The sequence below is a fragment of the Capra hircus genome, unplaced genomic scaffold (assembly GCF_001704415.2).
Source record: "Capra hircus breed San Clemente unplaced genomic scaffold, ASM170441v1, whole genome shotgun sequence".
In the NCBI taxonomy this organism is placed as follows: Eukaryota; Metazoa; Chordata; class Mammalia; order Artiodactyla; family Bovidae; genus Capra; species Capra hircus.
The window spans coordinates 309207-381295 of NW_017190137.1; the positions used below are offsets into that span (position 1 = coordinate 309207).

The following is a 72089-nucleotide window of genomic DNA, read 5'->3' on the forward strand; positions in this document are numbered from 1 at the left end:
CAGAAAGCCCAATGAAATATCCAGGCATTGTAATAAAGCCTCATTTTCCTCTTAATTATTTCAGCATAGAAAGTGAAACAATAGATGTGAACATGTAAATTTATTATTGAAATAAGATAACTGTAAGAATTTTTTGGAATCAGCAACATAAATTTTAATCTTCATTATCCTGCATGATCAGGCTCCTAATTCATAGATCAGTTGTAATTAGTATGACTTTAATATAATGAAGATGGCTGATGAGTTGACCTTGAAAGAAAAATAGCAGATGCATCAATGATTGTTGCACTGGGAAACATGCCTGCCAGTTGCAGTTTAGGAAAATTATCCCCATGGGCTGACATATTGCTGTATCTAACTATAAAGGTAAGGCTGATCATCACTCAAACTAATTTATCTGTAATGTTGATACAATGTGGAACTGAGGAGTAGAAATATTTATAGTTACAAAATTCTCACTGTGACCATTTGTTTGATTGCAGCTGCTCTGTGAGTGCTGATGTAAAAAGCTCAACATATTTTAAACATGTTTGATCTATCACAATTTGCTCTTTCAGTCTAACTGACATTCATAATGAAGAAAAAAATCGCTTTGAGTTGGGGCACAGGTATAAGCAACTATCTGGCTGGTAGAAGGCTCTCATATGAAAGAGACACTTGAATTTGTGGAGGCTGAAAATACACACTCATCTAATTTCAGGAAAAGTCCAAGAGATATGATCATCCACATTACTCCCTCCTTTAACATGCTTCATCGTGTAATCTCGAACAAATTAAAGTACTGGAGAGAAATTTTTAGTGCCACCACTTCCTTTCATTATTATTAAAAGTTTGGGAAAGCATCAACTACCATTTGGATTAAGATAAAACTTCAACCAAAACCAAAGAAAATTAGTAGTAACTTTTGAAACCAAGGTAAAATAGAGAAACAAATCTAAGCTAGAAATATTGATTATTTTAAGCATTCAAAGATAATAGCCTCAAATAATACACCTCTGTAAATAGTTCAAATACTTACCTATTCAAATTTATTTTGATCCTCATGTAACAATATATTGTATATCTATGCCAAATGGCCTTTTAAGTGGCTTTGGGATTTCTTGCTGCTTCGAAGTTACTAGAGGAACTTAAATTTTAAATTTGTTACACTTAAAATGTCTTAATACCAAGCTGTTCTCAACTTGAAAATAATAGAAAAAATAATTCAGCAACATGGTTTCTCAATTTTAAGGTCAGTTTTAACTACCTATTTTAACATAGATAATGGGTCACTATAATAAATCACATATATTTCCTACAATAATGAAACTTTATGGAATGCATTTCTCAAAACATAGGCTTCTTTTTCTCCTGCCAGACAGTCGACTAATGAAGCAGATCTTTGAAAAAGCTGTCGCATTTTGCTAAACCCTTAAAGATGAAGCTAGTGAACTAAACTTTTTATACTACTAGTTTTACAAAATACTGAATGGGCCCTTTTATCCAAAGACTTTTTTCTTGAAGAGTTCTTCATTAATCACTGGAGAGGAGAAGAGTCACTTTCATTCCACCAAATAGATTTAAGCTGATCACTTCCAACTATATTCCTAAGTTTCTGAGGAAAAATGAGTGAAATAACACCATTCAATTCATCTTATTTAGAGAAAGAAAGCATGTAACATAGTCTTTTGATAACATATTCTGTAGGCACAACCTGGAAATCATCATCTTTAAACACAGATTGAAAGCTGAAGTCCCCAGTTAACGAGCAATCACACAGAGCAGATGTTATGGAAATTTCTGAACTGGTCAGTTCATCTTTAGGAGACACATCTTCAATTTCTGAAGAAATAGGAGAAATATAAATCTCAAATAAATCTTTCTTCAGCAACTTTTCTCATTTGTTGGATTTTATGCTGCGACTTCAAATACTACTTGGCTGGTCTACACAGATCAACTGTGTAGACCACCACAGTGGTTCTCAAACTGAGAAGCTGTGACATCACAAAATGGCTGGTCTCCTAGCAATTAAAGGATAACGTTCAGCCATTTTGTATTTCTCTATGAAGTAAGGTGTATCAGGTTAAAATACAGCCTTCCAATATAAATAATATCCAAAGACATGACACCTGGAAAATCTCATTCCTAAAGAATATTTCACACACACAAATCCTATCTGTAAATCTACTAGGTTCCTGAAATATAAGTCATTAACTTTTATTCTATATACACACTCTTACTTGTCAGTACTGTTACCAACCCAAACTTGGGTCTGCAAGCTTGTGTGCAGTTCAATTCAGTTCAGTTCAGAGGCTCAGTCATGTTCAATTCTTTGCAATCCCATGAATCACAGCACATCAGGCCTCCCTGTCCAACACTAACCCCTGGAATTCACTCAGACTCACATCCGTCGAGTCAGTGATGCCATCCAGCATCTCATCCTCTGTCGTCCCCTTCTCCTCCTGCCACCAATCCCTCCCAGAATCAGAGTGCTTTCTAATGAGTCAACTCTTCGCATGAGTTGGCCAAAGTACTGCAGTTTCAGCTTCAGCATCATTCTCTCCAAAGAAATCCCAGGCCTAATCTTCTTCAGAATGGACTGGTTAGATCTCCTTGCAGTCCAAGGGACTCTCAAGAGTGACTCTTCTCCAACACCACAGTTCAAAAGCATCAATTCTTCAGTGCTCAGCCTTCTTCACAGTCCAACTCTCACATCCATACATGACCACAGGAAAAATCAGAGCCTTGACTAGAGGGAACTTCGTCGGCAAAGTAATGTCTCTACTTTTGAATATGCTATCTAGGTTGTGTGCAGTAAAGTCAATCAATTGAATGTGTATTGCCCTGAAGGCAGGTGTAGTGCTTATTGCAGGGGGCTAGCAAGTAATCCAAGCTTAGCCAGTGCTTCGAAGACCCACATTCCACAAATGCTTTCAGGGAATGGCTTTTAAAGGCAGAGTGAGGGTGAGCCATGGGGTGTTTGTGATCAGTTTTTGGACATTCTTCTAATATTTGTTACTGGGGAAATTGAGACCCAACATAATCATCTGTCTGGTTCCAATGATGCTGGTATCTGTGTACTTCAGGTATTCAGCATGGCCAGGACTTCAGCGCCTATGAGACTTCTCATTGGATATGACTCAGAATATTATTCACAGCCCTTGTGGAGTAACTAAATGTACTTGACTTTTTGTAAGAACTAAATCATTATTATATTGTATTGCTTGCCTATTTCCCTTTGTTTCTGTCTTTTTCCCCTTCTCTGATTAGAGCTACTCTTGGAACTCTGTGAAGTCTGAAATCCCCTACTTCTTTCCCATATTTTTCATACTTTTCATTCTAAAGTAGGTACAGCTTCAAATGAGAAAATAAATATAGTGTTGGAATGAGAGATTGGCTATAAAATGTAGCATAAAATCTCATTTGCAGGTTCAATTTAGTTTCACATACCCCCACCTCTTAGAGGGAAGGATTCAACAACAGCTGTGGCTATTTCCTGTTGAAATTTACAATAGAGTTGGAAATAAACCTGAAATCTAATCTTTGTATCAACATTTTGTATTGGAAAAACATTAGAGATCTCTTTTTCTTCATAAAACCTTGAAAAGCATTTGAAAAGTAGTAAACATTTATAAAAAGCAAAGCAGAAAATGATCCAAAAAGTCCTCATATTTTAGATGCAACCAAGGAAATAAACGTTCAAGTATTTCCTCTTTACATGTACTTAAAAACCAGGTTGGCTTTTGAAACATTCTATACCTGCATCTTAATTATTTTTTCATTGCTGTTACACAAAACAGGAATTATAAGCCAGTGTACATCTCAAAATACTCATCTCACATGCTAGTAAAGTAATATTCAAAACTCTCCAAGCTATTCTTCAGCAATATATGGATTGTTAAATTCCATATGTTTAAGCCGGTTTTAGAAAAGGTAGGGGAAAAAGAGATCAAGTTGCCAACATTTGCTGCATCATCCAAAAAGCAAGTGAGTTCCAGAAAAAAAATCATTTATTTCTGCTTTGTTGACTATGACAAAGCCTTTGACTGTGTGGATCAAAATAAACTGTGGAAAATTCTGAAAGAAATGGGAATACCAGACCACCTGACCCTTCTCTTGAGAAACCTATATGCATGTAAGAAAACGACAGTTAGAACTAGACATGGAACAATAGACTGGTTCCAAATAAGAAAAGGAATACATCAACTCTGTGTATTGTCACCCTGGTTATTTAACTGGCATGCAGAGTATATCATGAGAAATGCTGGGATGGAGGAAAGACAACCTGGAATCAAGATTGCCAGGAGAACTATCAGTAACTTCAGATATGCAAATGACACCTCACTTTAGGCAAAAAAATGAAGAACTGAAGAGCCTCTTGATGAAAGTGAAGGAGAGTAAAAAAAGTTAGTTTAAAGCTCAACATTCAGGAAACTAAGATAAAGACATTATATATATATATATATATATATATATATATATATATATATACATACATATATATATATCACACACACATTTAATTTTTCATTTAGTTCAACAGGGCCTTAATTTCTCCATGTGGAATGTAGTTCTCTGACCAGGGATCAAACATGGAACCTCTGATTTGAGATCACGGTGTTGAAATGTTGTTGTTAAATCATGCCAAGATGCAGGGATTCTATGCCCCTGGAGGAGAATAATTTAATCCAAAGCCAGAGCTGAGGCTTGACCTCTCAGAGTTTCTATGTAATAAAGTTTTATTAAAGTATAAAGGAGATACAGAAACCTTCTGACATAGGCATCAGAAGGGGGCAGAAAGAGTATCCCCATGCTAGTCTTTAGCTGGATGTTATATAATCAACAGCAGTCTGTTAGTAAAAGAAAGGAATGTCTTAAAATTCAGAATGGCACCAGGCCCCTCACCCATCAGATGCATTTTGGTATAATCTTGGCACCAAATGGTTTATCCTGGGCCATAAAATGATTAACTTGAATCTTGAAGAAGGGCAGATCATACAAATAGTTTTGTTTACATAGATTAGAGAAACAATATCTGAGTATAATATACTGGTTTGTCAAGTAGGTTCTGAGCCATTAGGTGGAACCAACTTGAAGACAGAGTATGGAGTAAACACATGCATAGCTTAAGATAAATATTTCTGTAAGAAAAAGGCGTTGGTTATCTCTAGATTTGAGAATAGTTGACTTCCGGTGAAACCAGCTGTCATTATGGCAACACAATCTTTCAAGAGAAATTGCCTTTAAATTTGTACAGAGAAGGAAAAAAATATTGCTAGTTTGTTTCCTCCTGTCGCTTAAGAGAGATAAAAATGTCTGACACTTGTAGGCTATTTCCTCCATTTAGAGACCCCTGGTTTTCAAGCCTGTCACCCTCTCAGTGTCTTAGTCACTGGATCACTAAAGAAGGCCCTTGTTGTTGATTTTTATTATGATTGCCATGCAGAATGGTGTGAAATGATACTTCACTATAGTTTTGATTTGTGTGCCTTTACTATGTTGAGGTAATTTTTGGTACACTCAGTTTCTGGAGAGTTTTTTTTTTTTTTTTTTTTAATCACATATGCTTGTTGAATTTTATCGAAGTGTTTTTTGGCATTTATTGAAGTGATCATACGGTTTTAATCCTTAAATTTGTTATGTTGTATCTGATGTTTTGATATAAAGCTACAGGAGAATATTTGGACATCTGGGGAAAACCTCACTCAATAATGCTGTTCGATACTTGGTAATGTTTTCCTGGATTCTTCTTCAGAGTATTTTGCTGAGGATGCTTGAATCTATGTTTATCCAAGTGATATTGGTCTATATTTTTCCTGTTCTCTAGTATCTTTGACTTTGATATCAGGGTGATGCTGTACTTGTAGGATGAGTTTGCAGGTTTTCCTACCACTGTAGTATTTTGGAAGATTTTCAGAAGTATATGAGTTAACACTTATCTTAATGGTTCATGTAACATCTGTGAGGTCATCTGGACCTGGAATGTTGTTAACTGGAAAATTTTTGTAACAGTTTCAGTGTTAGTGCTTGTAATGATGTGTTTATATTTTCTGTTTCCTATCGGTTGAGTTCCTAAGAATTAGTCTGTGGTGTCCAGATTCTAAATTTTATTGGTTTAAATTTTTTTGTTGTAGGCTTGAATGATCCTTTGATATTTTTGTGCTATCAGTTATATTGTCTCCTTTCTCATGTATAACTTTATTGATTTGAGTGTTCTCCCTACTTTGTTGATGAATCTGGCTCATGTTTTATGTATTTTCTTTATGCTCTCCAAGAGCCCCCTTTTAGTATTATTGATCTTTGCTGTTGTTTTCATATTTTGTTTTTTCTTTTATTTCCTTTTCTATTCCCTAGGATTTTTTTTTTATTTTTTTTATTTTTTCCAAAACTAATTTTGGGTTCTCTGTTTATTCTTCTTTATCTAATTCCTTTAGTATTAAGGTTAGGTTGATTAACTGAGACATTTCTTTTTATAATCTTTACTGTTTAGTGTATTATCCTGTTTCTTAGGTTTTATTCAATAACAGTTTTATTGTCATTTGATTGCAAGAATATATATGTATATATATTTGCCTATTTATCTCTCTGATTTCTTCATTGATTTCTTGGCCACAAAGAGGTATATACATGAGCCTCAGTTTATTCATGTTTCAGTTTTTTCTTTATTATTTTTGTTTTTGTTTTGCTCTCCCACGCATGAATGACATGCAAATCATAACCTCGCGGTAAAAAAAAAAAAAAAATGCTTCATACAATTTTGATTATCTTAAATTTACCAAGGCCTGATTTGTCATCCAGTTGATGATTTATCCAGAAATATTCCATTTTCCCTTGAGAAGAAACTGCATTCTGCTGTTCTTTTTTTTTTTTTTTTTTAATGAAATCTACTAAAGTATCAACTAAAATTTTCGGGTATATTATGTTATTTAAGGGACTTCCCTGGTGGTTCAGATGGTAAAGTGTCTGTCTACAATGTGGGAGACCTGGGTTCGATCCCTGGGACACGAAGATTCTCTGGAGAGGGAAACAGCAACCCACTCCAGTACTCTTGCCTAGAAAATCCCACGGATGGAGGAGCTTGGTGCAGGCTACTGTTCTTGGGGTTGCAAAGAGTCGGGCACTACTGAGCCACTTCACATCTTCTTTATGTTATTTAAAGTTCATGTTTTTTTTTTTTAATATTTCATTTTTAAATCGGAAGGTCAGTTTAGTTCAGTTCAGTTCAGTAGCTCCTTCATGTCTGACTCTTTATGACCCCAAGCATCACAGCACGCTAGGCCTCCCTGTTTATCAACAACTCCCAGAGTTCACTTAGACTAGCGTCCATTGAGTCAATGGTGCCATCCAGCCATCTCATCCTCTGTCGTCTACTTCTCCTCTTGCCCCCAATGCCTCCCAGCATCAGAGTATTTTCTAGTGAAGCAACTCTCCACATGATGTAGCCAAAGTACTTCAGTTTCAGCTTCAGCATCATTCCCTCCAAAGAAATCCGAGGGCTAATCTCCTTCAGAATGGACTGGTTGGATCTCCTTGTAGTCCAAGGGACTCTCAAGAGCATTCTCCAACACCACAGTTCAAAAGCATCAATTCTTCAGCACCCAGCTTTCTTCACAGTCCAATTCTCACATCCATACATAACCACTGAAAAAACCATAGCCTTGACTAGACGGATCTTAGTCTAGTCGGCAAAGAAATGTCCCTGCTTTTGAATATGCTATCTAGATTGGTCATAACTTTTCTTCCAAGGAGTAAGCGTCTTTTAATTTCATGGCTTCAGTCACTATCTGCAGTGAATTTGAAGACCCCCAAAATAAAATCTGACACTATTTCACTGTTTATCTGTCTATTTCCCGTGAAGTGATGGGACTAGATGCCATGATCTTAGTTTTCTGAATGTTGAGCTTTAAGCTAACTTTTTCACTTTCCACTTTCACTTTCATCAAGAGGCTTTTTAATTCCTCTTCGCTTTCTGCCATAAGGGTGGTGTCATCTGCATATCAAATTTTTTCAGTGACACTTTCAATTTCCTATTTAATTATATCATATATATTTTTACCTTGATTTTGTTGTTGTTGTTGTTGTTGCCTGAAACATACTTTACTGTCTTCACACTTGTTTAGTTTACTATATTGCTGTTTTTTTTTTTTTTAATTGTCAGGATGAAGGTTGTAGTATTTAATTTCAGTCTGTGTCATGAGTGGATAACCTTGGTCCAGTGTTTTGTGTGTCTTTGGAGGGGGAGCCACTGGCAACTTCATTCTTGTGGCCACAGCTAATGCTTTTCTCTCTCATGGTGGGACCGTGTCAGTGAGGTCTTTTGCAGGTATGTGTGTGTTTAGTCTTACTTTAAGACTTTCTTCTGTGAATGATGTGGCTTTTGTTTCTGTCTTGCTTTTTTTGTGGTGTGGCGTAGCAGCTCTAGATAGCATAGATTTTGGTGGAATCAATCTTAGTTTCAGATGGAGGTATTCATAGGAACTCTCATTAATTAATATTCACTGGAGCCAAGAATTCTCTAGTGGTCTATGATCCTTGATACCATGCTGAGACCCTAGATGTTGAGCCCCAACTTCTGGTCAGAGAATCAAGATCACATAGCAAAATATTAGACAGAGGAAAAAAAAAAGGAAGACAGAAAAAAGGTAGGAAATCAAAACCAAACCGCAAGTAAAATAACACAAGCAATAATTACAATAGGGAAGAATACAGAATAAACAGGAGGTCCAAGCAAATAACATGTCAAACATAAAACAACAGCAGAGCAGAGTGACACTTGAAGACTAAAGGAAAAAAAAAAATCTGCCAAAAATGACAAGAGCTTTCCCACAGAACAAGAGAAAATCACGGTTAATATAGAATCACATATGTATTAAAACAAAATTGACAAGAAACAACCTCAACAAAAGGCACAGAAAACAGGAAAACAAAGTACACAATATATACCTACAAAAAATAAACATATGTTTAATAAATAAACATATGAATAAATGATTTAAACAATCTTAAAACACCAAATAAGCGAAGATAATAAGATAGCCTACAAATGAGTAAAAGAGTGAAAACCAAACAGAATAGCAAAACAGGCTAAGTATAGTTAATGTTACATAGGGTCCCTTCTGTCAGTGTTCTGGTCCTGAACATGAGCCACAATACAGCTCCGCCACTCAGAAAAGCTTGGGAAAATGTGGGCAGAGCTAAACTCTGAATCTTCAGTAGAGACAAGTCAGATTTTTATCTGGGATAACTCCTATTTGTTGTTAGAGCTTCCAGAGCCTGAATATTTTCATTCATTGGAAAGCTATCCTTTTTGTATCCCATAGAGAAAGTGTCTGCACAGTTGATTTTGTGTATTTAAGCTGCAGGTTGCTCAGATGATGGGAAAGTTTTCAATCCTTTTCCTTATTGCCCTGATCCTGAGTCTCAGATGTAGTTTTATAACAACCTCTCCATGTGGTTACCAGAGAAGGCTGCCCTAAGACCCTTGTGGAGGCCTTGGGCCTGCCTTGGTGAGCACAGGAGGAAGTGGTACAGCTGCTTGGATTATTGGAACACTGGTGGTGTCAGTTTTTCTGAGGAGCCAGCAACCATGGGCAGAAAAGTTAGGGCCCAATTGGTTCATCATCTAGCCTGTGGTGGCAGAAGCGTGAGTGGTAATTCTGGCTAGTCTTTGTTTATTGCCTGATAGTACGTCTTAACATGTGGCAAAAGGGGGAAATTCAATGCTGTCCGACATCTTCTGTGTGAGCCCTAAAGTCCAGGTTATTTATCAGTTTGGGATTTTTCGAAGGGCATTCATTTCTATACACTTTGCCGTCCCAGATCCATCACTTCATCTCCACACAGTCAAAAGCAGTTTCTTCCGAGGCTTTCTAATCATATGTTTCATCTTCCAGGCCCTATGCACACACCACTTGATCTGCATTGCAGCTTGGGACATGCAAGACCACACCACACATTCTCTGTTTGATTCTCACTCTAGACAGACTCAATTTTATCAGCATTTTCACCACACTTACTTTCAGTCAAAAGTAATTCAAGTTTAGTGAGGTGACTTACCTGAATCCTCAGTCTATTCCTTGCTTCTCCATCTCCCATCCCAGGACACAGGCTTGGTTCTATTCCTCTCATCCTCATTTTCCCATCTTCCCTCCATTCTTCCCAAGTTATGTCTGCTTTCCATATAGTCCTCTCTCTTGAGCAAGGTCTTCTGCCAATATTCATTTGATGCTCTGGAGGAACTATTGCCTTTTTAGAAGGATTATTTGTGATGTCTCCATGGAAAGAATTGCACTCAATGTCCTCTTTTATTTTCTGCCAAATCAGAGCTTCTGATTTTCTTTCTAGGTAAAGTCAGTAATTTCTTTTGGTATACCAGTGAAGCAACAAACTTTAGTTGACATGAATTAATCTGTTTTTTGGGAGGTTACACACATGCACACATAATTGGTACATCAGTGATTTTGAACTTGCAAATAAGCACATTTATTTTTCCCGAAATATCTGCTAATGAGATATTCTCATCAGCTTGAGGAAACATAGTTCTTTTCCAGGTAAGAGATGGGACAGGAATCGTGCTCGAAATCAATTCCTGAAAATATCTAGCTATTTTTCAAACTACTTATTTCCCAGAGCACAGATTCCTTATTTCTACAGGGGAAACTTAACTGTTCTAAGTGAAAGTCAAAGGTCAGAGACTGGCAAGGACATAATTTAATTCTTGTAGAAGAAGATGGCAAGTGCCCAGGAATGTAAGAGTACATAGATGATAGCTTGAAAAAGAGAGAGAAAACAACAACAACAACAACAACAACAACAACAACAAAATAGAACAGGCAGTTATAAATAGTAATAGTCATTTAATCCTATTGGTAGACCTTAATTAGAGTTTGGATCATAGAAAAAGCAAGGGGTTTCATAAGCTTATCTACATCAACTGTATTGTCTCTGATATTGCCTTTGACTGCGTTTGGAAATGAGGTCATTTTGTCGTGTCTGCCTATTTGTGACCCCATAGCCTTCAGCCTACCATTTCCTTCTCTGTAGGATTTTCCAAACTTGGGGATCCAAACTGGGTATGCCCTATTGTAGGCAGATGCTTCACCTTCTGAGCCACCAGGGAAGGCTTAGACTGTGTGGGTAACAATAAATTGTGGGAAATTCTTAAAGAGATAAGAATACCAGACCACCCTACTTGTTTCCTGGGAAGCGTGCATGCAGGTCAAGACACAACAGTTGGAACTGGACAAGGAACATTGAACTGGTACAAAATAGGGAAGACAATGCATCAAGACTATACACTGTCACTCAACTTATTTGACATCTCTGCAGAGTACATCATGGAAAGTCACTTGCATAAAGAATCTGAAGCTGGAAACAAAATTAATGTGTGAAGTATGAATAATCTTAGTTATAAGATGACCACACACAAATGGCTGAAAAACACTAGAAACCAAAGAGCTTTCTGATGAAGGTGAAAGGGGAGAGGGGAAAAGCTGGATTAAAACTCAAAATTAAAACAAACAAACAAACAAATACAAAGTAAGATCGTGAAATTCGGTCCCATCATTTTGAGATATTTTGATGGGATACACTTGAATTAATGACAGGTTTCACTTTTTTGACCTTCTATATCACTGCAATGCCAAAGAATGTTCAAACCAGCTCACAATTGCACTCATCTCACACGCTAGTAAAGTAATTCTCAAAATTCTCCAAGCAACGCTTCACTAATACATGAACTGTGAACTCCCAGATGTTCAAGCTGGTTTAAGAAAAGGCAGAGGAACTCGAGATCAAATAGTCAACATCCACTGGATCATCGAAAAAGCAAGATAGTTCCAGAAAAAACATCTATTTCTCCTTTATTGACTATGCCAACGCCTTTGACTGTGGGGACCACAATAAACTGTGGAAAATTCTGAATGAGATGGGAATACCAGACCACTTGACCTGCCTCTTGAGAAGCCTATATACAGGTCAGGAAGCAACAGTTAGAACTGGACATAGAACAACACCGTGGTTCCAAACAGGAAAAGGAATACATTAAGGCTGCATATTATCACCCTGCTTATTTATTTATATACAGAGTACATCATGAGAAACGCTGGGCTGGAAGAAGTGTAAGCTGGAATCAAGATTGCTGGGAGATATATCAATAACCTCAGATATGAAGTTGACACCACCCTTATGGCAGAAAGTGAAGAGGAACTAAAAAGCTTCTTGAAGAAAGTGAAAGAGGACAGTGAAAAGGTTGGCTTAAAGTTCAACATTCATAAAACGAAGATCATGGCATCTGGTCCCATCACTTCATGGGAAATAGATGGGGAAACAGTGAAAACAGTGTCAGATTTTATTTTTTTTTTTTGGGGGGGGGGCTCCAAAATCACTGCAGATGGTGACTATAGCCATGAAATTAAAAGATACTTACTTCTTGTAAAAAAGTTATGACCAACCTAGATAGCATATCCAAAAGCAGAGACATTACTTTCCCAACAAAGTTCTGTCTAGTCAAGGCTATGGTTTTTCCAGTGGTCATATACGGATGTGAGAGTTGGACTGTGAAGAAGGCTGAGCACTGAAGAATTGATACTTTTGAACTGTGGTGTTGGAGAAGACTCTTGAGAGTCCCTTGGACTGTAAGGAGATCCAGCCAGTCCATTCGGAAGGAGATCAATACTGGGATTTCTTTGGAGGGGATGATGCTGAAGCTGGAACTCCAGTGTTTTGGCCACCTCATGCCAGAGTTGACTCAGTGTTTAAAGACTGATGCTAGGAGGCACTGGGGGCAGGAGGAGAAGGGGATGACAGAGGATGGAATGACTGGATGGCATCATTAACTCAATGCACCTGAGTCTGAGTGAACTCCGGGAGTTGGTGATGGACAGGGAGGCCTGGTGTGCTGCTATTCATGGGGTCACAAATAGTCGGAATCAACTGACTGACTGAACTGAACTTACTGATATCACTGCCAGATGTGAATGCAGCCATGAAACTAAAAAGCACTTGCCCCTTGGATGAAAAGCTATCACCAATCTAGACACCATATTACACGGCTGAGAGATTACTGAAAATGACCTGAAGAGTCAAAATTGATCTTCAGGAATATTATAAGGAGGAGTGAGCGGGACCACAGAACTGACTGCCGACATATGGATGCTTTGCAACATTAGGGTCAGAGGAGACATGTGAGAGTTCCGTGGTGAGCATGCAGTTCAAACTAGTAAAGCTTGAAGGAAATCATTTCTGACTTCTCAGAAGGACAGATGCTGAACATGAAGAGCCAATATATCAGCCACCTGATGTCAAGAGCAAAATGACTGGGAAGAAACTGATGCTGAGAAGAATTGAGTGCAGGAGAAGAAGAGAATGACAGAGGGCAAGATGGTTACAAAGCGTCACTGACTCAAGGGTCATGGGTTTGCTCAAACTCTGGGAGATTTGAATGGCAGGCAAATACCGGGTTCTTGCTGTGCATGGAGTCCCAAAAATCAAACAAGTCTGAGTGACTGAACAACATCAGATAGTACTGGCAGTGCTTGAGAGATGGTTCAGATAGCATGTTAAGTCTGGCATTGTACTTGGGATGATAAGTGAGATTCAGGACAATTAGAAATAACACAGATCTTGTCAGTTTCCTTCTTACACTCCTTGATATTGTACTTCTCACAAAGTCTTTTGAGAACTTCCCAGAGAAGAACTCCTGGAGTGTCATGTGCTATCCTGAGATGGAAACCTTATTCCACCTGCCACTTGGATCTAAAATCTTGGACATAGGCAGAAGCAAGCATTGTCTGTAAATATCTGCTAGAGCTGCCCTTCTTCTGATATGTAAACAGACATAGTATGTGACCATAAGGATGAGGTAGGAGTTAAACAAACTTATTGCTTCTCATTCAAACTCTGTAATCCTGGAAGAAGCATCTTTGATTTGTGTATCCTAGTCGGAATGCTTACAAGAGGTTACATTACTGAGCATGGATGTAGGTAGGAGACAAGATTAATTTTGACTTTCCCACTTGGCTTCTCTGTTGATAGGCCATTCCTCTTCTCTCTTAATGTCACAGTTTTTGTCTTCAGATGAAGGTTGAGGATTGTGGAAGTGTGTGAGTACATGTGAAAGCCCTATAAAATTGAAATCATGGGGGTACAGAGCTTTTCTCTTTGAATCAGATCTCAAGACTTTTCGCTTTATAGATTTGCGATATTAGTGCATCTCAAATATTCATAAAATTCTTATATGATGATTGCCACACAGAATTGAAGCCAAAAGTCTTGTAGTCATCATCTTAGAAGTGTGTTCAGACTTGGACATTTAAGGCATTATATAAGAAGTGTGTGGGCCATGTTATAACTTTCTTCTTGTTTTAACTGTATGTAGGATACTCTTGGGAAGGGGGAAGGCAGCTTCCACCATGTGGGAACAGAATTACAGATTCCATGCTTAGTTTCTTTGATTCCTAACAGTGTTCTTCATTATTGATGAGTGTAAAGCCTCCTGTAGGAAGGTAGTACCCTATTATAGTAAGGCATGGTTGAAACTCCAACCATCCACTTAGCCTTCTCTGGTACTGCCATATTAGCAGGTGGGTGCTTTGTTATTGGCAGACATAATCGACATCTAAGGTCCCACTCAACTTTTGCTGGGCTGATTGGGAGAGTACCATAGTTTGAAACTATGTTTGGGTGGAGTAGCTAGGTTATTATCAAAATGCTTTCAACCTCTGAAACCAATCCATTTGTCTTGCACTTTGAAAATGAAAGCAGAATTTTGAATGGGCATTTTAATTGGCGTCTCTTTACATTTTTAAATTAGCCATTTCTTCAGCCAAAATCTCTAAGATAAAAGTCCAAAAGAGAACCTAGACATACACTCGCAAACACATTCTTAATCTAATGCACACACAAACATGAGCACAGTCACAGTCTTATATGCTCAAAATAAAATTATGAAAGGAAAAGAAAACCCAAGGACTCATTGAAGGTCACCTATGAACTGCACAGAGTTCTCTGTATTTTGTTTCTAGGCTTAATGTTGGAAGTTATTTTGTAGCTGAATGATTTAACTCTGGTGACATCTTATATCAGAAAGTTTTAAAATACATAACATTGTTCTGCATCCCATGGGATCTTAGAATGTTTTGCAGGTAAGACTATACTGTGATTTCCTAAAATGAAAATAATGAGGGTAACAGTATGGAAGCCATATTGACCTCTTTAGGCCCTGCAGTTACACATTTGCTTGTTATGTTTAAGCATCCTATTTCATCCTCTGAACTTCTCCCATCAATTTTTCTACTTTTTGGCCCAATCTTCTGTATTTACCTCACTTAAATTTGTATTTTCACTTTTACAATTTTATGCACCAATTATACATAAATGCAAAAAGAAAAGGAAGTTGAATTCATGTACAATGGTTCCATAATATATTGAGCTATTTTCTCTATAATCTTTTGACAATTAAAGGTACTGATATGTTAAAGCCATCTGGGAATTAAAAGGATCATGCAACCAGGCCTCCTTTGGAGGGACAAGTAAAGCACAAGTTAATGATATGCTTTCAGGAAGGAACAAACACAGTATCTTTTCAACATGATATATTGAATGTTCTTATCTATGCCCTTTCCATGTTATCACAGAGGACTAAGTGGATTAATCCTGTTGTTTTTGAGAAAGGCCTGCCACTCAAAGCAGAACATGAAAAATAAATAAATTAATAAAAGGGACTGAGAAGAACTAATCAGTACATGGCAATGAAATGGAAGATGGAATCGCCTTTAAGGTGATATTGCTCAAAGCATGAAAATTTGACTACATAGTGAGACATCTGAAATCTAAAACAAGGTCATTGGACTTTAGGCTTGAAATGATAACTAAGGACACAAATTTCAATAACCCTTACAGTCGCTCCAAAATTCTCACCTCTCTGAAGCATGAGATTCTCACTTATATTTAGTGAAACTTTTCAGTGAAAGAAAGAGTTTGTTTTACGGACCCCTCCCTTATGTACACAGATATTTGAAAGATTTCACTGTCCATTAGCTAGAAGAATGAGAACGGTGAACTTAATTTGGTGTTGTCCTACATAGGTTACCGTACTAAAACAGGAACATGACTTGATGCTGTCAATGCCATCTGAAGGGATGATCACAAATTTGAGATTGCTAGGATTTATAGGTAGTGTTCATGACAGTTTGGGTAGTCCAACAAGTAGGCACTCTGCTCAGAGTATTTCAATGTGAAATATATTTAGAGTCATCCATTGATTTTGATCCCTGCTTACTCCATGACTTTTCTAAATTATTAAAATAAATGATTCTTTTTTGTTGGGGGGGCGGGGGAGAATACATGTCTCTATAACTACTACTGAATTTTAGGGAACCGGGGCCTGAAACAACATGCTTAGAATGGATTCTTGTAGGTTGCAAACTTTATGAGAGCAGCAATCATTTTATAATTGAACTGCCCACATTTAACATTCATGTAAATATAATAACTAGTTATCAAATTGGAAATATTTCTCAGTAAATAGGAAAGGTGAACTACGATAATAGTGCAGGTTATAAGAGTAATGTGTAGAGCATTTGATTGGTTATTGAATTTCTTCATTAATAATTCAGTAAGTATTTAAAATGTGTCATTTGTAAGCTATAAGTTTCAGCTGATGTGAAAGTTACATAAAGAAAAGAGGGTAGACCCAAAAGACACTGAAGACCTGATATTCGTGCTCACCTTGGTAGAAGAGCAAACAGAAGTACCTTCCAATTGCAAAAAGAGTTGAGGCAAAGTTGTGAGAAGGGGCTTTGCAAGACTGAAAATAATTTGTATGATTGTAGCTCAAGAACCACAGTATAAGGGAAAGATAATGGAATTACTAGGGAAAACAGATATCACGTGTTCAAAGAACTTGTTAACAGTGCTGATGTGCTGCAGTTACCAGCAGGAATTTATTCTGTCTCTGTGGGGACAGATAGGCAACATGTAAACATTCATTAGGAAATACAGGGTGGAATCTTGGTATCAAGAAATAAAGCAGTGCCTTAAGGAACAGCAGAGCAAAAATGACCCTATAGAATACGACTTGTAAAGTACGTATCTTGTGCTGACCATGAATCAGTCACGGATTATGTCATGTTATCTATGGTATCACAGTGATGTTATAACAGTGGTCATGATTTTGGATGTACTACAATATCTATATTTTCAGGTAAAAATGAATTTCTATAATGAAGATAATCTGCTGTCTACGCTTTTAAGACTCTGCTGCTGCTGCTAAGACTCTTCAGTCGTGTCCGACTCTGCGACCCCATAGATGGGAGCCCAGCAGGCTCCCCCATCCCTGGGATTCTCCAGGCAAGAACACTGGAGTGGGTTGCCATTTTCTTCTCCAATTCAGGAAAGGGAAAAGGGAAAGTGAAGTCACTCAGTCATATCAGACTCTTTGTGACCCTACGGACCACAGCCTACCTAGCTTCTCCATCCATGGGATTTCCCAGGCAAGAATACTGGAGTGGGGTGCCATTGCCTTCTACCAGTAGCTAATAGAATATAATGCAATTGTGAATGCACTAAGGTGTATAGTATGTATTTCCATTTTATTATTTTCTTTGCATCTCTTCCTTCACCCATACCATCCTAATTTAGAGACCCTTTAATTTCAGCAGGGATGATTTCAGAAATCACTTTACATCCATTATCTCTTTTTCCTTTATTCTCAGTTACTTGCTTATACACATTAGATCAGGTGCCATTTATCTAGGATGCATAACAAATGTTTTCTTGAACTGAAGATTTTATAAATTGGTGCAGTAAAATAGCCAGCCATTGAAATAAAGCCTCATTTTAATCTTCATTGTTTGAAAATAGAAAATGAAACTATGAAGATGAACATGTAACTTAACTGTTGAAATGCAAGAATTGTAGGTATCTGTCGACATCTCTCAATGTAAATTTCAATCTTCATTAGGCTCTATAATCTGACACTTATTCGATAGATCAGTTTTAATTAGCATGGTTTTCATATAATACTGATTGTTAATGAGTTGACTTGAAAGAGAGGAGGCTATCGTTGGCACTGAGGACCCTGAGTTGCTTCTCTCTTTCAGGTTAGGAAAAGGATTGCCATGGGCTAATATATTGCTACACCTATCTGGAAATTTAGATGGTTCCACCATCAGTCCAGAATAATTGCTCTGTAATGGAGATACGATGTGGTTCTGAGAAGTAGATGTAGTTTTAGTAGCAAATTCCTCACTGAGGCCTTTACTTGAGTGTAGCTGCTATGTGAGTGCCAGTTAAAAAAGCTCAACTTTTTTTAAAAGAGCAGGTTGATCTACCACAATCCGGTCTGTTTCTCTAATTGATATTGATGATGAGGAAGGTAAGTCACATGGAGATAGGGCACTTGTATTTGTGACTATCTGGCTGGTATGAGGCTGTTGTATGAAAGGCACACTTAAACTTGTGAAGGCTTAAAATGTGATATCTCCATTAGTTTCTGAAAGAAAATCAGTTATGATCATCTTTGTTGACACTTGCTTTAACATACTTCTTGTTATCTCGAACTAATGTAAATATTGGACACACATGATTAAGCCTAGCTCTTCTTCGTATTCTTACTAAAAGTTGGGGATGACCTCCTTTGAAGTTTGGATTATAGTAGGTCTGTAACTAAAATCAAAGGATACAATTATTTAGTTTCTTTAAACACCAAGGCAAAACTGACAAACAAATCTATGCTGTAAAATTTATTCCTTTAGTGATACCAATTAAATAGCATCAAATAAAACACCTCCATTAGTAGTTTTAACAGGTAACATGTTAGAAAGAATATTCTCCTCAACTAAAAATATGTTGTATATATACAGTAAATACCACTTTATGTAGCGTCAGGAGTTGTATCCGGTTTCAAGGTGCTAAGAAAGTTTTTTAAGCATCCAGTATTTTAACCTCCAGCTGTTCTCAACTTCAAAGAATAAAACTTTTTCAATAATTTGCTATCTGAATTTTAAATTCTGTTTTAGCTACATATGTGAACAATGCTTCCTAGGTCACAGGATTTAATCTTACATATTGCCAATCATACTCTTGGTTTCAAGTATTCTGAAAGACTCCTTTCTTTCCAAGACTGCTTTCTTAAAGAGTTCTTCATTGATCACTATAGATGTGCCACTCTCGTCCCACCAAATATATTAAAACTGATCACTTTCAACTAATTTCTAAAGTTTTTGGGGAAACGTGAGTGAAAGAAAATCATTCAGCTTATGTTTCAGAGACATAATATGTGTAGCATGACCTTTTATCACAACTTCCTCAGACAAAGCCTGAAAAGAATATTTTTCAATCATAGATCTCAAAACAGTGTCCCCAGTAATCGTATAATCATACAAAGAATATATAATGGAGGTTTTTGAACCAGTTGATTCTTTTTTAGAAGGCCCATCTTTAATTTCTGTAAAACGATGTGCCATCTCAGAGAAATCTTTCTTCAGATACTTTTCTCATTTGTGATTTTACACACTGCAATATTAAATGTCACCTGGCTGTCCTACAGACAGAAACTCTCTAGACAATCACAGTGATTCTCAAAGTCAAAAAGCTGTTACATCACAGAATCACTAATCTCCTCGCAATTGAATGGTACCTGTGACATCACAAAGACACTGATCTCCTATCAATTGAAGGGTAATGTTGAACCAGTGTTTAGTTCAGCATCCACTTAAAATACAGACTGCTTACAGAAATAGTAACCAACACAGTGAAGCTTACAAAACCTCATTCCTAATGAATTTTTACACAGAAAAATCACATCAATAAATCTACTTCAGTTTCTGAAATACAAGAAACCAAAATACAATATCACACTTCACAATATCACACTTCTATACACACATTCTTAATATTCAGTAATTTTTCCCAACCAAACGAGTCTACTCGCTTCTGTGCAATAAAATCAATCAACTGACTTTAGGTTTCAGTGAAAGCAATTGTTTATTGTAGGGCCAAGCAATGTGTTCTAGCAGTTGGTGCTTCAAAAACCTAATCCCAAATTCTTTCAGGGAATATATTTTAATGATAGAATAAGGGTGGGCCATGGGGTGTGTGATCGGTTTTGGAATATTCTGCTAATGGACTGTTACTGAGGATACTGGGAGTCAACACCATCAACCATCTAGTTCCAAATACTCTGTGGTATATGTACTTAAATTTCAGCCTGGTTGGGTCTTTAGCATCTCTAAAACTGAACACAGGATATTTCTCGGAATGTTATCTATGGCCCTTGAGGAGGAACTAAGGAACCTTGACTTTGCTTAATGGCTAAATCATTATTATGCTCTATCGCTTGATTAATTTGTTTGTTTCTGGCTTTTCTAGCTCATCTGATTAAAATTACTCTTGGGACAAGAGGAGGTCTACAATGACCTACCTCTCTCTCTCAGTTTTTGTACTTATCAAGCTTAAGAAGGTACTGATTAGAACAAAAAATGAAAGAAAGTTTTGGATTTAGAGCTTGATCATAAATGTGAACGAAAATCTCAGTTGCAGGTTCGATTTCTTTTTCAGATTTCCAAGATCTTGGAGTGTTTGAGTCAGCAACAACTATGGCTATTTCTTGTTGAGATGGAGAATGGAGTTAGAAATGATTCTGAGATCTAAGCTTGATATCAACATTTTATGTTATGCAAACATATCCATCTATTTTATATAGATATTTGTGAATATACATATTCATATATAATTCATAAACACCTATGTGTGTGTGTATATATACATGTCTATTTTTGTCATTAAACCTGGACAAATATTGGAAAATTTGTAGATATTTATTAAAAGGAGAGAGGGGAATGATATAAAAGAGTCCTCATATTTTACATGCAGCCAATGAAACATATTTTGAAGTATTTCCACTTATATATATATTCAATAACCGAGTAGACTTTTGAATCATTCTACATTTGTGTTTTAATTTTTCCCATTGCTATTATATCTAACAGGAAGGAAAAGCTATTGAGCATTTTTTATACACACATGCATACACGCCCATGTGTATATAGGTATATATGTCAAAATATAATTTTAGGCAACTTTATTTAGGTGGCCAAACTCTTTGCTTGCTCCCAAGATTCTAAAAGAACTGTTTGGGAAGCCCAACATTACTTAGTAACTTTTTCACTGAATAATTCAGATACTGTTACTGCAAGGCTCTCCTTTTTATCTAGCTCATTTTCCACTATAATTTCAGTAATAAGAGATGGGGTTAATACATATGAGGACACATTTAACCCATGAAACCGTAACCCTCCTTTACTTAGATATATTGTTTGAAGAAAGGTGTTGCTCTTCTCATGTAGGACACAATTTTAAACATTCAAGTCTTTAGTAACTTAAGAACACGTCGGAACCACATACACAATGGTCACCTAGCTGAATTTAGGATAACATCTACCCATTTAATGGTAAAACAGATGCCCTAGGTCATATTCAGGCTCTTCTGGCTAGCTGAACATTGAAATTATATGATGTGTACGTCAAAATCACTTTTCCATAATTCAGTATGTAAAATATTCTTTCATCACTTTCAACTTCTGGTACTAAATATTTCAACAGAAATTATTAATGATCAAAACTTCTCTCACTTCATGCCACAGGGGTTCAGCTCCTTGTTTCCCTCCACATAATATCACTTGTTTCTTGTCCTCCATTGTCTTTCTTGTAGTTGCCACATTAGAGAAAATATAACTAGATAACATGAATAGGTTCAATATATTATGTTAATGGAGAAATATATTATAAGCTGTATATTTTGTCACATTTTACCCAGTTGTCACATAAGCATGGCACAAATGTGCCAGCAAGAAACTAAAACTAGAAGTGTTAAATATAATGAGTAACTATCACCTTAGAAAACTCTTAGAAAATGATGCATTTTCCAAAACATTGAGGGAAAACAAAGGTACAAAAACAAAAATATAATAATTCTCACTGTTAATAGGAAAACATAGGGTAACAGTACATTTGAATTCTCAGTATTACACAAAGTAACGGCATCTTGTTCCACACTTTCATGGGAAATAGAAGTGGAAAAGCCAGAAACACAGACAAATTTCCTCTTTTGTGGCTCTAAATTCACTGCAGGTAATGATGGCAGTTATAAAATTAGAAGACAATTGCTTCCTGGAAGAAAAGCTCTCACAAATTTAGACAGCATGTTATCAAGTGAAGATATGATTTGATCAATGGAGGTACTAGAGTCAAATCAATGGTCTTTCCAGTAGACATGTACAGATGTGAGAACCCCAAACTGCTCTGCTGGGGATGACTTTTTGAGTATCCATTGGATTGCAAGGAGATGCCAGTCAAACATAAAGGAAATTAACTTTGAAGAGGCATTAGAATCACTGTTGCTAAAGCTGAGTCCCCAAAGTTTTGACCCCCTGAGCAAAGAACTGACTCACTAGAAAAGACCCTGATTCTTTGGAAACAATGAAATCAGAAGGAGACATGGGTGATAGAGAAGGAGAAGGCTGTATAACTTCACAGTTTCAATGGACATGATCTTAGAGAGACCTTGGGTAGTGGTGAGGGACAGACAGGCCTTGTGTGCTGCAGTCCAAGAGGTCACAAAGAGTCAAACATGGTTTTGTGACTGAACAGCAACAAGATTTCAGTTAATAAAATAGATCTCCAGGGTTATGGTGGTGTCTCATTTTGTTAGAGGAATAGGAGGCACAGTCCACTTTCTCCAACACAAATCCATCAAAGGATAGACTGGATATGGAACACGTTCCAGAAATCAATTTGTGAATGATATTTATGGGTCATAGAATCTGAGAAAGGAAAACCAGCCTCTTAAAAAGGAGGTAGGACAAAAGCTTTTAGGGATCGAGACTCACCTTAGAAAAGGAGTCGTAAAGAAGGAGAAATTTACACAAAATAGGAAACTCTTTCTCATAGGTGTCAGTGGGGGAAGAAACAGAACCAGGGGAAAAAGAGCAAAAACACAGATTATGCAAATAAATGCAATTTCTAGCCAAGAAGTGGCTCAGATGCTCCCATCGACTGTCATACATGGGTACTGGGAGGGAAATCTGTGATGTATTCAAACACGCTATGGTTAGAACCAGGCTTTAGTGCTCTGAGGACAATCTGACAGAGCTAAGGTGACATAGAAGCATAAACCATGGTAACAGTAGGGAAAGAAATTTTACAAAGGACCTATCCTGTGAGAAGGCTGTAAGGTCACATAGTGAACCATGGCACAATCACAAAACAGAAGACTGTACGCTAGAAAATACCAAAGGAAACCAAGCCAGCTTCCATTTAAAACTCTTTCCTCCACGGAGAGAGAGAAGAATGTATACGACTGCCAGAGGCAGAAAGAAATAGGTTACTGGTGTCTTGGCCCCAGAGACACCTACTACCAAGCTCTAAGCTGGTTGACAGTTGCTAATGATGAATTCCTGGGTTCAAAGACAGTTCACATAGGCCAGGATCGTGACACCCTGAGGATATGTATGGCACACCTGAGATATGCGCTCTGACAGAAGCAGCAAACTGAATGGCTGAGACCAGAGAGCTGCATAAGAGACACGGCCCAACTGGGACTGTGTCTTACCCTTCAACCTGTCACTCGAGATTTTAGACTTGTGAAAAGCAAAAAAAAAAAACAAAACAAAACAAAAAAAAATAGCCAATCGTGGTCAGTGCCCTTGCCAAACACCTAATTGCATGACTGGCTGGGAAGTGCATGAAACACAGGGCCCACGTGAGACAGTTCCCTCATATATCAATCAGGAGTCTGAGTCAGGTGGACCCAGAAAGTACATGTCACATTTTTCAGTGGCAAGCCCCGTGTGATAAATCCACCTCAAGAACCCCAACATATCCCAGTGTTATTTGTTTTCAGTGTCCCACCTCACCATGGAAACACTGAACAAGTGAGGTTGAATAGGAGGCTACCACACCCTTGTTTCATGTTGAAAACCAGATATGGAGAGGTTTCAAATAAAAGAAGGAAATATAAACAAAGAAGCATAAACCAACACAGAAGGGAGAGGTTCAACAGAATAAGTCTGAAATTAATGTTGAGACTGTTCAATTGAGGGACAACATTAGCCTTTGACAACAAAGGACTTCAACAAGGGATTTGTTGACACTTCAACAAGGGACTATCTGACACTGTACTGACACCAAAAAGCACACAATATCTTGGAAATTCTAAGATCTATTTCAGTACAATTTCCTCAACTTTTATCAATGTTACTGCTTTATTATACCGTAAACTTTTATTTCTATCAACTATTATTCAGTTCAGTTCAGTTCAGTTGCTCAGTCGTGTCCTACTCTTTGCAACCCCAATAATCACAGTGTGCAAAAATTAAATCTACTTTTTAAACACTATATGAGAATGAATTTGGCCTGTGTGTGTGTGTGTGTGTGTGTGTGTGTGTGTGTGTGTGTCTGTTTTAACTCTTTAAATGAGTCTAAATTTTATTCTTGGTTCTTAACTTTTGCTTTCCAAAAATTGTTGTTAATATTGTAACTTTAGGAGCAAATCTTTAGGATCTGATTTTACTTAATGGTTTTATTTACCTAATTGATTGTTCTCTCCCCTTTTAACACTTCCCTATCTCTTCCTAGACACCTCTTCCTCCCTCCTCCCTTTTCTTTCTTATCTGGAACTCTGTGAATCCATTTGATTCTTTCTGGATGAGGAGAGTTGGTTCACCATTAACCTGGGGTTTTATCTTCTGTATAGCACAGAGGTGGCTTTTTAGTGATACTGTAACTTGGGGGTATAAACCTAGAGGTCAGGGCATAGAACCAGAATTTTACATTAACATTTGACTCCTTACTTAAAGGAACATAAAAGGACAAGCTCAAGAGTTTCCATGTCTACATGGAAAGCAATCTCCACACTCTTGCCAGCAAGGTCAGCACAAGAGAATCCACAGCTATTCTCCAGTAAAACAGAAACACAATAGTGAATATTATAAAAGGGGGTGCATGAAGCCATACCAAACCTAGAAACACCCCAAAGCATAATCCATGGACAATTCATTGCAATTCAGAGAGAAGAGATACAAATCTGTCTGTCACTGCACAGACCCCAATTCCACCAAGCATTAAACCTTGACAGGTCACTGGTCCCAGCCCACCCACAAAGGGTGGTTTTCACAACACAGTGGAGCCATAATCCTCCAGCTTTTTGAAAGGAGACCCAAACCGCAGAAACAGACAAAATGAAATGGAAGAGAATTATGCAGCTGATGAAAGTAAATGATAAAAACCCACCAAAGAAACAAAAGAAGTGGAGAAAGGAAGTTTTCAGAAAAAAGAATTCAGAATAATGAGAATATAGATGACCAAAATCTTGGAAGCTAAGTAGAGCTGCCAGTAAATACACTGGAGGCCTGAAATGAGAAGAAATAAAAAGGTTTACCATTGATCTAGAAGAAATAAGAAGAGTCAAGCAGTAATAATCAATGCAATAACTGGGATTAACAACACCCTGGAAGGAACCAACAGTAAAATGACTGAGACAGAGAAATAACTAAGTCCAAGGAGCAGTGCTAGCATGGGTGCATGTGAGCTAAGAGGAGCTACTTCATGTTCAAAGTCAGGAGGGGTGGTAAGAGAAACACAAGTAAGACTGTAGATATTGCGAGAGGGCATCAGAGGGAATACACACTGAAACCATAATCTCAGAAATCTATCTAATATAATCACACAGACCCCAGCTTTGTCTAACTCATGTGAAACTAAGCCATGCCTTGTGGGGCTACCCTGGACGGGCGGGTTATGGTGAAGTGGTGTGAGAGAATGCAGCCCACTGAAGAAGGGAATCGCAAATCATATTAATACTCTTTCCTTTTGAACCCCATGTACAGTATGAAATGCAAAATGATAGGATATTGAAAGAGGAATTCCCCGGGTTGGTAGGTGCCCAATATGCTACTGGAGATCAGTGGAGGAATAACTTCAGAAAGAAAGAAAGAAAAAAGCCAAGCAAGAAAATACCTAGTTGTGGATGTAGCTGGTGATAGAAGCAAGGTCCAATGCTGTAAAGAGCAGCATTGCAAAGGAACCTGGAATGTCAGGTCCATGAATCAAGGCAAATTGGAAGTGGTAAAACAGGAGATGGCAAGAGTGAACGTCGACATTTTACGAATCAGTGGATTAAAATGGACTGGAATGGGTGAATTTAACTCAGATAACCATTATATCTATTACAGTATAAGAGATAGAGTAGTCAGCATGGTGAAAAAAGGAGTCCAAAATGCAGTACTTGGATGCAATCTCAAAAATGACAGAATGATCTCTGCTCGTTTCCAGGTCAAACCACTCAACATCACGGTAATCCAAGCCTATGCCCTAATCAGTAATGCTGAAGAAGCTGAAGTAGAATGGTTCAATGAAGACCTAAAGATCTTTTAAGAAAAACACCCAAAAAGGTTTTCCTTTTCATTATAGGGGAATGTAATGCAAAAGTAGGAAGTCAAGAAACACTTTGAGTAACAGGCAAATTTGGTCTTAGAGTAGAGAATGAAGCAGGGCAAAGGCTTGTAGAAGTTTGCCAAAAGAATACACTGGTCATAGCAAACACCCTCTCCCACAACACAAGGGAAGACCCTACACATGGACATCACCAGATGGTCAACACCAAAAACAGACTGATTCTGTTCTTTCGAGCCAACGATGAAGAAGATCAATACAGTCAGAAAAAAAAAAAAAAAGCAGCTGACAATGGCTTAGATTATGAACTTCTTATTGCAAAATTTAGAATTAAATTGAAGAAAGTAGAGAAAACCACTAGAACATTCACATATGGCCTTAATCCAATCCCTTAAGATTAAACAGTGGAAGTGAGAAATAGACTTAAGGGCCTAGATCTGATAGATAGAGTGCCTGATGAACTATGGACGGAGGTTCATGACATTGTAGAGGACACAGGGACTAAGACCATCCCTATGGGGGCGGGGGGGATTAAAAAAAAAAAAGAAAAGCGAAATGACTGTCTGAGGAGGCCTTACAAATAGCTGTGAAAAGAAGAGAAATGGAAAGCAAAGGAGAAACTGAAAAAATATGTGTTTTATATGGAGAGTTCCAAAGAATAGCAAGCAGATTTAAGAAATCATTCATCAGTGATCAATGCAAAGAAACAGAGGATAACAATAGAATGGGAAAGACTAGAGACCTCTTCAAGAACATTAGGGAAAACAAGGGAACATTTCATGCAATGATAGGTTCGATAAAGGACATAAATATTATGGGCCAAACAGAAACAGGAGATATTAAGAAGAAGTGGAGAAAATACACTGGAGAACTGTACAAAAAAGAGCTTCATAACCCAGATAATCACGGTGGTGTGATCACTCACCTACAGCCAGACATCCTGCAATGTGAAGTCCAGTGGGCCTTAGAAGGTATCACTACGAACAAAGCTAGTGGAGGTGAAGAAATTCCAATTGAGCTACTTAAAAGCCTGAAAGGTGATTCTTTGAAAGTACTACATTCAATATGTCAGCAAATTTGGCCACAGGCCAACTCAGCAGTGGCCTCAGGACGGGAAAAGTTTGCTTTTCATTCTAATCACAAAGAAAGGCAATGCCAAAGAATGCTCAAACTACTGCATAATTGGACTCATCTCACACTAGTAAAGTAATGCTCAAAATTCTCCAAGCCAGGCTTCAACAATATGTGAACTGTGGACTTCCAGATGTTCAACCTGATTTTAGAAAAGGCAAAGGAACCAGAGATCAAATTGACAACATCGCTGGATCATTGAAAAACCAACAGAGTTCTAGAAAATAAATTTATTTCTGCTTTATTTACTATGCAAAATCTTTGACTGTGTAGGTCACACAAAACTGTGGAAGATTCTGAAAGTGGTGGGAATACCAGACCACCTGACTTGCATCTTGAGAAACCTATATGCAGCTCAGGAAGAAACAGTTAGAACTGGACATGAAACAACAGACTTGTGCCAACTAGGAAAAGTAGGACGTCAAGGCTGTATATTGTTACCCTGCTTATTAAACTTTTATGCAGAATACATCATGAGAAACACTGGGCTTGAAGAAGCACAAGCTGGAATCAAGATTGCTGGGATAAATGTCAAAAACGTCAGATATACAGATGACACCACCATTATAACAGAAAGTGAAAGGAATTGTAAACTATTAATGAAAATGTTGGCTTAAAGCTCAACATTCTGAAAAAGAAGATTATGCCATCTGGTCCCATCATTTCATGGCTAATAGATGGGGGAAAAGTGGAAATAGTGTCAGGCTTAATTTCAGGGTTTCCAAAATCACTGCAGATGGTGATTTCAGCCATGGAATTAAAAGACTTTTAACCTTTGGAAAGAAAATTATGACCAACCTAGATACCATATTAAAAAGCAAAAACATTACTATGCCAACAAATGTCCATCTATCCAAGGCTATGTTTTTTCCATTGGTCATGTATGGATGTGAGAATTGGACTGTGAAGAAAGCTGAGCACCGAAGAATAAATGCTTTTGAAATGTGGTTTTAGGGAATACTCTTCAGAGTCCCTTGGACTGCAAGGAGGTCCAATCAGTCCATCCTAAAGGAGATCTGTTCTGAGTGTTCATTTGAAGGACTGATTTTAAACCTGAAACTCCAATACTTTTTCCACCTCATGCGAAGAGTGTACCTTTTGGAAAAGACTTTGATCCTGCCAGAGATTGGGGACAGGAGGATAAGCGCATGACAGAGGATGAGATGGCTGGATGGCATAATCACCTCGACAAACATGAGTCTGAATGATCTCTGGGAGTTGGTGATGGACAGATAGGCTTGGTGTGCTGCGATTCAGAGGGTCGCAAAAAGTCAGACACAAATGAGTGATTCAACTGAACTGAAGTGAACTGAGAAAGGAGGAAATAAATGAAACAGTGTGGTGCACACAAAAAAAAAAGGGAAAGAAAGAAAGAAAGAAAAGAAAGGGAAATAGGAAAAGGTTTAATTGGAGTTATAATAAATGTCCCATGATGAGAGACATAGCTGTCTAGATGAAGAACATTAAAACAAAAAGGAATGGGGGTATATGAAAATTTCTAGAGGAAGTAAAAGTTGAAACCACTCTTAAGTGAGTCAAGACTCAATAATTGGGATCAGATGTGGAACAACTGACTGCTTCAAAACTGGGAAAGGAGAGTGACAAAGCTCTATATTGTCACTTGTTTATCTGAATCATATGCAGAGTATACTATCAAAATACCCTGTGAGTGCATCACAAGCTGATTCAAGGTTGTTGGGAGAAACATCAAAAAGCTCAGATATATAGACGGTAACATGGAAACAAATAGAAAGTGAAGAGGAAATAAAGAGCCATTTCATGAGAGTGAATGAGAGGAGTGAAAACCGTGCTGAAAACTCAACATTCATAAAAACAGAGGACATCCGGTCCCATCACTACTTCACAAATAGAAGGGGTAAACGTGTGGAAACAGGGACAAGCTTAATTTTCTTTGGCTCCAAAGTACTGAGAATGGTGAATGCAGTTATCAAAGTAAATGTCACCTGCTTTAGGTGTAAAAACTATAAAAAAAAAAACAAAAAAAAAAAAAAAAAACTAGACAGTACATTATAAAGAAGACATACCACCTTACTAAATTCTCAGTAAATAAGAAAGGTCAATTATGGTAAGAGTAGAGGCTATGGGATGTTGCTGACTAATGTATGTAGCTTTTGATTGCTAATTTAATTAGCATCTCTTTATTGCTAATTCAGTAAGTACTTCAAATATATCATTTGCCAGGCACTATGTCTTAGCTGATGTGCAAGATACATAAGCAAACTTGGGTAGGCATGAAATGCATAGAATAATTGGATATCTGTGGTTAACTTCGTAGGAAGGAAGACAGGTTCTTTCAAATCCCAAGCAAGGGTTTAGGAAAATTTGTGAAGTGTGGCTTATTATGACTGAAAATATTTTGCCTGATTGTAGCTCTAGAAGTTCAGTGAAACAGAGTGATAATGTGATGCTACAAAGGAAAACATATGCCATGTCTTTCAAGAAGTGATTACCATGCTGAGATTCTGCATTCACCACAAGTATTTAACTCTGTCTTTGCAGAAATAGGAAAGCAACATCAAAATATCCGTTAGGAAATATAAGCTGATGTCTTGGTAGGAGGAAATAAAGGCATGACATAAGGATACCAGAGCAAGAATAACCGTGTATAATACCATTTGTAAAATGCCTATCTTTTGCTGACAGTGGTACAATCTTTGAATATGTGACAATTTATTCCCAACTATTTTGTTTTTGATTCTTATTAAATTTGGGGATAAACTCATTCAAAATAGGATTTTGATAGAAGTACAACTAGAACCAAAGGAAAACAAACAAACAAACAAAAATATTTAGTAACTTCTTAAACCAAGATAAACCAGAAAAAAAGATTATTTTAATCATAAAAATTTAATAGCATCAATAATCCCCATCCACTAGTAGTTTTTAAAATTTACATAGTAGTAGAAAATGTACTCCTCAAGTAAAATTTTTTATAAATCTACAGTAAATGTCATTTAAATGGCTTCAAAATTTCTGTCTTTTTCCAGGATTTTTCTGTTTGTTTGTTTTTGAAAATGCAATTTAAGGCATCTTTATTAAGCTGGCTAAACAAATGACATTCCCAAGAGAGGACATCACCAGACGGTCAACACTGAAATCAGATTGATTATATTATTTACAACCAAATGTGAAGAAGCTCTATATAGTCTGCAAAAACAATACCCGGAGCTGACTGTTGCTCAGATCATGAACTCCTTATTGAAAAATTCAGAATGAAATTGAAGAAAGTGAAGAAAACCATGATACCATTCAGGATTGACGTAAATCAAATTACTTACGACTATACAGTGGAAGTGAAAAATCAATTTAAGGGACTCAATCTGACAGAGAGTGTGCCTGATTAAATATGGATGGAGTTTTATGAAATTGTACAGAGACAGAAATCAAGACCATCCCCAAGAAAAGGAAATGCAAAAAAGCAAAATGACTGTCTGAGGGGGACTTACAAATAGCTGTGAAAAGCAGGGAAATAGAAAGAAAGTATAAAAGCAAAGATGTACCCCCTTTGAATGTAGAGTTTCAAAGAATAGCAAGGAGAGATAAGGAAGACTTCCTCAGTGATCAATGCAAAGAAATAGGGAAATAATAGAATGGGAAAGAGTAGAGACCGCTTCAGGAAAATGAGAGATACCAAGGGGCACATTTCAGGCAAAGATGGTCTCAACAAAGGACAAAAATTATAGGGACCAAACAGAAGCAGAAGATATTAAGACGAGATGGCAAGAATATACAGAAGAACTGTAGAAAAAAAGATCTTCACGACCAAGATAATCACGATTTTGTGATCACCCACATAGATCCAGACATCTTGGAATGTGAAGTCAAGTCGGCCTTAGAAAGCTTCACTATGAACAAAGAAAGAGGAGGTGATGAAATCCCAGTTGAGCTATTTCAAATGCTAAAAGATGATGCTGTCTAAGTGCTGCACTCAATATGCCAGCCAATTTGGAAAACTCAGCAGGTGGCCTCTGGATTGGAAAAGGTCAGTTTTCATTTCAATCCCAAAGAAAGGCAATGCCAAAGAATGCTCAAAATACAGCAAAATTGCACTCATCTCACACACTAGCAAAGCAATGCTAAAAAGTGTTTTTAAAAACTAAAGATATGACTTGGCCAATAGAAGCCCATAGAGTCATAGGCATGGTCTTTCTGTTAGTAGATAGAACAGGGAAAAGGAGTCCAGAAGGGTGGTGGCTAAAAGACATGAAAAAATAGCCTGGAAAATAGAACAAAGAAAGATCCAAGAACCGGAGTGAGGACCTCAGGTAAAATAAACAACATTCCTGGATGGCCCAATGTACATAGGACAGGCCTAGAGAGAGAAAACATAAAAAGAGGAGCCAAAGCGCTCTCTCTCTCTCTCTCTCTCTCTCTCTCTCTCTCTCTCTCTCTCTCTCTCTCTTTCTTTCTCCTCTCTCTCCTGCGTGCTGGAGTGCTTTTCTCTTCTTGTCTTTGGATCAATGTGTCCTCAAGCCTCAAAGATGGATTTTCCTGCTATCTTCTAAATAAAATAGAGCTGTAGTACTGAGCTGTAACACTGAGGTGTCTAAGAGCTATAACATGGTCCTTTCAAGACCTGAGAGCTATAACACAGTCTATCCAAGACCCGAGAGCTGTGACACACTGAGGATGCTTTAATGTCCATTACTCCAAATCTTTGTTATGATGGGACAAAAACAGAGGAGCATACACTTGCATAACATCTATGGTGCTGTGACTCGGATTTAACCTTGCTGAAACAACCTCGCAAGGAAAAGGCCAAGTACAGCAGGAGCCCAACTCAGTGAAGCTCCTGTGGTAGAAGTGGAAGGAATATGAAGTAAACCCAGTACAAGGGAAAGCCTATTGTGCTGGAAACCAGGACAGAGAAATGCAAACTAGGCAGAAAGCTCACACAGAAAGCTCATTCTGAGATTCCAGAACACCTCTGGTTAAAGTAGGAGGTCCTCACTCCTCTGGATGGAGGGACATGCCTAATGAACTCTTAATTCCTTTACAATCTCACATTTCTTGTTTCCTTGAACCTCTCATGAAGAGGCGGGCTGCAGTGGGCACAACTGAGGGACTCTGGCAAGGCTACTCCTCAGAATGTCCCAAAGGTGCAATCTGCTGAGTCCCAGTAGCTGTTAAACAAGTTGGTGGGGGTTCTTCTGTCCTTACTCTTTTTTGCCAAAGATCAGACCAATGAAAACTGTGAGCACAAGTCAGATATTTAGCAAATTTTATGGCAGGGTATGAAGGGGATCCCTTGGCACTTTTTTCCCACTGCCTTTTTTTTTTTCTTCTTCTTCCTGTCCTTTAGCTCTCTTTCCCAGGACTGGAGCCTGACCAAAATCCAGGATGCCCAGTTTTGGGACCTAACGAAGCTCAGGCTCTGATGTCTCATTGCAAAACTTCAGTGAGAGAAAAAAGAGATAGATAAGAGATAGACTTGTTAAGATTCACAGAGAAGTGCCACACTCTACAGGGTATAGGCCAAGAAATGTGGCCTGGCTATGTTTTGAGAGCGGGGTGAATTCATATGCTAATGAGTGGGAGGATCATCCCAGCCGTTGGGGAACCATCCAATCCTCCATCTTTTGGCTGTGACTTAGAGATGTCCTGCCACCTCTGGGTGTGTCTGTTGGCTTACAGATGGGGGATTAAGGTTTACTTGAATTTGATTTGTCATCTTGGACCCAATTTATTTTAATTGGTTTACATTATGCACCTCTGTTATGTCATTCTTTCAAAGGTTGTGCTCTGCCTCCTTCTCTCCTGTTTCATGCACTTTTACTGAGACCCATCCAGACTCACAAGTTTGCCTCTACAATCTTCCTGAGAGACAACCAGAAATTAGCTGGCCTTGGGAGGGAAATACTATATAATATTCAACCAACTAATTCTACCCAGTACTGGTCACACTGGAGATCTTGGGGATACCCAACTCCAGCCCAGGGGCTCCAGGAGGCCATCATTCCTTGATCTGCCTAGGAATCTTGTCCTCGAATTGTTGTCAGGCCTCAAGCTACTCAGGGATCCTCCAATCTTAGGGATCCGCCAATCTTAGGGTTCCTAGGAGGTAGTCAATCCTAGACCTGACCAGGGACCCAATTTTTGGGAGGCCATCATTCCTCGATCTGCTTGGGCATTTGATCACTAGGAGTCTGTCACAGCTCAGCCTACCTGGGGATCTTCACCCTGACCCTGGGATGCCTGGCTCTCAGGTTACAACAGTTCTGGATAGGATAAGCTTCAGAAAGACTCACTCCTAAAAAGTCCACCCATGAAAATCTAAGGAGGTCTTTTTCTTTTCTCCGTATCATAACTGTCTTTCAGATGGAAAATAACCAATCCACTTCCCAGCAGATTCCCTTGAGATGCATCTCTGATAACTGGAAGCTGTTCGACCATTTAACTTTAAGGAAAGTTGCTTGAAATTCATTTGTGTCACTGCATGGCCACAGTATCCACTAGGGGCCAAGGAACAATGGCTTGAGGATGGGACTTTAAATTACAATACCATCCTGCAATTAGAATTATTTTGCAAAAGACAAGGGAAATGGACAGAGATCCCCTAGGTCCAAATTTTCTCCCGTCTAAGAGATATGAAGGAACTCTGTCTTAAGTATGGGATTGTTGTATGCCCTAAAAGTGAGTCCACTAGGTAAACGGTGTTAGGCACAGGGAACCAAGTAAAGGAACACCCCCCTCCCTGTGAAGGCTCACCTCCGACAGCTGCCTAGTTGCCTGGTTCTTCTTCCTTGTATGCAAATATGCCCCCATATCCGGGAGCACCCCCTCCACAAAAGACTGCTCGAGTATGTCCCTTAGTTAAAATTGGAAGAGAATTCAGACCAACTAGTGTTCATAAGCCCTTCTATCTGTTAGAACTAAGACAGATCAAACAAGATCTAGGAGGCTATACAGATGAACCAGACAAATATATAGATGTATTCCAACATATTACCTTGGCCTTTGACTTGACATGGGAATAATCATGGTCATATTTAGTCAAACTTTATCTGACCCTGAACATACTAGGGTCTTAAAGGACGCCTGGAGGTATGGAACAGGGCTTCATATGTCCAGTGATAGATACCCAATAAGGGAGTCTGCATTCTCCTCCTGCGATCCTAATGGGAATTATAATGACCCTGAGGACAACTGGAAAAAGGATCATTTTCTAATCTGTGTGAAGGCAGGACTGAAAGCAGCCCCAAAGCAGTAATTACATGTGCCTGGGTCTCAGCAATAACTCAGGAGCCCAATGATAACCCCATTGCCTTTCTGGAAAGTCTAAAAGAGGCAATCCAAAAGTTTACCATCCTGGATTTAGACTTTTACGATGGACAGGTGATTTTAACGGACAAATTCCTGCCCTAATGTGCCTCAGATATCAGAATTAAATTACAACAACTACAGCAACAGGACCCTGCTTCCTCTTTAGATGAGATGGTCCAGATAGCTGCCAGTATCTTTTATAACAGAGAACAGGAGAAGGAGGTCAAGGCCCAGGAGAAATAGAAAACGAAAGAGACAAGGCATGTCCAAGTGCTGGCTGCCTTCCAGAGAAGACCTATGGTAAACCCTGAGTTCTTGAAGGACAAGGCATGTGACAAAAGCCTGATCTGTAGATAGTCAGGGCATTGGGCCAAAGAGTATCTAAACAATGACAAGTCTCCTAGAATGGTTTGCCTCATATGCCATCAACTGGGACACTGTGTGGCACTCTGCCCTGAGGACCTAAGAGCTTAATTGGTCAAGCCCCAAGCCACCCCTCACGATGGTCCAAGAGGACTGAAGAGGCCCACTCCAGTCAGCCCACCTGTCACAGATGACCATCATGGGGCTTGAGTCAAGAATGCAACTGGAGGTGGCAGGTAGATCTGAGAAATTATTTTGACACAGGGGCTACCTACTCTGTCTTGATCTCCTTCTTTGGAGCCTTCTCTTCCCAAACCTGTACGATTTTGGGTGCTACAGGATAAAACAACTATTAAAAGATTCACCCAAGCACTTCTTTGTTGCTGAGATGGACAAATATTTTCCCACCAGTTTTTGGTGGTCCCTAAGTGTCCTACTCCCTTATTGGAAAGAGACATACTCACTAAATTGGGCACCACTCTTGTGATGGGAAGTTTTTCAGCCCCTAGAGCCCTACAGCTCCTGGTTACTACTGAATAATTCATGACACCTTCCAACAGAGTGGGACCAAACACTATGGGAAGACAAAATTAATACCCAGGTTTTGGACAAGCCCACCAAGCTGAACCGGTCGTCATCATTTTCCTCTGAGATCCCACTCAGTTTCCTCACCAGAAACCTCAAAAGAGAGGCTCGGGAGGGACTACAGCCTTTAATAAATAAATTCCTTGATGGTGAGCTATTGGTCCCCACCAGTTTGCATGTAAGACCCCGATACTCTCAGTAAAGTAAAAAGATAGAACCTGGAAAATTGTTTAAGATCTCCAGATCATAAATGAAGCTGTAATTCCCCTCCATCCCACAGTACCCAATCCCTATGTAATCTGGGGAGAAATCCCACCAAGTGGTTTACAGCCTTGGACCTCAAAGATACATTTTTAAAATATAATTGGCTAAAAAATCCCAATATCTTTTTGCCTTTAAATAGGAGGTCCCAGGAGAAAACCACCAACAGGTGGCTTGGACGGTGTTACCTCAAGGGTTCAGAGATAGCCCCCACTTATTTAGATAGGCCCTTAGCTGGGATCTTCTAAATCTTGACCTGGGACCTAATGGAAAATATTACAATATGTAGATGACCTACTCATCTGCTCTCCAGATGAGAAAACTGCCAAAAAACAAGCAATTCAGGTTCTAAATTTCTTGGCAGAAAGGAGATATTAAATCTCCCAGGCTAAGTCACAGATTGTCGAGACAAAGGTCACTTACTTGGGATTTCAGATTACACATGGGTCCAGGAAGCTGTCCTTTGATCAGGTACAAGGAATCCTCCAGTTGTCATCCCTCATGACTCGAAAATAACTGTGAATTTCCTGGGGCTAACTGGGTATTGTAGAATATGGATACCCAACCGTAGTCTGATTGCCCAGTCCTTATATGAAAGTTTAAAGGGACAGGACGATTCAATCCCATTAATGTAGGCAACTCCTCAAAAGAGGGCAGAGGCTACACCAAAACCAGCCTTAACTTAGGCACCTGCCTTGAGGTTGCCAAACCCAGAAAAAGCATTTCAATTTTATGTCCATGAAAGAGAGGTTGGGATCCCAACTCAAAGGTTGGGATCTGAGCCCAAGCCTATAGCTTCTTTATACAAGAGTCTCGATCTAACCACCCGAGGCTGGCTCCCCTGCCTTCAAAATCTTGCAGCTATAGCAATCATGATAAAAGATACTTTAAAACTCTCCTTTGGGGGCAAACTATTTTTACCAGCCACCAAGGAAAACAACTCCTAATTGGGAGAGGCCATTTAGAGATGTCTGATCAAAGAATACTCAGATATCAAGCAATGCTGATGGAAAATCCAGCCTTCACTATATCCCCTTGTGAGGTTCTTAACCCAGCCACCCTCCTACCTACTTCTGAGGGCTCTCTCCCATTTCACTCTTGTCTAGAAACCTTGGACCACTGGACAAAACCCCAGTGGTCTGGAGTTGGAAATGTTGGAAGATCCTCTGACCAATCCTGAAGAAATCTGGTACACTGATGGAAACAGCTTTGTCTTGGATGGAAAAAGAAGAGCCAGGTATTCAGTAGTCTCCAGTTTTGTACCATAGAGCCTAAGCCTCTGCCATAAGAGCCAGGTATTCAGTAGTCTCCAGTTTTGTACCATAGAGCCTAAGCCTGTGCCATGAGGCACTTCAGCCCAACTAGGTGAGCTCATAGCCCTGACTTAAGGTTTAGAGCTGGCAAAAGGAAAAAGAATAGCCATTTACACTGACTCCAAGTATGCCTTTCTAGTGCTACATGAACATGCACCTATTTGGAAAGAAAGGGGCCACTTGACCACCCGTACATGAACATGCAGCTATTTAAAAAGAAAGGGGCCACTTAACCACCCGAGGGTCCCCAATCAAATATGGTGATAAAATTCTTAGACTCCTGGAGGCAGTCCATCTGCCCACTGTGGTTTCAGTCTCCCACTGTAAAGGACACCAAAAAGGGAACAGAGAATTGGCACGAGGGAACCAAGCAGCTGATAAGGCAGCTAAGAGAGTAGCATTACAGAACCATGACCTAATAGGGGTTGCCACCTTAGTTCCACAGACTAATTTTCCAGAAACTCCTTCATATACTGAAGGTGAGACTCTTCAGCTAAGAGTGATGACTTTCAAGATCATATGGGGTGGTTCCAAAAGAAGGGACTCCTTTTTCTGCCTGGGAACCTCCAATGGAAGTTGGGTAACTCCTTACATGCCAACACACATTTAGGAGAAAAGGCCCTCCAAAGATTACTAGAAAGGTCATTCAGAGGAATAGGTTTCATTATGTCCAACTTGCCAATTAAACAATCCCCAAGGAACTCGAAGATCCCAGCTGTCCCAGCCCATCAAATGACGTGGGGCCCATCCAGGCAGATGAACTTCACCTAGGTGCCAGTTTCTGAAGGGTATTAGTCATGATAGATACGTTCATAGGATGGATTGAAGGCTTTCCCACCAGGACTAAGAAAGCTGAGGAGGTGATTTGAAAAAGCAAATGAACAAACAAAACTGCTCCATGAAATAATCCCAAGATTCGGTCTGGCCAAATCATTACAAAGTGACAATTGGACATCATTTACTTCTAAAGTCTCTCAAGGGGTCTCGAAAGCATTGGACATTGCTTCTTATTGCCTTTTTGCCTGGAGGCCTCAATCTTCAGGAAAAAATAGAGTCAATCAATTCTTAAAATCAGCAATAAAAAAGATAACCCAGGAGATCTCCCTGGGATGGAAGGAGGCTTTACCAATAGCTCTCCTCCACACCAGTATTGCCCCTAAGGAACAGGTTGGTCTTAGTCCTTATGAGTTGCTATAAAACGTTTTGTTTATGTCATTGACCTCTTCCTAGATCCAAAAGTTCAGACCCTCCAGTCTTATACGATGACCATTGGCCAATTCCAACAGGATACATGCTTTGGAGTGTGAACCAGGACGCAAATGAGTCTAAGGAGCCATCCCTATATGCTCCAGGGACTCAAGTCCTAACTAAAGTCTTGAAAGATGGGTCCCCAAAGGGTCATCTACAGCCCACATGGAAGGGCCCATACCCTGTAATACTTTCTAACCTCACAGTAATCAAGGTACCAGGACATGACTCCTTGATTCACTAATCACGAGTCAAGCCATAGAAGGAAACAGGAGAGGACACTCAATACACCTGTGAGTCCCTGGGAGATCTCAGATACCTATTCAGGACTACAAATGAGTGATATTCTGAAAAACAACACCAAAATATGGTTTCTGGGGATAAGATTTCTCAGGATATCTTTAAGTAGCAAACATAGCTTGGCAGGGATAGTATTCCAAAACAGACAAGAGATAGATCTTCTGATCCATAAACAAGCAGAGACTTGAGCCACCCTGACGATGTGAATTTAACAATGGCTAACGTGCATTATCAAAAAAATAAGAGAGTTCCAGAAAAACATCTATTTCTGCTTTATTGACTATGCCAAAGCCCTTGACTGTGTGCATCATAATAAACTGTGTGAAATTCTTAAAGAGGTGGGTATATCAAACCACCTGACCTCCTTCTTGAGAAACCTATATGCAGCTCAGGAAGCAACAGTTAGAACTGGACATGGAACAACAGACTGGCTCCAAACAGGAAAAGGATGACGTCAAGGCTGTATATTGTCACCCTGCTTATTTAAATTCTATGCAGAGTATATCATGAGAAACACTGGGCTGGAAGAAACACAACTTAGAATTAATATTGCCAGGAGAAATATCAATAACCTCAAGTATGCAGATGACACCACTCTTATGGCAGAAAGCTAAGAGAAACTAAAAAGCATCTTGATGAAAGTGAAAGAGGAGAGTTAAAAAGTTGGCTTAAACTAAACATTAAGAAAATGAATATCATGGCATCTGATCTCATCACTTCATGGGAAATAGATGGGGAAACGTGTCAGACTTTATTTTGGGGGACTCCAAAATCACTGCAGATGGTGACTGCAGCCATGAAATTAAAAGATGTTTACTCCTTGGAAGGAAATTTATGACCAATCAAGATAGCATTAAAAAGCAGAGACATTACTTTACCAAAAAAGGTCCATCTAGTCAAGGCTATGGTTTTCCCAGTGATCATGTATGGATGTGAGTTTTAGACTGTGAAAAAGGCTGAGCACTGAAGAATTGATGCTTCTCAACTGTGGTGTTGGAGAAGACTCTTGAGGATCAAACAGCAGACTTAGGATTTTTTGAGTCAGTAGATGTAGATTATCAGGCCCATCTAAAAAGTATAAAGTAAGGGCTGAGAAAGCAAAGGCAGAAATGAAGTTTCTTAGTTCTGGTTAGGGTGCCACGTCTTAACTCAAGTGTGATATACCCACGAATCAACTTCTGGCACTTTGATAGTTGTGGGAGAGGAAAGAATAACCTGATAAGTGCCTTTCCAGATGGGCTCGAGGGATAAGCACCCAGATCCCAATGTTTTTCATGGGGACCTCCATTCCTGGCTCATATAGAGGTGTGCTTGACTCAGAGGCTGGGTTTTGAGTCATCTCCCAGAGTTCTGTTAATGTCTATAGAAAAGCTGAGAGCTGAGTTACATAGCTAGTTAATCCCAAGGCTTCAGGGTATATTGCAATGTCTGTGCATTAGAAAGATCTTCCATAAATACATTCAAAGGGAGACAGTAACTTCTTTCTGGGGACAGTTCGAGCCCTCATTAAAGCTATGGGTAGGACTTAAATCCAATTGTCCTGTGACTCTTGAGTTAATTTATGCAGATGTCTTTTCATAATGTAATTAGCATTTCAACCTTTCTTGAGGATTGGGGTCTCCAGGAACAGTTTAAATGATATTCTATTCCTAGAGCTTTAGATACTCCCTGAGTTAAAGCAGCATTAAAGGTGGAGCCATTGTCCCTCTGAAAGCTCCTTGGCAGCCCAAACTTGGGATAATTTCATGGATTAAAATCTTTATAACCTCCTTACTATACACCATGACAGGGAAAAGCCTGAATCCATCCAGTAAAAGTATCTATCCAAACTTGTAAGCAAGAATATCCATTAGCTTTTGGAATATGAGTAAATTCAATTTACCAGACCTCTCCAGGATACTTTCCACTTCATTGTTGTCCAGATATTTCCAGCTTTTCCATCTTTGGGTTACTTTTCTGACAAACTTCACACCTTTTGATAATATTCTTTAAAGGTTTCATTACATTTTTTCCTTCAAACAAATGAGAAGCCATTTGATAAGTACTCTCTGCACCTAAATGAAAACTCTGATGTAAACCCTTAAGAATTTTCCACTGAGCATTTCCAGGAATTATTAAACATCCATCCTTGGACTGTAACCATTCTTTATCAGTAAACTTTGCTTCTATTTTCTCATATATTTCTAATTTTTCTTCAGTATACTGTGGTTTTTCCTGTTCCACAGGATCTGTCCAGATCTAAGGTGTCTGTAGTGAAGGGGTTTTCTAAAGTGTTGTTTTTCTGGCTTGACAGGCAGCCAACTGATTGCCTTTGGTGACTTTATTCCCATCCCTGCTGTAACGTTTTCAGTGCATAACAGCTAATTCTTTTGGACAATATATAGCAGTTAAAAGTCTCTCGATCTCTCTGCAATACCTTATAGCTTCTGTTGCTGTTTTAAACTGTCTTTCTTTCCATATTGCAGCATGAGCATGCAAAGTCAAATAAGGATACTTAGAATCCGTGTAGATATTTCCTTGCTGTACCTTGTTTAACTCTAGAGTTATAGTCCGAGCCACAAGCTCCACTAACTGAGCACTGGTTCCCTGGAGGAGAGATTTTGCTTCCAAAACCTGTTCAGCAGTCACCATGGTGTAACCTGATTTACGCTTTCCATCCCGAACAAAAGAACTGCCATCTGTAAATATTTTATATCAGGGTTGTCTAGTGGGGTATCCATTAGATCCTCCTAAGCTGCATAGTTTAAAGATAGGAATTGGGAGCAATCGTGATCAGGTGTTTCATTTTCCTTCTCAGGAAGGAGAGTGTCGGGATTTAAATTTCCACAAACTTTAAAGTTATTTACAGGTCCCTCTAACAACGATGACTGATATTTAAGAATCCTACTGTCTGTCATCCAAATATTAACCTTAGAATTTAAGATTCCACTCACATCATGAGAAGTCAGTCCATTAAGGTTTCATGCATTAATTATTTTAAAGCTTCGGGTGCTAAGAAAGCCACTTCCCCAAATAATCATAGGCAGTAGGGCAGCCCATGTGAAATTACACCAAATCCTCTGTTTAGATAAGCTATAGGTTGCTAGTGACGTCCTCAGGGTTGTGTCAAAACTCCCAAGACCGCTCCTTTTCTCTCAGTGGCAAACGAATTAAATTCTGACCCTATGGGCAAGCTCAGAGCTGGACCTTGCAGGACAGCAGGCTGAAGAAACTTAAAAGCCTTATGAGTTTCTGGAGACCAAACAAGTTTGTTGCTTTGGGCCTGCTGAATTTCAGCTATTAGTTTATATAAAGGACGAGCAAGTTCCCCATAACCTGGAATCCAAATGCCACAGTAATCTATGATTCCCCCAAATCCTCTCAATTGTCTTAAAGTCATAGGTAGGACGTGATTTAGTATAGGTACAACTCTCTCACGGCCTATGGCCCTAGTCCCTTCTAATATAATTAGGCCCAGATATCTAACCAATTGTTGGCAAAGCTGAGCTTTTTCTCTTGATGCCTTGTAACCACAGCCTGCCAAAAATTTTAAAAAATGTTCTGAGGCTCATGAACAAGCTTCCTATGTCTCAGCAGGGAGGACACTATCATCTTCATATTGTAACACCACCACTTAAGAGGTATTAAAGTTTTGTAGATCCCGTGACAAATTTTGTTCAAATAAGTGAGGACTGTCAGGAAATCCCTGGGGCAAAACTATCCAGGTTAACTGAGAAGCTGGCTGCATAGAGTCTTCAAAGGCAAATAGTAATTCATTTTTCTCTGCCAAAAGGCACAAAATAGAACACATCTTTCAAATCAATTACTGGGAAATATTTGGCAGGTTCAAGAATTTCAGACAATAGAGTGTAAGATTAGGCACCACAGGGTGTAAAGGAACTACAGCCTCATTTATTATTCATAAGTTTGGACTAGTCTCCATTTACCATTTGATTTCTTTATACTGAAAATAGGAGTGTTACATGAACTGTTAAAGGGAATTACTAGTTCCTGCACCTTTAAATTTTCGATGATAGAATTTAACCCTTCCTTAACCTCAGGATTCATGGGATACTGCTTCTTATGTGGAAATAAGTGCAGGCCTTAGTGGAAACAAGTGCAAGTCTTTGAGTTTGACAACTATAGGAATATCATTTTGTGCTCGACCCACAGATTTTTCCTCAGCCCATACTCTAGGATTTACATTTGTTCCAATAAAGGGAGCAAAGGGGAGAGCTCCATATTCATGAAAACAGGGGCATGGACCTTGCTCAGTATTTCCCTCCCCAAGAGGGATGAAGGAGATTCTGGCAAGATTGGAAACTTGTGTAGAAATAGCACAGAATTCCAGTTACAAGATAAAGACTAACTGAAATAATATATTTTGGATCATACACAGTCCCATTATGGAAGTGGATCAGGAAGAAAGTGGGCCAGGGGCTTCAGTGAGCACAGAGTAAGTTTCCCCAGTATCTAAAATGAAATCAATGAATTGCCTGCCTCCCCGCCCCCCCCCCCACACACACAATTATTAGTACCTGGCATCCTCAGGTGTAATTAGGACAGGAGCTTGTGTGGGGGCCCCTGGGCACCTTCAGTCCTGATTGCCTTGAGAGTCTGACCCTGAAGACCTATGCCTCTGGGGGCAATCTCTCTTCCAGTGTGATCCTTTTCAGACTGGACATGTGCCCGGGGTGGGGCTTAGATGCCTGAGGGCAATCCTGATTGAGGTGCCCCGTATTTCCACAGTAATACCAAGCCCATCCCTTTTCACCTGGGTCTCTCTGGGAATTTTTCTCATTCTGTTTAGGAATGTTTTTCATAGCCATTGTGAAGGCTTCTGCCTTTTCCTTTGTGTTTTCCGCCTTTCTTTCTTTTTGTCATAGTCCCTACAATAATAGACTATCTGACCCAGTTGGAATAGAGTATCTAAAGACTGATTTGGTCAATACACCTGATTTAAAAGCTTAAGGCAGATATGTGGAGCCTACTGAGTGAGAAATCTATCCTTTAAGATCACTTTTCCCTTGTTCCTTATAGAAACGGTCTAGTTGTAAAACAGTATTATACTTAAGAGATCCTCTAACTGGCCACCATTCACCATCCTCCAGTGGATACTGAGGCAATGAAACATCACATAGGAAGACTAGGTGTGTCTTCTTTAGGCCCTGGGGATCTAACCTATCCCAGTTTTTCAGTATACAGTTCAAAGAAATGAGGCTGGAATTGTTAGCTCTCATCTGTAAGAGAGAAAAAAAGTGACCAGTGCCATCTTTCTATAGGAGGCGTCCCTCCCTCCTCTAGACGGGGGTGTAGACAGATTTTAAAGCAAAGCTTTTCTTTCCTGGTCAGACTTAACATGTCCCTTACCAACGCAGGTGCTTTACTCGTCCCTCCCAGTTCTAGTACCGAGACAGGGTGGAGATGTACCAGGGATAGACCTGATGGCATCCCTACCTGACATTCAGCACTTCACCTTTGAAAACTTGCTTGCCTCTGATGCCACCTGGTGTGCAATCTGAGTAAACTTACAGAATGCCTCCCAAGAGAAGACCACTGGGGGAAACATTTGGCATCTGAGTGCCTATGCATGACCCTGAGGATATTCCTGACCACAATAAACCTATATGAACATAAAACTGAGATGTTCTTTTCAAGCTTCACCACACCAGTATAAGAACCTCCTCTGGTCTCCTAAGAGTCAGCATTACCAAAGGGTGGGGGGTGGAGGGTGGGGGGTGGGTGGGGGAAATGCAGTCCCAATCCAAGTAACCTTTAACCTCAGAGATGCTCTTGGAGCTAGATCTCCATCTAGCATCCAAAAATTTGATTCCTAGTGAGGCTAGGTCCTTTCCTGACTACCAATCAAAGTTTGGGACCTAATCCACAGTACACAGTAACAGTATAGATCACAAGTCCCTTGAAAGTCTTGGATCCGATAGATTACATTAGTACTTCTAACACCAAAGGAGTTATGAAATGGTCAAAGAGATTGAAAAGTTTGACTGAGAAAGGAGACTTCACTCCACATACTATGCCCATTTCCTTAGGGTTCCTGAAGGAGATATTGGGTGCCGCTTGGCCCTGGCAGGTCAGTATAAATCCTCGATAGGGTCTGCAATAAGCCATGTGAGATCACTCTGGAACCACAGAGAAGGGCTCCTCACTTGCTTCATGAAGGGCGTTTCATTCATTCACACAAGCACACTGAAGAATTAATGTACAGTAGAAAATATGTTCTCTAGGAGAACAAAGAACTAGAGCTCCATGCATCCTTGTGCTGAAGGATCCTGGATGAGCCCCCAAGAAGAAACATTCTTGCTGAATGAAAAGACACCAGGATTTTTGGCTTCTGGAGGAGAATTCACTCTGGGGCCAGATAGAAGGCTTGATTGCTCAGAGCTTTGTGTAATAAAGTTTTATTAAAGTATAAAGGAGATAGAGAAAGCTTTTGACGTAGGCATCAGAAGGGGACAGAAAGAGTACCCCTCTGCTAGTCTTCAGCTGAATGTTATATAGTAATTAGCAGTCTTTTAATGAAAGAAAGGAATGTATTAAAACTCAGAATGGCACCAGGGACCTAACTCATAAAATGCATTTTATGCATCTTATGATTGGACGATTCATCCCAGGCTACAAAATAATTAACTTGAATCTTGCATAAGGACAGATTACCATACAAATAGTTTCCTTTACATAGATTAGGGAAACGATATCTGAGTATAAAATACTGGTTTGTCAAGTAGGTTCTGAGCCATTAGGCAGAACCGACTTAAGGACAGAGTTTGCGGTAAATGCATAGTACATTAGCATAGCTTAAGACAAACATTTCCATAAAATATATTGATTATCTGTAGGTTTGAGAATAGTTCACTTGAGGTGAAACTCGGTGTCATAGTGGCAACCCAGCATGTTAAGAGAAAACTCCCTTTAAATTTGTATAGAGAATGAAAAAAAATGTTGCTAGTTTATTTCCTCCTGCTGCTTAAAATAGATAAAAATATCTTACACTGGCAGGCTATTTCCTTCATTTGGAGACCCCTGGCCTTCCTGCCTGTTACCCTCTCAAGGGCTGACACCCGAGATGATCAGGCCCATCTTATGCTCAGAGAACCACGATACCATAATAAGAGATTGAGAAGATTAAAAAAGTAACATTGGTAAATGGGAAGAAAAAATCAAAGGTACAACAGGCAATAAACACTTCAGAGGAGACAACAGATACATAAACATAACTAATCAAGAAAATCTCCAGACAAAAAACAACACCAGAGAAGAGTGTCAACTGAAGAATAAAGAAAGCAGATCTGATAAGAAGATCAAATATAGCCCTCACAGAATAACAGATAATCACAGTTAATATCGAAATGCATAACTGTTTGAAAAAAAAAAAGGAGAGATGCAACAGCAACAAAAGGCACAGAAAATAGGAAGCCAAAGTAAATGTAGAAATAACTATACAAAAAAAATTAAAATATGGTGAAATAATCTTAAAAGACCAAATCAATGTGTACTAACAAAGAAGTCTACAGCTGAGAAAAACAGTACACAAACAACACAAGAATTCAATGCATCAAAAGAATACATATTTCCTAGAATCTCATCTTTCAGTGTCGTAGTCCCCAACATGAGCCAGAGGAAAACTACATCTCTTTGGGAAGCTCTCCAAAGATTGAGAGAACTGGAGTTTGGATCTCTCTAAGGACAGCTCAGGCAGAAAACTGCTAAAATTCCTGTGCTTTCTTACAGCTGCCTGAGCCTGGGCATTTTCTTTCATTTGACTTTTTTGCATCTTTTGATGTACTCCATTGATACAGGATCTGTGTAATTAATCCTGTGTATTTAATCTGCAGCATGCACAACTGGGTGGAAGGTTTCCAACCTCTTCCTTAATGGCTCTGTCCCTGGGTCTCAGATGTAATTTTCATTCTTCCTTACATGTGGTCACCAAATGAGTCTGCCCTTAGACACTTGTGGAGCGCTGGGGTATTCCTTGATGGGCACAGGAGGCGGTACAGCTACTAGGAGTGCTGGAAACCTGGTGGTGTCAATTATGAATAGGAGCCAGCAGCCATGGGAAAAAGAGATTTGGCCTTAATGGGATCCTTTTCTAGCCTATGTTTGCAGGATCATGAGCTGTACTTCCAGCTAGTCTTTCTCTATTGCCTTGTCATGGGTGTTAACAGGTGGGAAGAGGAGGGGCTACAAAGATATCTCTTCCTCCTGAGTGTGACACAGCAGTAAGGTAGTGTCTCTTTGACAGTTTGGGAATTCTCTAAAGGAATTACCTGTTACACATCGTCTTGTACCTGCTCCACATCTTCTTGTACCTGCTCTGTTAGGCCATCTCCACATAGTCACAGCAGTCCTTTCCCAGGATGGCTCTCTAAATCCTGAGTTCCAGTTTCCAGACCCCATGCACACTGATTGACCTGCATTGCACTTTGGGCCATATAGGCCTACAACATATATTTTCTGTGTGACTCTTGCTCTATACAAATTATATTTCATCAGCTGTTTTACCTTCCTTCCTTTCAGCCCAAAGTAATTTACCCTTTAGTTAAGGGGCTTGCCTCATTCTGGAAATATCTTCCCTGCTTCCCCATCTCCTGCCCCAAGGCACATATTTTGGCTTGCATACTCTTCTCCTTCTCCCATCTTAATTCCTTCACACCCAGGTATGTCTGAAACCCAAATGGGACACTCTGGTTACCAGTGTCTTCTGTTAGTATTTATCTGATGTTCTGGGAGAGCCGTTGTCCATGTAGAAATGTTATTTTTGATCCATTCATTGAGAGAGTTGCATTTTCCATCCTCATACATTTCAGGCTTCCTGGAACCTCTCAGGTTTTCCTGTCAAGCTGCATTATTCTTTTTTCCTTGACAGCAAAACATGAAACATTAGTTGACATGAATTAATCTGTTTAATGAGAGGTTGCATACCTACACACACATAACTGGTACTACTTTAACTTCCAACATGCAATCAATCACAATTGTGGTTTTCTGTTAAGTAAAAAATCTTAACAGACGCATCAGAATAATGGAAATTAAAACGCTAATAAAAATATTTCAACAATCAAAATAAATAAATAAATAAATAAATGATCAGATGATGTCACAGATGAATCCTGCAATTTTCTTTTTCTTTATTTTTCTTTCTTTTTTTCTTTCTTTCTTTTTTTTTTTTAGACTTTACCAGAAAAGGTTTATGAAAGAAAAACACCTAACCAACTCAGATTCTTCAAGAAAATTGCAGAGGTTGGTAAGCTCCCCAAGATATTCTATGAGGTCACTTTTGGCCACCCTAATACTGAAATCAGACAAGAATGCAACAAAGAAAGAAAACTACAGGCTAATATCACTAACAATATTGGTAAGCATAGATGTAGAAATTTTCCTGCAGCTTCTAGCAAGCAGAATTCAACAACATGTTGAAAAAGTCATAACTCATTACCTTATAAGCACGTTGGCCTCATCCCAGGGATGCAAGGATCCTGTAATATTTACAAATCAGTCTATCAATATGATATGCCATATTACACTGAAAGGTTAAAAATCATATGATTATCTCAATAAATGCAGAGAAACTCTTTGACAAAGTTTAACATCTACTTATGATAACTCTCCAGAAAGCAGGTATAGAAGGAACATATCTCAACAAAGTAAAGCCATAAATGAGAAAACCATAACAAACAGTATCTTCAATAGTGAAAAATTGAAAGCATTTCCCCTAAAATTAAGAACAAGACAAGGGTGCCCATTCTCACCACAACTATTGAACATTGATTTGGAAGTTCTATCCACAACAGTCAGGTAAGAAAACTAAATAAAAAGGAATCCAGGTTGATTAGAAAAAAAAAGGGAAATCCCCACTGTTTGCAGATGACATGATCCTCTACATAGAAGGCCTTGAAGACATCACGAGAGTATTACTAGAGCTAATTGATGAATATGAAAGTGTTGTGGGTTACAAATAGGACATGGAAACAACCTAGATGTCCATCAGCAGATGAATGGATAAGAAAGCCGTGGTACATATACACAATGGAGTATTACTCAGCCGTAAAAAAGAATTCATTTGAGTCAGTTCTGATGAGATGGATGAAACTGGAGCCGATTATACAGAGTGAAGTAAGCCAGAAAGAAAGACACCAATACAGTATACTAACACATATATATGGAATTTAGGAAGATGGCAATGACGACCCTGTATGCAAGACAGGGAAAGAGACACAGATGTGTATAATGGACTTTTGGACTCAGAGGGAGGAAGAGGGTGGGATGATTTGGGAGAATGACATTCTAACATGTATACTATCATATAAGAATTAAATCGCCAGTCTATGTCTGATGCAGGATACAGCATGCTTGGAGCTGGTGCATGGGGATGACCCAGAGAGATGTTATGGGGAGGGAGGTGGGAGGGGGGTTCATGTTTGGGAATGCATGTAAGAATTAAAGATTTTAAAATTTAAAAAATAAATAAATAAATAAAATTAAAAAATAAAAACAAACAAACAAACAAACAAAAAATTACTACACAGAATCCCCTTGCATTGCATTACATGAACAATGAGAAAACAAAATAGAAATTAAGGAAACAATCCTGCTCACCATTGCAGTGAAACGAATAGCATACTTAGGGGTAAATTTACATAAAGAAACAAAAAGACCTATATGTATATATAGAAAATGAAAAAACAATGAAGACAGAAATGAAAGATGAGTCAAAAAAGACGGGGAATTATACCAAGATGATGGACTTGAAGAAACAATATAGTGAAAATGAGTGTACAGACTGAAGCAATCTATAGATTCAATGCAATGCTTATCAAATTACCAATGGCATTCTTCACAGAACTAGAAGAAAGATTTTTACACTTTGTATATTTTCATAGAAAGTATAGAAACACAAGGAAACCACTAACAGCAAAAGCAGTCTTTAGAAAGAAGAATGGAAATGCCAGAATCAACTTACACTACAAAATTACAGTCATCAAGACAGTAGCATGAAGACAGAAATCTAGATCAGTGGAACAAAATAGAAAGTCTAGAGATAAGTCCATGCACCTATGGACATTTTAATTTTGGCAAAGGAGGCAAGAATATACAATAGAGAAAAGAAAATCTCTTTAAGAAATGATGCTGGGAAAAAATGATAAACCAGCTGTAAAAGAATGAAACCACTTCCTAACACTATATACAAAACTAAACTCAAAATGGACCCCTGCCCCCTTGCCCCAAGACAGGCATTTGGTTTTTTTGCATTTCTATTTCTTAGAGGTGGTCTTGATTCTAGTCTGCTGTACAATGTCACGAACCTCCATCCATACTTCATCAGGCACTCTGTCTATCAAATCTAGTCCCTTAAATCTTTCCTTGGGTATCAGGACTCTGAAGAGGATGGCTTTGCTAGATTCTCTCGCTGCACTTGGTCCCACAGTATTAGGGTGACAGGATAGATTTGGATGTGTCCTCACCTGGAGGTTGGAAATAAACAGAACCACTTTGAAAGGTCTGCTTCTGGTAAATTGCAGATTTCAATCCTTGTCTCACTGGTGAGTTATGGCCCTTAGCATGATGCTGTCGCTTCATATCTCCATATGTAGTGATGAGTTATCTATAAATTTATCTCTATAGAGAGAATTCATTTTCTAAACATGGAATTCTCTGAATTCCACATACTGAAATATGGCCAAATTTTTATACATGAAGCATAGAACTCAATAGTTCACAAAGGAATACATGCATGTAATTTTCCTCTTGGAAATATAAAATTTACTATATTTCACCTGGGGAAATGACAGCACAAACTTTCCAAAAGAAAACTGGAATTCTCTGTATCTCATATGAAAATCTGTGCACGTTTTCCACCTGAAATTAGGAATGTTATGTTTTACACATGTGAAAAACTAGGTGCTATCTTTTCTCCATGAAATGTGGAATTTTGCATTTTTCCCTTATAAACATCTATTGATTTTAGCACACAAAAATGGAATTTTGATTTTTTCACATATGTAAATCAGGGTATTTATTTTCCTCTATTAAATATGGAATACACTATATTTCACATATGAAAATCTAGGCAGAGATTTAACCCATCAAATAACGAATTTTCTATGTATCATCAGGAAATGTGGGTCATCATTTCCTACATGAAATATTCATTTCTATGTATTTCAGAAGTGAAAATCTCAGCTCAGATTTTGCTGTATGAAATATTGATTTCCCTATCTTTGGTCTTTTAAGCTCAAGGCACTCCAGAATATATCACATTCTGGAACATAAATCTAGCCTTGGAAAATTCAGAAAAATTGAAATCATTCCAAGCATCTTTTCTGACCACAGTTTGGTAAGATTAGACATCAATTACAGGGAAAAAAAAACTCTAAAAATTCCAATATGTGTAGGCTAAACAACACTCTTCTTTATAACCAAGAAAAAAATTAAAAAAAAAAACAAAACAACAATATCCGCATAGAAATGAGCAAAAATGAAAACATAATAACCTCAAAACCTATGGGATACTTAAAAGCACTGCTAAGCAGAAGGTTCATGGCAATACAGGCTTACCTCAAGAAACAAGAGATAAGTAAAACGAATCACCTAACTCTACACCTAAAGAAACTCGCAAAGGAAGAAATGAAGAGAGCCTGGGCATGTAGAAGGAAATAAACTATAAAAATGAGGACAGAAATAAATTCAAAAGAAACAAGAGACCATAGAAAAAATCAACAAAGCTAAAAGCTGGTCTTTCAGAAGATAAATAAAATTGAGAGACCATTAGCCAGAGTCATCAAGAAACAAAGGGAGAAGAGTCAAACTGACAAAGTTAGAAATGAAAATGGAGAAATCCCAACAGACAACACAGAAATAAATAGGATCATAAGAGACTATTATCAGCACCTATATGCCAATAAAATGGACAACTTGAAAGAAGTGGGCAAACACTTAGAATGATATAACTTCCCAAAACTGAAGTAGGAGGAAATAGAAAATCTACAGACATGTCACATGCATGGAAATCGAAACTGTAATCAGAAATCTTCCAGCAAACAGAAGCCCAGGACCAGACGGCTTCACAGCTGAATTCTACCAAAAATTTCGAGAAGAGCTACCACCTATTCTACTAAAATGCTTCCAGAAAATTGCAGAGGAAGGGAATCTTCAAAACTCATTCTATGAGGCCACCATCACCCTAACACCAAAACCTGACAAAGATGCCACAATAAAGAAAACTAGAGGCCAATAACACTGATGAACAAAGATGCAAAAATCCTTAACAAAATCCTAGCAAAGAGAATCCAACACCATATTATGAAGATCAAATACCATGACCAAGTGGGCTTTATCTCAGCGATCCAAGGGCTCTTTAATATTCATTTCAATCAATGTAATACACCACATTAACAAATTGAAATACTAAATATATATATATATATATGATTTTCTCAATAGAAGCAGAGAAGGCCTTTGACAAAATTCAACATCCATTTATGATAACAACCTTCTAAAAAGAAGGAATAGAATGAACACACCTCGACATAATAAAAGCTATATATGATAAGCCCACAGTAAACATGATCTTCAACAATTGAAAATGGAAATAATTCCCCCTAAAGTCAAGAGCAAGACAAGAGTGCGCACTCTCACCACTACTATTCAACATAGTTTTGGCAGTTTAACCATGGCAATCAGAAAAGAAAGATAAATTAAAGGAATCCAGATTGGAAAAGAAGAATTACAACTCTCACTTTTTGCCTATATCATGATCCTCTACATAGAAAACCCTAAAAACTCCTCCAGAAAATTACAAGAGCTAAGCAATGAATGTAGTAAATTTTCAGGATATAAAATTAACACTGGGAAGTCCCTGGTATACCTATACACTAACATTTAGAAATCAGAAAGACAATAAGGAAACATTCCCATTCACCATTGTAATGAAAATAATTGCATAGAAAGGAGTAAATCTATTAAAAGAAATAAAAGATCTATATATAGAAAACTATAAAACACTGATGGAAGAAATCAAAGAGGACATAAACAGATGGGGAAATATACCATCTTCATGGACTGGAAGTAGCAATATAGTGAACATGAGTACCTTGCCTAAAGCAATCTATAGATTCAATGCAATCCCAATCCAGCTACCAATGGTATTTTTCACAAAAGTACCACAATAATTTCACAATTTGTATGAAAATATTAAAAACTTAGGAAACCAAAGAAATCTTGAGAAAGAACAATTGACCGGGAGGAATCAACCTGCTTGACTTCAGGCTATATTACAAAGCTGTAATCACCAACACAGTACGGTAATGGCACAAAGACCGAAATATAGATCAACGGTGCAAAATAGAAAGCTCACAGATGAAGCCATGCACCTATGAACAACCTCTCTTTGACAAGGGAGACAAATATATGCAATGGGAAAAAGACAATCCCATTAACACGTGATGCTGGGAAAACTGGCCAACAACGTTTAAAAGAATGAAACTAGCAATGAGGTACCATCTCATGCCGGTCATAATAGACACTATCAAAAAGTCTACAAACAATAAATTTTGGAGAGGGTGTGGAGGAAAGAGAACCCTCTTACACTGTTAGTGGGACTGCAAACTAAGACAGGCACTATGGAGAACAGTATGGAGACTAGTTAAAAATCTGGATACAGAACTGCCACTTGACCTAGCAATCCCAATACTGGGCATACACACCAAGAAAACCAACACTGAAAGAAACACGTACACCCCAATGTTCATCACAGCACTGCTTATATTAGCCAGGACATGGAAGCAACCTAGATGTTCATTGGCAGACGAATGGATAATAAATTATTGCTGCATATACACAATAGAATATTACTCAGCCATTAAAAATAATTCTTTTGAATCAGTTCTGATGAGGTGGATTAAACTGAAACCTATTATAAAGACTGAAGAAACTCAGAATGGAAAACACCAATACCATATACTAATGCATACATATGGAATTTGGAAATATGGTAACAATGACCCTATATGTGAGAAAGGAATATAGACAAAAATGTACAAAACAGTCTTTTGGATTCTGTGGGAGAAGGCGAGGGTGGAATGACTTGAGATAGTATTGAAAAAATATATATTATCATATGTGAAACAAATCGTCAGTTTGGATTCCACACATGAGACAAGGTGCTCAGGGATGGTACACTGGCATGACCCTGAGGGATGGGATTGAAAAGAAGGTAGAAAGAATATTCAATATCAGAAACACATGTAAACTCATGGCTGATTCATATCAATGCATGGAAAATTCACTACAATACTGTAAAGCAATTTGCCTGTCAATGCAGGGGACATAGTTTTTCTCCTTTGTCTGAGGATATCACACATGCTACCAAAGTAGATAATCCTGTTTGCCCAGACTACTAACCTGGACGCCCTAGAGCTTCTGCTTTGCAAGAGAAGGCACTCCCATGAGAAGCTAGCTCACTGCAATGAAGAGCAGTCCTCATTTATTGCAATTTGAGAAACTTTGTGCACAGCAATGAAGACTCAATGAAGCCATTAATAAATAAATAAATTCTAAAAATTATAAATAAACCCTAAATGTGTAAATTTCTTCCATGTAATGTGAAATTACTATATTTCATTGAATACCCAGATGTTGAATTTACTACAGGAAATATGGAATTCTTATATTTCTAATATAAAACTCAAGGGCACTATTCCTAAATGAAATAGATATTCTCTATATTTCACATATAAATTTATTGGTGTAGATTTTCCTATATGATTCTCTAAATTTCACATAGGAAAATCTAGGCGTCAAATCTATTTGAAAGTTGGAATTCTCTATAATTCACATTTGAAATTCAGGATGGTTATGCTTCCTACTGCAAAAGTGGAATTCTCTAATTTTGTACGAAAATCTTGGTGTAGATTTTCATAGATGAACAATGCAAATTTCTGTATTTAAATTCTTTACCATTGAAGCTACCAGGGAACTTTAATAGTTTTAGGAAAACCTCCAATATTCTAAAATTAATGCCCAAATAGATGCAATTTGCCTCATAGCTGACTGTGATGTAAAATAGAAAGTCAAGAGATACATGGAATAACAGGTAAGATTGGACATGGGGTACAAAATGATGGAGAACAAAAGTTAAAGGCAGAGTTTTGCAATTACAAAGGTTTAAAATTGAAACAGTGACAGAGAGTGTTTTGGGGTTCTAAAATCCCTGGGGATAATGATTATAGCCATGAAAAAAAAGGACTCTCGCTCCCAGGAAGAAAAGCTATGACAAATCTCGACACAATGTACTAAGAAGAAACATCATTTTTGTCGACAAATGTCCTTGTAGGCAAAGCTAGTATTTCCCTCCCTCAACCCCCAGTATATGTATGGATGTCCATCTTGTATGACCCTACAGAGCATGGCTTAGTTTCACTGAGTTAGACAACGCGGGGGTCCATGTAATGGATTGGGTAGGCTTCTGTCATTGTGGTTTCAGTGTTTCTCCCCTCTAATACCTTCTCTCAGCATTTACCATATTACTGGGATTTCTCTTACGTTGGACGTGAAGTATCTCTCCACTGCTGCTACAGCAAAGCACAGCCACTGCTCCTTACATTGAACGTGGGTTATCTCCTCTTGATAGCTGGCTGATCCAGTGCCACAGAGCCACAGCTCTCTGCTCCAGCAAATTTGGAAAACTCAGCAATGGCCACAGGAATGGAAAATGTCACTTGTCATTCCAATCTCAAAGAGAGGCAATGTCAAAGAATACTCAAAATGTTATTCAATTCATCTCATGCAGTAATAAAATAATACTCACAATTCTGTAAGGCACGCCTAAACACTATTTGAACCCTGAACTTCCAGACGTTTATGCTGGTTTTGGAAAGTGCAGAGGAACCAGAGATCAAATTGAAAACATCCACTGGATCCCTGAAAACAAGACAGTTGCAGAAAAACATGTATTTCTGCTTTTTTGACTATGCCAAAGACTTTGACTCTATGTATCACAACAAACTGTGGAAAATTCTTCAAGAGATTGGAATATCAGACCGACCATCTGATCTGTCTCTTGATAAATCTGGAAGCAAGTCAGAGAGCAACAGTTAGAATAAGGCATGGAAGAACAGACTGGATCCAAATAGAAAATGAAGTGGATCAAGGCTGTATTGTCACCCTGTTTATTTAGCATATATGCAGAATACCTCATGAGAAACACTGGGTTGTATGAAGTACAAGCTGGAATCAAGATTGTATGGAGAAATCTCAATAACTCAAATATGCAGATGACACTGCCCTTATGGCAGAAAATGAGGTAGATCTAAAATTCTCTTGAATGAGAAAGGAAAGAGTGAAAAAAATGGCTTGAGGTTCAACATTCAGAAAATCAAGATCATGGTCCCATCACTTCATGGTCCTATCACTTCATGGCAACTATTAGGGAAACAGGTTTACTTTACTTTTTTGGTGGAGAATTGGTCCAAATCAATGCCTTTGGTGACTGTAGCCATGAAATTAAAAGATGTTTACTTTAGAAAGGAAAGCTATGACCAGCCTACACAGCATATTAAAAAGCAGAGATATTACTTTGCCAACAAAGGTCTGTCTACTCAAGGCTATGGTTTTTCCAGTAGTCATACATGAATGTGAGAGTTGGTCTGTATAGAAACCTGAGCACAGAATAATCGATTATTTTGAACTGTGATGCTGGAGAAGACTCTTGAGAATCCCTTGGACTGCAGGAGATCCATCAGTCCATTTTAAGGAGATCAGTCCTGGATTTTCATTTTAAAGACTGATGTTGAAGCTGAAACTACAATCTTTTGGCCCCCTATGAGAAGAGTTGACTCATTGGAAAATACCCTTATGCTGGGAAAGATTGAGGGCAGGTGGAAAATGGGACAACAGAGAATGAGATTTTTGGATGGCATCACAAAGTCAATGGGCATGAGTTTGGGGAGACTCCGGGAATTAGTGATGGACAGAGAGGCCTGGACTCCTGTAGTCCCTGTGATTACAAAGAGTCAGATACAAGTGAGAGAATGAACTGAACTGAACTGAGCCAATGTATAGATGTGAGAGTTCGACTTTAAAGAAGGCTGAGTGCCAAAGACTTGAGGCTTTTAACCTGTCTTGCTGAAGGTGACTCTTGAGAATCCCTTAGACAGCAAGGAGATCAACCCAGTCAATCCTAAAAGAAACTAAGCATAAATACTCATTGGATGGACTGATGCTGAAATTCAAGCTGGATAATTTGGCTAAAGGATTCATGAAAAAAGACTGACACTCTACCTTATCATGAAAATTTATTGGCTCTGAAATCGGAAAGACAGAGGAGGACAAGAGAGAAACATAAGTTGAGTTTGTTGGGCATGCTGGAATCTCTTGATTCAACAAAGGTGAGTCTGAACAAAGTGTTGGAGATAGGAAAGGGCAGGGAAGTCTGGGGTACTGCTTCCCATGGTGTTGAATATTTGGAACTGGCTGGTCAACTGAAAAACAGCAACAACTCTGTTTCACATATGTTAATCAGGAGGAGATTTTCCAACCTGAAATATGGAATTATGTATATCACCAGAAGAAAATGAGATGCTTCTTTATGAATTATAGACATCTCGCCTTTTCATTTATGAAAATCTAGGTGGATATTTTACTTCTTAAACTGTGAGAGATTCAATTTCTCAGGCACCACATTTTAATACAAATATGTTTATATGTTGTATGGAATATTGTATATTTCAAATGTGAAAATCAAGTGACACACGTTCTTATAGGAAATTTTTCACAAATGATTATGATCACAATGTCAAAATTTCTGTTCCTTGTGTTGAAATGTAATGCCAGGTATTCTTCTCTAAAGATGAAATTATCAGTTTCGCATATGAAAATCTAGGCGCAGATTTTAGGACATGAAATATGAAATTCTCTATAATTCACATTTGAAAATCAAGGACACGTTTTTCAACATGAAATACATAATTCTAGGTATACACATATGAATGTTTTTCTTAATGAAATATGCAATTCTTCATATTACAGTTGCAAAATTCTGAATGAAGGTATGTATGCAGAGAATATGAGAATCTCTATTTCACATATCAAAGGATGGTACTGATTTTCACTATGAGTAGCGAAATTTTTTATATTTTTCATTTGAAAATATCTGTGCTGCAATACCTTCAAGAAATATGGAATACTGTGTGTTTAACATTTGTAAAGTAGGCATCAAATTTCCTACAATAAGTATGGAAATTTTTGTATCATAGAGGAAAATCACTTGAGCTATGAAATTCTCTTTATTTAAGCAAATATTCACTCTGATCCCAAAGAAAGGCAATGCCAAAGAATGATCAAACTACCGCACAATTGCAGTCATCTCACACGCTAGTAAAGTAATGCTCAAGATTTTCCATGCCAGGCTTCAGCAATATGTGAACCGTGAATTTCCAGATGTTCAAGCTGGTTTTAGAAAAGGCAGAGGAACCAGAGATTAAATTGCCAACAACCACTGGGTCATCAAAAACCAAGAGAGTTCCAGAAAAACACTGCTTCAGTAAATTTCTGCTTCACAACTATGCCAAAGCCTTTTACTATGTGGATCACAATAAACTGTGAAAGATTCTGAAAGAGATGGGAATACCAGACCACCTTATCAACCTCTTGAGAAATCTATATGCATATCAGAAAGCAACAGTTAGAACTGAGCATGGAACAACAGATGGGTTGAAAATAAGAAAAGGAGGACATCAAAGCTGCATATTGTCACTCTACTTATTTAAATTGTATGCAGAATATATCATGAGAAATGCTTGGCTGGAAAGAGTTCAAGCTGGAATCAAGATTGCCGGGAGAAATATCAATAACCTCAGATATGCAGATGACACCATCCTTAAGGCAGAAAATGAAGAGGAATATAAAGCCTCTAGATGAAAGTAAAAGAGGAGAGTGAAAAAGTTGGCTTAAAGCTCAACATTCTGAAAACAAAGACCACGGCATTTGGTCCCATCACTTCATGGGAAATACATGGGGAAACACTGATAACAATGTCAGATTTTATTATTTTGTGCTCCATAGTCATTGCAGATGGTGATTGCAACCATGAAATTAGAAGACACTTACCCCTTGGAAGCAAAGTTATGTCCATACTAGATGACATATTAAAAAGCAGCATCAATACTTTGCCAACCAAGGTCCATCTAGTAAAGGGATGGCTTTTTCAGTGGTCATGTATGAATGTCAGAGTTGGACTGTGAAGACAGCTGAGTACTGAAGAATTGATGCTTTTGAACTATGGTGTTGGAGAAGACTCTTGAGAATCCCTTGGACTGCTAAGAGATCCAACCTGTCCATTCTAAAGAGATTAGCCCTGGGTGTTCTTTGGAAGGAATGATGGTAAAGCTGGAACTCCAGTATTTTGGCCACCTCATGCAAAGAGTTCACTCATTAGAAAAGACTGTGATGCTGGAAGGGACTGGGGTCAGGACGAGAAGGGGGCAACAGAGGATGAGATGGCTGGATGGCATCACCAAATCGATGGACATGAGTTTGAATGAACTCTGGGTGTTGGTGATAGACAGGGAGTCCTGGCATGCTGTGATTCATGGAGTCACAAAGAGTTGGACATGACTGAGAGACTGAAGTCAACTGATCTGAACTGACCTGAGAAAGAAGGAAATAAATGGAATGCAGTGTGGTGTGCCAAAAAAAAAAAAAAAAAAAGGAAAACAGGAAAGGTCTGATTATGTCCCAAGAGGAGAAACATAGGTGTCGAGATGGAGAACACCAAAACAAAAATGGGTGGGGTACATGGAAAATTCTTGAGGAAGTAAAAGTTGAAACCACCCTTAATTGTTTTAAGATTAATTAAACAGAGTATAACAATTGTTATACTCTGGTCACAAGAATTGTGACCAGACATGGAACAATTGACCAATTCAAAACTGGGAAAAGAGACTTAAAGAACTCTATATTGCCCATTGCTTGTGTGAACCATAAACAGAATATAGTATTAAAATACCAGGTTAATGAATCACAAGCTGGCATGAAGGTTGTTGGGAGAAATATCGAAAACCTCAAATATATAGATGGTAACAAGGAAACAAACTGAAAGTGAAGAGGAAATAAAGAGCCTTTTCATGAGGGTGAATGAGAAGAATGAAAAACCATGCTGCAAACTCAACTTTCATAAAGACGAAAATAAAGGCCTCTTGTCCCATCTGTACTCGCAAATAGAAGCGATAAACACGTGGAAACATGGACAATCATAATTTTCTTTGGCTCCAAAATTACTTAAGAATGGTGACTGCAGTCATCAATTAAATGTCACTTGGTTTTTGATGTAAAAGCTATGATAAACCTAGACATTGCTTGCATTATAAAGAAGAGACACCACCTTACTAAATTCTCAGTAAATAAGAAAGGTAAGAGTGGTAAGAGTGGTAATAGTGGAGGCTATGGGATTTTTTGAGTAATGTATATAGCTTTTGATTGCTAATTTATTTATCAAGTCTTTATTGCTAATTCAGTTAAGTACTTAAAATAAATCATTTGGCAGGCACTATGTCTTAACTGATGTGCCAGATACATAAGGAAGCCTGGGTAGACATGAAAAACACAGACGAATTGGATATCTGTGGCTAACTTGGTAGAAAGGAAGACAGGTTCTTTCCAAACCCAAGCAAGAGTTTAGAAAAAATTTGTGAAATATTGCTTATTATGACTGAAAATATTTTGCCTGATTGTAGCTCTAGAAGTTCAGTGAAACAGAGCAATAATGAAGCTAAAAAGGGAAACAGATGTCATGTCTTCCAAGAACTGATTATCATACTGAGATGCTGCATTCACTACAATGAGTTAAGTCTGTCTTTGCAGGAACAGGAAAGCAACATCAAAATATTCATTAGGAAATACAAGGTGGTGTCTTGGAGGAGAAAACAATGGCTTAACATAAGGAGAGCAGAACAAGAATGACCTTTCATAATACCACTTGTAAAATGCCTATTTTTGCACACTGTGGTGAAATATTTGAAAATATCAGTCATGCTATGATAGTGATCAAGAATACTGAGTAGGCTACATCTACATATTCAAGTATGAAACATATGTTTATATGTATTTTTAATGGAGATAACCTGCTGTCTAACCTCTTAGTTTTCTTCCCAATAATGAACATAATATAATAAAACTGAGAAAGCACTAAAGTATATACTGTTCATTTACTTTTCCTAAACTTGATTTGTATCTGTTCCTTCTCCAATACCATCTTAATTTAGACACCCAGTTAGTTCAGCCTGGATAATTTCAGAATTCTATTTATTAACATTTCTCTTTTTAACTTTGTTTGCATTTTCTATTTTTAAAAATAACTTAGGTGTAATTTATGTAAGATGCATATTGAATGTTTCTTTGAACAGAAAACTTTATATTAAAGCAGAATAAAATATTTAGGAACAGATATAGTCCTTTTATTCTTATTTCAAAGTAGATATTGATACTATAAAGATGAACATGTAAATTTATTCTTGAAATAAGAGAATTGTAGGAATTCATTGATATCTCTCAACATTAATTTCAATCTTCTGTATCCTTGGAAGGAAAGTTACGACCAACCTAGACAGCATACTCAAAATTAGAGACATTACTTTGCCAACAAAGGTCTGTCTAGTCAAGGCTATGGTTTTTCCAGTGGTCTGTGGATGTGAAAGTTGAACTGTGAAGAAAGCTGAGGGCCAAAGAATTGATACTTTTGAACTGTGGTGTTGGAGAAGACTCTTTAGAGTCCCTTGGGCTTTAAGGAGATCCAACCTGTCCATTCTAATGAGATCAGTCCTGGGTGTTCTTTGGAAGGACTAATGCTAAAGCTGAAACTCCAATACTTTGGCCACCTCATGCGAAGAGCTGACTCATTGGAAAAGACTCTGATGCTGGGAGGGATTGAGAGCAGGAGGAGAAGGGGGCGACAGAGGATGAGATGCCTGGATGACATTACCAACTCAATGGACATGAGTCTGGGTAAACTCTGGGAGCTGGTGATTGACAGGGAGGTCTAGAGTTCTACAATTTATGGGATCACCAAGATTCAGACATGACTGAGTGACTGAACTGAACTCAACTGAACTGATCCTGCATAATCTGACTCCTATTTGTTACACCAGTTGTATAAGGATGATTTTCAGATAATGAAGATTGTTGATATGTTGACCTAGAAAGAGAGGCAGCAATGTATCATTGATCTTTGGCACTGGGAAAGATGAATTGCCTTCCTGTTATAGTTTAGGAAAATGATCATCTTGAGCTGGCATATTACCATACAAACCTGGAAAAGTGGAAAGTTTCACAGTGAGTTCAAAATAAGTTCAGTGTAATGGAGATATGATGTGGTACTGAGAAACAGAAGTAGATATAGCTGCAAAATATTCATTGGTGCCATTTGATTTAGTGCAGCTGCTAGGTGAAACTCCATGAAAAATGCTCAACGTAGATTGTGCGATGGGGAGGGAGATGGGAGTGTGTTCCAAAAGAAAAAAATAGCTATATCTAAGACTGATTTATTTTGAGATCTGACAGAACACAGCCAAATTTAAAATATATATATATATACTCTGTGATTAAAACAACAAAAACACCAACAGCAGGTTGATGTATCACAATATGCTCCTGTGGTCTAACTGATATTGATGATAGAGAAGAGAAATAATTTCAAATTGGAGTACTTGTATCAGCAACTATATGGATGGTATAACACTTTTGTATGAATGGCACACTTAAAGTTCTGCAGGCAGAACTTTCTCTTCTCTAGCTTCAGGAAAAAAGTCAGAATTATGATCATCCACATTACCCCTTGTTTTAGCATGCTTCTTATAATCTCAGACTAATGAAGATTCTGTAGTGACATTTTTATTCCCAAATCTTCTTTTGATTCTTACTAAATTTTAGGATAACTTCATCCAAAATATGGTTATGATAGAACTGCAACTAGAAACAAAGGAAAACAAGAATTGGTAAGTTTTTCAACAAAGGTAAATCAGAAAAAAAAGGAAAATTTCATTCTTTTAATTTTAAACAGTTAACAGCATCAAATAATCCCCCTCCAATAGTAGATTTAAAAACTTACACAGTGGTAGAAATTATGCTTTTCAAGCAAAATATGTTATAAATCTGCAGTAAATACCATTTAAATGGTTTCAGGATTTGTATCATTTTCCAAGTGTTTTTTGTTTGTTTTTTTGTTTTGTTTTGTTAAAATATAATTTACAGTGTCTTTATTAATCTTGCCAAACAAATGACACTCCCAAAAGAGGACACCACAAGATGGTCAACACTGAAATCATATTGATTATATTCTTTGCAGCCAAAGATGAAGAAATTCTAAACAGTCAGAAAAAACAAGACAAGAAGCTGACTATGACTCAGATCATAAACTCCTTGCAAAATTCTGGCTGAAAGTGAAGAAAGTGGAGAAACCAAGATACCATTCAAGTATGATGTAAATCAAATCCCCTAGGACTATATAGTGGAAGTGAGAAATAGATTTAGGGACTAGATCTGAGAGCAAGTGTGCCTGAAGAAGTGTGGATGGAGGTTTGTGACATTGTACAGGAGACAGGAATAAAGACCATCCCCAAGAAAAAGAAATGCAAAAAGGCAAAATGGCTATCTAAGGTGACCTAACAAATAGCTGTGAAAAGATGGGACATGAAAGCCAAAGGATAAAAGGAAAGATATACCCATTTGAATATAGAGTTCCAAAGAATAAAAAGGAGAGATAAGAAAGCTTTCCTCAGTAATCAGTGCCAAGAAATAGAGGAAAACAATAGAATGGGAAAGACTAGAGATCTCTTCAGGATAATTAGAGATACCAGGGGGATGTTTCATTCAAATATAGTCTCAATAAAGGACAAAAATCGTAGGGACCAAACAGAAGAGAAGATATTAAGAAGAGATGGCAAGAATACACAAAAGAACTGTTTAAAAAGATCTCCACTACCCAAATAATCACAATGGCGTGATCACTCATCTAGAGTCAGACATCTTGGAATGTGAAGTCAAGTGGGCCTTAGAAAGCATCACTATGTACATAGCCAGTGTAGATCATGGAATCCAAGTAAAGCTATTTCAAATCCTGGAAATGATGCTGTAAAAGTGCTGCACTATATGTCAGAAAATCTGGAAAACTCAGCAGTGGCCACAGGGCTGGAAAAGGTAAGTATTCATTCCAATCACTGAGAAAGACAATGCCAAAGAATGCACATACTATAGCATAATTGCCCCCATTTCACAAACATGCAAGTAAAGCGATTCTAGAAAGTGTTTTAAAAACTAAGATGTTACTTGGCCAATAGAGGGCCATAGAGTCACATCTATGGCCTTTAAAAAACATGCACAGATGTGAGAACACCAAGGAATTATTGAGTTCAGTTCAAAAACTGTTCTGCTTGGGAGAACTTGTGAGAGTCCCTTGGACTGCAGGAATATCAGACAAATGCATCATAAAGGACATCAGCATTGAAGAATCATTGGAAGGACTGATGCTGAAAATAAAGCTCCAATGCTTCTTCCATCTAAGGTAAAGAGCTGACTCTTTACCAGAAAATACCATGATTTTTAGAAAATGTTGCAAGTAGGAGGGGCAGAAACTGAGAGAGAATGAGACGTTTGGATAGCATCAGCAATTCAAAGGTCATGATCCCAGGGTGACTATAGGAGATGGTGAGGGACACAGTGGCCTGATCTGCTACAGTCCAAGGCCACAAAACGAGTCAATCATGGCTTAGTGGCTGAAGAAAGCAACATTATCATTAATAAAATGAAGCTTGATGATAGACGGTTGGTCTGAAAATATCAGAGGAATAGGAGGAAAAGACCACTCTCCCCTCAACGAATTCATCTTAGCATCGACTGCACATGGAAGAACTTCCAGAAAACAAATTGTGAATACTGTTGACTGGTCCAAGATACCCAGAAAGTCAAATATGTTCTTTCACAAGGAGGTAGGACAAAATCAAACAGACATAAAATGAGATAAAGTGTTTAGGGGTTGAGACCGGTTTTGGAGAGAAAGTTGTAAATGAGGAGAAGCTTGCAGGCAATAACAAACCCTCTCAGATCAGTGACAGTGGAGAACTCTGGGATCTCATTGAACAACATAACCAAGGGAAAGAAAAACAAAATCACATGTCTCTAATTGTAATTACCAGCAGAGGAAAAACTCAGATATTCCTGTCCACCATCATTTAGGTGGAGCTTGGCGGGATGCCTGGGCTGTATCATCTTCCCTATGGTAAGGACTCGGCTTTAATCCTCTGAGGATGATCTGACAGAGCTAAGGTGATGTAGCTACCTAAACCATGAAAACTCCAGAGGGAAAAAAAAAGAATGCCAAAAATTACCTTTCTTGAGAGAAGTCACTATGGCCACATAGTGAAAACTGACAGTTTCACAGAAAAAAAGATTGCACATTACAAAATATCAAAGGTGTGTAAGCTAGCTGCCATTTATGGCCTTTTCCTCCATGGAGGCAGAGAGGTATGTTTGCATCCAACAGAGGCCGAAGGCAAGAGGCAGCTGTTATATCAGTCCCAGAGACCACATCTCCCACCAAGCGCTGAGCAGGCTGTTAGTTGCTAGCCATGTCTTCCTGGATTGATGCGCAGTTCACATAGGCCAGGAGGGTCAAAGCATGAGTTCAGCACCCATCCAGAACACAGGGAATTCTTGAAAATTACCCTTCTGGAAAAGACAACAATGAAGAAAATTTATATGGCTCAAAGAACCTGGAGTTAAAACTCCCCTCCAGGTCCTTTCTACAATTCTATGCAAAACAAAGTACCCTCACCTGAAGGAAAAAATGAAGGTTAAGGCTGATTTCTGTCAATTCCCAGCAGGTCCAGCCTCTGGCTAATCTCCAAAATTCTTTACCCCAGCTGTTTAAGAGATAACTACTCCAAACAACCTTGGCAGAACAGGCAGTGGCTTTCCAAATATATGTATACACTTACTCTTTTATAGGGTTAGTGCAGCAACTCACTAATGTGACTGCTGCCCTTTCTTGTCTCACTAAATGTGATCTGTGCCTGTAAAGTGCCTGTCTCATTCTTTTTCTGAACCTTGCCTTCTCTAACTCCCTTACTCTACTAACAAACCGAAAGATAGAACCTGACATTTACATAAGATGAATGGCCTACCTTGGACACTGCATTGCCTGCCAACAAGTTGCCTGAGCAGTCTGGATTTGGGAAGGAACAAAAGCACAGAGCCAATTGTGTTCAGTGCCCTTGCAGAGCACCTAAGAGCCTTGGTGGCTTAGACTTGGTAAGTTCATTAAACACAGGGCCCAATTTGGGCAGTGCCCAAGTGGATCACCCAGGAACCTGAGCAGGGTGGACAAAGTAAGTACATGTCACCTATGGCAGTGGCAAGCCCACTGTTCTCCATCAGCCTTAAACAGCCACACCCACATAACCCACTGGTATTTGTTTTCAGTGCCCTCCCCCTCACCACTGCACCACTGAGCAAGTGAGGTCAAGTAAATGCCTGCTGTCCCCTCGTGTTATGGTGCACCCAACTTGTCAAGGAAGAGAAATGCAAACTGAGGAAGTAAAAATAAGCAGAGAAGGGTGGACTAGCCCAGAAATGACAAGTGCAACAAATTGAAACTCTGAAGTTAAAGCAGAAACTGTGTAATTCAGGAACAATAGCCTTTGGCAACAAGTAGAAGCATGAAAAAAAAGAAAATCTGACACTTATTTGACACCACTAAGCTCACAGCAACTTTAGACAAATTGTTAGATTATTCTTTATTGTTTCCATGTTTTTTTAATTAAATATGTTTTGTTCCTTATCATTACTTTTAGTTTCATTTCTATATACTACATTATATGTTTGAGAATTATTTTGTCTTCTCTCTTTTTTCCAGTATTTACAGTAGTTTGAATTGTATTCTAGGTTCTTAAACTTTGCTTTTAGAAACTTTTTATTAATCAATATTTATACCTTTAGGAATTCTATCTTTAGAATCTATTTTCACTTACAGATTTAATTTCTGAGTTGATTGCACTTTCGCCTTTTTACTCTCTTTTTTCTCTGTTTGGAAACCTCTATCTCCCTCCTCACTTTGCTATGATCTGTTTAACTCTGTGAATCCCTTTGAGTCTTTTTGGCTATAGAGAATTGATTCACCATCAACCTTGGGTTTTATCTTCTGTTCTGAGGATGCAGAATTCTTGATGCTACTGTAACTCGGGGACCAAAACCCAGAGGCCATGAGGTCATTCTAATTCTTTAGATCATTGTTGAACTGATATGAAGAAACATTTAAAGAGAAGTACATTCAAAAGTTTCCATGCCTATATGGAAATAAAACCCCAAGCTGAAGCCAGGAATTTCAGTGTAAGACAACACACACCTATTCTCCAGCAAAGCAGAAACACAGTCATGAATATTATAAAAGGCATTGCCTGAAGCCATAATAAACCCACAGACACCACAAAGCACATTATAGGACAATTCATTGCATTTCATAGGGAAGTGATTCAGCTCCATTTGACAGACCACAGGGACAAAATATCCCAAGCATTAAACCTTGCACACTTGGCAGTCTAATCCCAATCATAAGTATCAGGTTCCTCAGCATATTGGATCCAAGACTCTGCAGACTGAAGAAAGGGGACCCAAACCACACCAATCTAAACAAAATGAAAATGAACAGAAATATGTGGCTGGTGAAGGAATATAACAAACCCACCAAAACAAACAAAAAAAGAGGACATAGAAAGTTTTCCTGAAAAAAAAAAAAATCAAAATAATGAGAGTAAAGATGACTCAAATCTGGAAAGCTAAGTGAAGTTGCCAGTAAATACCCTGGAGGCCCGATTGAGAAGAAAGAAGCATGTTTACCATGGATCTAGAGGAAATAAAGAAGAATCAAGCATAAATAATCAATGCAATAACTGAGATTAGCAAACACCCTGGAAGGAACCAACATTAAAATAACTGAGACAAACAACTAATTAGATGAAGGTAAAAAAGAGGAAATAAACAAAACACAGTGGGGTGTGTAAAAAAAAAAAGCGAGAGAGAAGAAGAAGAAGAAATGGAAAGGAAAGGAAAACATGGAAACCTCTGAGAATTCTGGGATAATATCAAATGCCCTATGATGAGAATATCCACATGAAACAGACCAAAATTAAAAAAAAAAAAAAAAAAAAAGAAAGAAAGAAAGAAGGGGGGGGGGGTGAGAAAGTTATTGAAGAGATAAAAGTGGAGAACCTCCATTAAATGGGGAAGAAAGCTCCCTGAGTCACAACATACCAGAATGTTCCAAACAGGAGGAACCCAAAGTGAAACACTCCACAAAAAATATTTCAATCAGACACTGAAAATTTAAACACAATAAACAAATATTAAATTCAGAAAGAGGAAAGACATAAATATACAGCTGGATCCCCATGAAGAGAGTAGTTGATCTTTCAATATAAACTCTTTAGGTCAGTAGAGTATGGTAGAACATTCCCAAAATGATTAATGAGTCAAACCTAACAGCAACAAGGATCTCATTCAGATATGAAGGAAAAATAAAATGGATTAAGCAAAACCTTTGAGCAGTAGTTAACATGAAACTGCTAAACTTTTAATGATGCTGTTAAACTGGGATACTGAATTTATATGTCATCAGATTTGGAAAACTCATCAGTGGTATGAGATTGGAAAGGGTCATTTTTCATTACCACCAAAGGAGGGTAATGTTAAAGAATTTTCAAACAAGCAGGTACTTTTGTTCCTTCCACATGCTACCTGAGTAAAACTCAAAGTTCTTCAGTAGTGCCTAAACCAACAACTTTAGGATGTGAAATCTAGGCTTGGACCCAATAGACGAACCAGAGAGCAATTTGGAAACATTTGCTGGATCCTAGAGGAAACAAGGGCATTTCAGAAAAACATTTACTTCTGCTTCAGTGACTCCATTAAAGATATTGGCTGTGTGTATCACAGTAAACTGTGAACAGTTTGAAAGAGACAGGAGTCAGAGATCTTCTAACCTATCACCTGAGAAATGTGTATGCAGGTCAAGATGCAAGAGTTGAAAAAAGACATGAAACAACTGACAAGTTTAAACCTGTGGAAGGCGAGTGGCAAGACTGAATATTATCATTCTGCCTATTTGAAATATTGGCACCCCACTCCCAGTACGCTTGCCTGGAAAATCCCATGGGTGGAGGAGCCTGGTCAGCTGCAGTCCATGTGGTCACTAACAGTCGGGCATGACTGAGCGACTTCACTTTCACTTTTCACTTTCATACATTGGAGAAGGAAATGGCAATCCACTCCAGTGTTCTTGCCTGGAGAATCCCAGGGATGGGGGAGCCAGGTGGGCTGCTATCTATGGGGTTGTACAGAGTCGGACACAACTGAAGTGACTTAGCAGAAGCATACTATTCAAAATGTCAGGCTGGATGAATAATAAACTGTAATCAAGGTTTCTGGGATAAACTTCAGCAACCTTAGATATGCAGATGGAAACACTGTAAAAGAGAAAGTGAAGCGGAGCTAGTGAATGTCCTGATGAGTTTGAATGAGGAGAGTTGAAACCTTGCTGAGAATTCAACATTCAAAAGACCAATACAGGGTATCTAATCCCATCTTTACTTGGCAAGTAGAAGGGGAAAACGTGGAATCAGTGCCAAACTTAATTTTCTTCGGCTTCAAAATCACCGTGAATGGTGACTGCAGGCATGAAATTAAGAGACATTTGCTTCCTGGAGGAAAAACTATGACAAACCTAGACCTTGTATTAAAAGGAAGAGACATGGGTCTCCCCAGTCACAAATCCCTATGGTTTATCCAGTAGTCATGCATTGATGTGAGAATTGGAATCTAAAGAAGGCTGAGAGCTGAAGAATTGATATCATCAAACTAATGCTGGAGAAAACTTTTACGGGTCCCTTGAGGCGTAAGGAGATCCAACTTCAAGGAAACTAACCCTGAATATACTTTTGAAGCACTAATGCTGAAACTGAAATGAGGATATTGCCATACTGATGCAAAAAGCCAATTCTAGAAAACACCATGACACTGGGAAAGATTGAGGATACAAGGGGGTGATAGAGGATGAGATGGTTGGATGGCATCACCAATTCAATGGACATGTATTTGAGCAAACTATGGGAAACAGTGGAAGAGAGGGAGGCCTGGTATGCTGCAGTCCAGGGAGTCACAAAAGAGGTGGACATGAATGAATGAATGAACAACAGCAATCGAAATATCTAGAACTACTTTTTTCTTTTATTTTTATTTTTACTTTATTTTACTTTACAATACTGTATTGGTTTTGCCATATATTGACATGAATCCACCACAGGTGAACATGAGTTCCCAAACATGAACCCCCCTCCCACCTCCCACCCCATATCATCTCTCCGGATCATCCCCGTGCACCAGCCCCAAGCATCCTGTATCCTGCATCGAACATAGACTGGTGATTCGTTTCTTACATGTAGTATACATGTTTCAATGCCATTCTCCCAAATCATCCCACCCTCCCCTTCAGAGTCCCAAAGTCCGCTCTGCACATCTGTGTCTCCTTTCCTGTCTCACATACAGGGTCATCATTACCATCTTTCTAAATTCCATATATATGTGTTAGTACACTGTATTGGTGTTTTTCTTTCTGGCTTAGTTCACTGTGTATAATCGGCTCCAGTTTCATCCACCTCATTAGAACTGATTCATATGTATTCTTTTTAATGGCTGAGTAATATTCCATAGTGTATATGTACCACAGCTTTCTTATCCATTCATCTGTTGATGGACATCTAGGTTGTTTCCTTCCGTGTCCTGGCTTTTATAAACAGTGCTGCAATGAACATTGAGGTACATGTGTCTCTTTCTATTCTGGTTTCCTCAGTGTGTATGCCCAGAAGTGGGATTGCTGGGTCATAAGGCAGTTCTATTTCCAGTTTTTTTAAGGAATCTCCACATTTTTCTCCATAGTGGCTGTACTAGTTTGCATTCCCACCAACAGTGTAAGAGGGTTCCCGTTTCTCTACACCCTCTCCAGCATTTATTGCTTGCAGACTTTTGGATCACAGCCATTCTGACTGGTGTGAAGTGCTACCTGATTGTGCTCTTGGTTTGCATTTATGTAATAATGAGTGATGTTGAGCATCTTTTCATGTGTTTCTTAGCCATCCATGTGTCTTCTTTGGAGAAATGTCTATTCATTTCTTTGGCCCATTTTTTGATTGGATCATTTATTTTTCTGGAATTGAGCTGCATAAGTTGCTTGTATATTTTTGAGACTATTGTCAGTTGCTTCCTTTGTTATTTAGAAATACTTTTTTGAATCACTCTAAAATCTATTTTTTTCTTAAATTTTTATTTTTTACTTTATTTTACCTTACAATACTGTATTGGTTTTGCCATACATTGACATGAATCCACCACGGGTGTACATGCATTCCCAAACATGAACCCCCCCTCCCACCTCCCTCCCCATAACATCTCTCTGGGTCATCCCTGTGCACCAGCCCCAAGCATGCTGTATCCCGCATGGGACATAGACTGCTGAATAGATTCTTACATAATATTATACATGTTACAATGCCATTCTCCAAAATCATCCCACGCTCTCCCTCTCCCTCTGAGTCAAAAAGTCCGTTATACACATCTGTGTCTTTTGTGCTGTCTTGCATACAGGGTTGTCATTGCCATCTTTCTAAATTCCATATATATGTGTTAGTATACTGAATTGATGTTTTTCTTTCTGGCTTACTTCACTCTGTAAAATCGGCTCCAGTTTAATCCATCTCATCAGAACTGATTCAAATATATTCACTCAATGCAGTAAACAGTTTCACTGAAACTATTATATTTACATAACCCATATAGTTGGATGCAAACAGCTAACTAAAATAATTTCCTATTTTCCTTTAACCTTTAAAATATGACTGCTTGAGAATCAGATGCACAGACTAAGAACCAATTTATGGTTACTAGCGGGGGGGTATGGTGGGAGGAAGGCATAGTTAGAATTTGTTATTGATATCACACTGTCATATTTAAAATGGATAATCAAAAAGGACCTACTGTATAGTACATAGAACTCTACTCAATATTATGTAATAACCTAAATGGGAAAATAAGTTGAAGAATAGATACATGTATATGAATAACTGAATCACTTTGCTAAATACC

General features: G+C 38.3%; 1 pseudogene; it reads right to left on the reverse strand.

Annotated features, from left to right (window-relative positions):
- Window positions 1-17927: 17927 nt before the first annotated feature.
- On the reverse strand, window positions 17928-34347 carry LOC108634814 (annotated as a pseudogene).
- Window positions 34348-72089: the final 37742 nt, after the last annotated feature.